Below are 62588 nucleotides of genomic sequence, written 5' to 3'. Positions count from 1 at the left end.
AAGCTCGATGCCACCCCTCGGTCTCTGACCTTGGGAATCAGTGAGCGAGTAAAAATCATTTGCGAGGCGAGGAGCGGTCGATAGTCGATCCTTGAACTTCGTAGATCATCAGCATATCGAAGAATCTACAAGACATCAATTATCAGGTCTGACGGCATGGTTGCGATGCAAATGACGAGGTCCCCCGAGAGCCCGCGAGAGGATCCCATACTCAGGTCAGCTAGCTATTTCAAAGCCCTTCTGGACACAAGGTCGCTGAATATAGTGTAGGCGGCCGGTCACAAACACGCATGCAAAGGTGTCGGGACCAAAGTTCCCACTAAAAAATATTCTGGTTCATCTACACGGAGGGCCATAAAGTAAGAATGGCATAGAGTTAGGGCCACGGATAAATCGGGAGATGTTATGGCTGCTCGGTGGAGATCGACACGCGAGTTCCACGCTGATGATTCAAACGGGCCATGTAGATTCGCAGTCGTAAATTAGAGTTGAGTACCTAGCGTCCTTCCCTCTTTCTCCTGCTTAGAAGGAGATCCGAATACTACCGTTCTACTACTTCTGCGCATCAACGAGTCGAAACCTCGACAGGATCCCGAGGGACTGAGCAACGACATGTTATGGCGATGCAGACAACCTGAATCCTGGGGATTCTTAGCGCGTTTGCCGCGGAGTCCACGGGTTCATCCAGAGTATGTTGCCCCCAATCCAGACGATCTACGGGGATCGCTCCTGGAAGTTCGCTCCCGAAAGACACAGAAAGCTCGGATTTTCCAAGTGACTGGCATACAAGATCGAAACATTTTGAAATGACGTCGTTGGAATCGTGACATACTTTCGGAGGCGACGCTCGGCTCCATTCTTGGAATCCAGCCGCTGGAATGCGTGCGAGCACTGATTCCTTGAGCTAGAGGGACACTAAAGTTTTCTGAAAACTCTTTGAAGCGCTACAACGGATGTAGTCGTGAGGACGGTGGATCCAGGTGTGTAGACTATGTACATCTCAGCTAGAATACCACAATGAACCTCGAGGGTCTGTGGAGTCGGCTCGGGAATCTCGCGAAGTTCGAGCGACAATACATACACCGAATAGGATCATGCCCCCTAGAAGCCGTGCGATGTATTCATGCTCTTTCTCGATCATTCTCTGCATCCGACGCCTCCGACGCATTATGCTCGTAAATCGGAATCTCACTGAGGCAGGGAAGGAATGAATTTTAGGGTTGATGGCTCAGTCGATAGGAATGGGGCCGTATTTTCATGTTCGACTCGTTTCGCCAATTCTGTTATCCCCGAGTCTGAATTCCACGGGAATTCCATCGCTGGCAGCGGGAGATCATTTAGGAGAGCGCGCTCCCCAAGGTCGATCAAAATGTGTCGAAAGCTGATTTGATGTGCTTGCAGGCGGACAATGGAGAGAGGTCGGAACAGCTTTGCAGCGTGACATACCTGAGTATTTCGTATCAAGTGTAAAATCCTCGCGATGGCCTTATCGTCCTTGGAGACTGTTTTTCACCCGAATGGAAAACTCTCAAAAGGTTGAAAAATACAACAATAAATCGTGTGATTCTAATCGGGTCCATGCGCCCTCCGCTCGGTGCTCGCATTCCAATAGATGATTCGATAGTAAAGAGAATCGTTTGAATCAATCTTTAGGCTCCTAAAAGTGAGGTCGATATACTGCGCTAGCTTCGAGTGCCCGATGGGAACCGCGCAATCAAATCACTGTCGGCGACATGGGATCTCGACCACACATCTGCGAGCGCAAACATGACATAACTAGATGAAATTTATTGGATAGGAGGGATGAACCCGCGAGTTCAGAAGTAAGCCTCTGACAAGATGGAAGAGGAGCAGCGGTTGCGGACAGCTGATCATGGAGCGCTTCTTTGAAAGGAGCATAGCTGCCAATTTGAAGCAGGTCCAACGGCGAGGAAATCCGGACCGGGCGAGTTTTGTGTAGGTGAGCGGTGCGGGAGAATTAGAATGATGTAGATGACGGTGGGAGAGAATCAATCTGGGACACGTCTTTGATCTTTGCTCGTGGGTTGACCATCGGTACCGTCGGACCAATTCTCCCCTTCTTATGTTCACGAGTTGGACGCGGCGTTGAAGCGACCTCGTTGGGGTACTCGAGCTCGAATGTATCATACGATGCTCCAGGGACGAGCTGGAACGCCCTCTGGGATACCCGGATACATCCTTTGAAAGGTCTTCATGCAATAGCCGGGAACGTCCCTGAGAGGTGACCTCGGGAAGATTCCTCCCGACTCTCGAGGGGCGTATCATATATCCAGTATCTGGACTCGTCTGAGGAGAGCTATCACAGAACACAGCGTAGATCCCAGAAACCGCGAACCACCTCTCATGCTCTGAGATATCCCTGAAAAGCGAGCAGAACACAGAACGATCGGTGCTCCTCCCGTGTGTTCTCATAGGAGCACAGAAAACTGCAATCAAGGGTCGTCTCGTTCTTTGTTCGTCTGAAATGTACATGAATTGACAATTGTTATTCTAATGTGATTCGAAAAACAACGCGCCTCCAGAGCATGAGCCGTGTGGCTCGAAACAGATTCCAGGTGATCAGCGTCGCGTGGACTCGGCCTCGGAATGGGTTTTCTCGGTTCTAGTTGTCTCTGCAAAACCGTCGCTCGAGTTGCGGAGTTACGGCTACTATTGGCAGGTATCTTGGACTTTCCCGCGAGACAACAGCTGACGATGGATCACATGGGTCTCCCTGCGTTCTGCGGACTGGCTTTTCTGATGAATAAACGACCGAGGAATAGTTGTCATTGTCAGACAGAATCGTCGAAGAATTTGCGACAATATCAGCTGCTATCCAACATTGTCGATGAGGCCGATCTGCCCAGCGGAACTTGGGATCGGAGAGAAGAGCCAAGGCCATAGGGGAAGAGGTCAAGGGAGTCCACCATCGGCAGCATTGCGACGTCTCCTCTGCGTGAGGCTCATCGAGCTTTCCGGATATCCTGAGCTCAGAGCGATTGCGGATTCCCCCTCCTGGCAGAACGAAACGAGGTTTTTCCATCGAGACCACCCGCGTCTGAACACGGAAGGAGCTTCACCGGCAAAAAAGCGTTTACACGCGAAAAATAATCTAGTTCGACTCATGCATCACCGCCAACACACCTGTTCAACTACGCCACATCATGTCGAAGGGCTCGATCGGAAGGAATTTCACTCGAATCCTGCCACTTTCTTTCCATCCCTAAACGAGTTTTCCTGTCGAGTGACTCCTGATTTCTATTTCGGTAGTCATTAAGGATTTCGACGCATACACGAGAAACACTCGGAAAGTTCCTGCATCTGTCAGGATGGGTTGCCGGAAGAAATCCTGAAGCGAGCACCTCGAAGCAGATGTTTGAGTCTCCTTCGCCCGTAATTGCGTTTTCGCTTCGGTGGGCTTGGGAAGAATGTTTAACTTGAGCTCCAGGAAGAGAGATGTTCCCGGAGACGCGCTATCGATCCCGGAATGGTTAGAAATTAGAATGGAAGATGATATTCTTCTCATGCGATCGAGACCGATCTTCTGACCATCCGAGCCACGAAGATATGCACTCCTTCCAGTTGTAAGAGGGATAAGAGTCCCGGGACGTTTCCTTTTCCAACATTGTTCGCCTAGAGAATACTCGCACGTGATCATGTCACTTCCCCTTTATTTTATCATCCCGCTGAATTGGTAGGAAGAACATTTTCCGTCTTTCAGGGTTCCTGACAAAGGAACCATTGGTCTCACAACTACCCGAAATTGAGATCAGTCTTGTCGACGCAGATGGTCGTTTCCATGCAGTCGACTACTTATATTCATCGACGAATGCTGTACACCTGTGGAACGGTAGAGCATGAACGGATTCTGACGACATCAAAAACTCACGAAAAATATGATTGAACGATATGATTTGTTCACAAGCTTCCCTGCGACTTCATTCGTCCAGGGAAATATTTCCGCTCCAGCGAAAACAGATTCCCGTCCGCCTATTCGAAGACTGAGCTAAGCGATCTAGAATCGACCATCCATCGCGTGTTCTCAAATGCTCGATTCTTTCAGTAATGTTTCGCTCTGGAATCGACATGAGCAGCGGGAGATCGGGAAGCGATTCTCGTGCAGGCTACCTCGGGAATGGTAAATTTCATTTTCAAGCGGATTCACTCCTCGATGAAGAGGGCGGTCCAAGTAGAATCGTCGCGATCGAACAATGTTCCGTCGTCTAATCAGAAACCCGATCTCCCGAAGTTTTGCGGAAAAAGAAAGGCATGCTCTTACGAGCGGTGAAAAATCGCTTCCGGAAGGACCGTATTCCAAACCTCAGGGTTATTCATCATTTAAGTGCTCAAATCTCATCATCGTTTTATGTATTTGTTTCGATGACACTAATCATAATCTATTCAATTCAATACTCGGCTGGACTCCGACTGTTGTCAGGATGGGGAGCGACTCAGACAGCCTGTCTCGGAGACGGAGGAATTTCGTGTCGGGTAAATTTTCCTAAAGAGAGGGTCTTCCGTCAGAAGACGACAGACTTGCTGAGTCCGGGAGTTGTCGGAGTCTGAAAGACCATGGTGAAGGTACTCCGGAGGAACCGGGCAATGTACATCCGCTGTATCATTGAACAAAGTCTCATATAAGCTACTCTCACGCATAAGCGTTTGATTGAAGGAAGATGCGGTTTATCCATTCAAACCGTGAGGAGGAAGACGCTCTAGTCCTCAGTCTTGTGTACAGTGCGCTTATTTACAGATCAGCTTCTCCGCGACACTTCTCAGCGCCTCCCTGAGAAAACGATATGTGATCTTCGATGCGCCGGAGTTTACAAAAATAAACATTTTTAATACACGATAGTGGATTCTCATTGCTCTCCGACACCACAGAAATAAGATTGTAGCTCCCCTTGCGAAACGGGGAACGAGACGCTGCATAGCAGCGGAAATAATGAAGAATCTGATGAAACGATGTCCGAGAGCAATGCGGCAAGTCAATTCCGAAATAAAGATAAATCGTGAGTATTGCCCCCGCTTCCGTTTGCCCGAGAAGCAAGCGGACACTGCTCTGGTATATTAAAGTCCAACTTAAGCGTAAAACAGCGCCTTCCTTCACGTCCTCCCACGTGACCGTGATCTAAGCGCCGGAGGAGCCAATCCGATCAATTATCTTGAACCGCTTGCGTAGGTTCGAAACGGGATCTTTGAACAGCACGGGATCGTATCGTGCCACAGAATGCGCGAGTGCGACTCGGCCGAACTCGGAGGCGAACCGAGCAACGCATTCCCCACGCTGCCGGAAGTGATCCGGGTCGTTCCATGCACTGGGAAAATGGTTGTTGAGAGCTCCAACAGCTCCTACGCCCGCGTTGCTGGTATCTCGGTATTGCTTTCGTTGCGTGACCTTGACGGGGGGCAGCGACGTGACGTCGGTCACCAGGAAATTCATCAAAATGTCCTCGCAATTTTGAACTTGATTCACAAAGTCGATTAGTCGCGGCGTCAACAAGGACGTAAACAGTGCGTTGTAATACGAATGGTAAAACGCAGCGCTGGTGAGCACCATCGAATACTCATTAGACCATTTCGAGCTGTAACTCCACCGAGATCTTCGTTCATCCCAGAAATGCGAGCGCGCGGGATAGCCGACGATCTGTTGGCGGAATTGTTTCCAGACCAGGAAGGCAAAATCGATTTCCTCGGTGGTAAGCGTGACATCTTCATCTAGGGAAAGTACGGCATCGGTGACGATTTGTTCGAATGGCCTGAAGCGGTCAGACGTTTTCGAAACCCGGATGGGAACAACAGAGGACGGCAATTTGGCATTAAGTAACAGATCTCCATCGGAGAATTTTTCCGTGCGATTATTTTCCCTGGGCTCCCGGGATCGCGGATAGTTTTCCATGTTGAGGAGCAGCAATATTTTATCACAATGTTTCGACTTGAGAACGTTCTTGAGCAGTCGATACAGCTGAGTCTGTGGGAAGCTCTGCCTCGTATACGGCAGGGTCGTATAGACTACCGCTGTAAACTTCGTCAACGACGCGACTTGTCGTTGGTTACCGGTCGACACGTCGGCTGCCAAGGGTCTTCCACAGGACTGCTGACTCCAACAGGAGTTCCACGGCAGGTTCCAACGGCGCCAGGTGAACTCGCTCTGAACACTATGGAGAGCTCCCGGGAACGTGTTCCAGCTCGTGATTGATTTCGCTTGCTCAGATTCTACTCTGTCGGCGATAATTTGCAACGTCGTTTGTACAATTTTTTCTATGGAGTTCAAGTAGCTCCCCCAGAGTATTTGCGATTGCTGTCGAAGTTGGGCGACTCGAGCCGAGTCCGGGGTCAATCCCGAGGATCGCAGGAAGTGAGGCAATTGGAACAGGAGTCTCTCGTCCCATCTGGAAAAGTCGGGGGAAACGGTTGAGGCTCGACTCGACTTTGAATCTTCCGGAAGCAGCATTCGATTCTCAGTTCGACGAAGTTTTCTTTCTTGTATTCACCTTATGGTTGCTGACTTCCAATCGATGACTTCGTCGAAAGGTAGTCTCCAGTCGTTCGAAAGAACTATCGGAATGCAGCCGGCTTGAAGAGACTCCAAAAAACGGAACGACCCGAGGCGTCGACCGCGTGGAACCAGACAGAAAGTCGAGTTCTGCATCAAAACAGTATAGTCTTGCTTGTCGTAGTCTGCGTTATCACTATCACATCTGGAATGAATTGAATACTTGATGTCATAGAGCCGAGCCGAAGGAATCTCTGACGAGAAGACTCTGACGATTTCTCGCGACAGACCCGCGATCCGTTAGCTGTACCTTTCATCTTTCTTCAGCTTCCACTGCTTCCCATGTTTACAGGTGGTGAGAAGAAGAACGTCATTCACATTATTTAGATGGAAAAGGGAATTCCGAATTTCGGATCCGATCCCGTAGAGATATCTGGAACGATAGAATAATTAGCGCCACGGACTCAGATAAAAGTGTGCATCGACCATGGAGGAAACTTTGAGATCGATCCTCTGAATCAAGACCACGGAAAACTCACCTTTTGCCTTTGAAAGTCAGAAGGAATCGTTTCCTCAAGGGCGTGATGATTTTACTCTCGCTCGAAGAAAATCCCGGCTCGCCCCCGATTTCTGGGTGAGTTCGAGGGAATAGAGGAATGGATATGTCGTAGCTGCAAGGACATCATTAGACCCTTAATTGAGGGATGAGGGACGGAAAAGACCGAACTTCCGCAAGATCTCTTTCGAAACGATGAATTATGCTTCCGAGCACATCATCGTACCCAGGTCTGAAGATGGTTTCTGGGGCGGAGCTCTTGGCCAGCATTGCAAGTCCAGGGTCGAACCCCAAGTCCTGTGAGTAGTCCGGCCAGGAACCAGAGAACAGATTGAAAATGAGATGATTCCTGCCTCCATTCCAATGAGGCAGGTTCCAGAGCCTTGCTTGTGCGCTGCGCACATACTCGTCCGAGAGGATGTCCCTAGAAAATTCACGAGAATTCCCATTTTAGGGTGATCTCCGAAATGATTGTAGAAGGTTGGATATTGAGCTCTACATTGGAGGCACAGATCGTCGAGGAGTGGTAATTCCCCCGGAGCTCTCAGTTCCGAGGAATGGAGTTGTCCTCACCTGTCGAGCGTGTCCACGTTAGGCACGAACAGGCACGCCTCTTCAGGATTCGACGTATAGAACCTCGACCGTCGTATAGCACTGAGGAGTTTCATATAGGTGGCTGAGACCGCCTGACCGTCTTCGAGAGGGTAAATGTACACCCGGAATCCATTCCTGCATCGATCGAATTCGAAGCAAGAATGGAATCGACACAGTTCTGGGTGGTTGTCTGTGTTCCTCGAGCTGTTGCGACCTCTGTCCGACCATTTGGAGTGGTACCCGCTCCAGAAGGAGCTCAGTCGATCGAATTGGAAGTCGTCGGAAGTAGTATCTCGCGGAGGTCGATTCCGAGCGTGAAGTATGGCGACTGTCGCTGTGAGGCTCACCACGAGGAATCCCAGAAGGGCATAGCGCTGGAGAGCTCGCATCTCCCGCCGAACCTCGGAGGGTTCTCTCGACAGGTCAGCCAACCTGGAACGGAATTGATCGGCATCGCTTAGGGCACCGACTCGTAAGATCCTGAATAAACACGGAGCATAGCAAATTGATAATCGCGTCTTTCAGTCGAGAAATCGATCGCAGAAATCGTTGCGATCGGCAAGAGAACTTGTGCTTGGTGACTGGCTGACCTTCGACCACCACGCGAAGTTCCCCCGTAAACCTTCCATCCATGAGATTTCTAAGCGAATCTCCTTGCTCACCCTTCGGCTGGCCTGGGGCCGGAGTACTCCGAAGACCCGATGATCACTCATGGATCGGAGCAGCGATAATTGCGGTATAGATCCGAAAGAAGTCACAATTCTTCCGCCACTGTATCAGCGGGGAAGTGGTCGGCCCTCCCCGAAGGAGGGTATTGGAAGTCGACTTTCAGGACTTTTGAAATTCTGTCTCATTTCATCAATATGGCGACAGCAACTTCCCCGAGTCTTCTATCACGGGTGGCGAAAACCCTCCGCGCGTTACCGGGGAAGAATGGCCAGACTCGCGAATCTGCTTTCGTGAACTTTCTCTTCTGGGCTTGATCTGCCGCGGTCTCCCATTGATCACGTTCTCGACGGAGTTCACGTATTCTAGACGCACAGTCGAGTCTTTCGAGCTCGGAGCCATACATTGAGAAGTTCTGGGGGTCGCAATAGCAGCCCATGGGAATGCTCGGATTTCAAATGGCACGCTAAATTTTCCTGACCCACAGACAATCATGGCCCGCGGGAAGACAGCGCATACCAGGTCGGGCTGATTCAAAAAATTATGTACTCTGCTGGAGCGTCCGAGAAATGTCGATGGGGCGAATGGATATATCATTCACATCCAGGTATCGTTGGAGTTATGGCTCACCAGATACCCGACCAAGGAGGAGCGCTCGAGCTCAGGAGGCTCTACCTTGTCCGAATTCGGAAGCATGGCTCGATTTGAGCTGACCCTCGAATTCCCGAATACACTTGGCGCTCCTTGCAACTCTCCTGCTGCAGCTTCCGTTCTCCGACGGTATTTTCTCAATAGATGTTGCAGCCTAGCTCGGCTTGTTTGATTGACATTGTCTGAACCCTATATCGCTCGCTGTAAAGAACTCCATTTCTTTCGGAACCGATTCGCCTCTCTCGCATCGCTTCCAAGAAACTCATCGAGTCCGGCAAGAAACGTTCTGGAGCAACACATGTATCGCGCAGTAATTCGCTCACAACCATTCCATCAGAATGACACTCGAAGCATGGAGAGCTCGAACTGGACATTCGGAGAAGCGAAGGAATAGTGGAAGGCGACGGGCCGCATTCGAATTCCTCGGCTTCCGATTCCCCTGTGTTTTTCCGGAACTCAAACTTGATGGATGCGGAGATCGCGCGCTGAGTTTACTCCACACAGTCCCATCAGAGAGCAGCTCGACGGAGTGATTATCGGGTAAGCTAGTGATTGGAGTTTGGAACTCACCATCAGCGCGCGGTATCACTCCACCGTGGCTCCGAAACCACAGCGTTCTCGCTTCCCCATGGGGTCGGCATCAGTTTCTAAACTTCGAGCTCCATACCGCACTCTCCAAATGACCGTCGGCAGCCAATGGAGCGCACTCCATGAAGTTTGGGAATGAACACGGTTTCTCACTTCTCCACTGTATAGTATCGAGCGCTGCTGACGAGAGAGGGGCTCACAATTGGAAGCAGATCCAGGCTCCAGAGGGAAATCTTGGCCGCAACCGCTGATTTGGCGGGTTGATGATCATCCACATGTTTGTTCAGAGTTTTTGACAGGCTCATACCGAGCTGGAGGCTTGAAGAATCGGGGAGACGGGGCGAAAAGTCTCATCGCAGTAATCTCAATGTCGATCCAAGCTGCCCTCCACGTGAGTTTCCGCAGCATCCCCCAGTGTCCCGAATGCCGAACGGTCGTCGGAATCCCGATTCCCGAAGGAGATGAAAGAAATACAGCAGACGAATTCGACAGGGAGGGAAACAGGCTGGGCCATCGCTTATTTGGATTGCTCGGAGCGGCGCGAAAATTCAAACGCCGGCGGCTCTGAGCTAATCACACGATCACCCCAGATCTATCCCCTGATGACGGATGAGGCATCTGAATGCAGCAAAGATATCCGAAGCAATTTTTTCGAAAATTGAGGGGAGCGTGCCAGACCTAGCCGATTCGATGACATATCGATGACGAGCCACCTAGTGCCGAGAACACTAGCTATGGGGGGCATCCGCGAGTCGGTGGTGGTCCCTCCGTGACCACTTATTATCGCTTACCACTTATCCTATATGGCCCTGGGGCCATAAGAGTGGTAGTTTGGTCCATCGCTTATTAGCAAGCTGTCAACCGACTCGGAGTGGGAATGACATCCTTGCAGTCTGCGATGTATCGGAACTCATAGTACCCGTCACTTCGTGGATTGAGTGCTTGGACTCGTGATCGTCGACTCGTGTCGTGATCTTGCTCAGACGTCGTGCCTTCACAAGGCAAGAAGCTCGCACCGGAAGCGAGCCTCGATAGTCTTGCGTCAGGCCCACATGACGCACGAATGCGAGTCAGGGACCTCAGAACGATTTCGCTTAGGTCCTAGGCGATTTAGGCATCGGGGTAGAGGACTGCATCCTGCTTTCAGGCCGAGCAGTAGCGTCAGGCTGGGTTGGCTATGATGAGAGGCTGTACGCGGCATTCCAGTCTAGCCCCGAATCTAGTCACGCAGGTGTTCTGGCAGACCGTGGAGGGTTTACGATCCCGCTCTGCTGCACCCTCCTTCCAACGAATCGGGGAAATCGTAACGCCGCATGATTGATCTCGTCATGGTTGTGATCAACGCTCTCATCGCGGCTTCCCCGAATTCTGAAGTCCGCGGTTGCCTATTCCATTCAGTGAAATATACGAATAGGGACTCATCGTTCCTGGATCTCCTGCGACGCAAGAACACGGATTTAAAGGTCTCGCTCTAGGCTCCAATGATTCCGGCGATGGCCATGATGAGAGAATATCCCCCGCAGAGAACAATGACGGCTCATATAGAAGTCCTACCTGAACTGGAGGCCTTCCCCCTACCATCCCTTATCACATCTTCGTTTGTGAGAGACATGACAGAATACAGTCAAATGGCCTGACCTGAGATCTACGTGCTTTACTCTCTCCGGGAACTTTGCCGTCGATATCGCAGACATCGACTATCATCCTAAGCTTCTCTGATTGGCGCCGAATCAACCTTTGCGCCAAATCAATCTTTGCGGCGAATCATCCTTTGCGTCGAGCCGTCCCGCGCCGAATCCTCTTTTCGCGCTGAACGGTCCGGCGCCGATTCGTCAGAAACCGGATCCGACTGTGGAACGAAGATCAGCTCCCATGCCTCTATTTCAATTTCGGAAAATTTCTGATGATGAGGAGCTCTAATCGGGTGGGGAGGCTCAACGGATGGCCCGCGACTGTCAGCAGCACATAATCACGGGAAAGATAGTCGCCTCAAAGAAGAAACTCATCATATACGAGGCGTTCTGTTCATTCCGGAGTCATCTTCTGGCTCGGGCGTCTCCGAAGTGGTCCGCAGGGACGTATGGCGATTTTCGAATTTCCATAGTATACTGCAAACCTTGCGAATAGAAGAAATGTTCTCGAATAGTACCCTTCAAAGGGGGAGGTCAGGGAGGTTCGTAGATCTAATACTAAGATTACGCAGGCCCATCTACGGCTCGAAGTCACTCGAAGGACATCGGGAACCACCACTATAGTTAAATATGAACTCCATGCGAATCGAATCGAATCGAGTTTCCAGGTACATTTCCTGCCGTGACTGGGCATCGCATTATGTTCTGGTTCCCCTAATGGACTTGCCGCCAGGGAAAAGCATGGTTCTCCGTTCAGTCTCATGGGAATCTCGATTAGAAAAGCTCCAACCTGTAGGAGGAAATATCTAGCTGATCGTCCGTACGATCTTTATTCATCTCTGATAATGCGAGTAGGTACTCGAGAGGCTGCTCGACTCCAGTCCGGGTCTCTCACGTCTTCTGCTTGGGTACTTTGGGAGCGGCTCTAAGAAAAGGCATCAAGTCTACGCCGAACAGCAGCTCATAGGTCGCTACTCGCCATTTTCCATCCTTCATCACGAAAGGGTGCAATTCATTTAGGCGCTCGAGCGCCAAGTGAGTGAGTGGTTCGAAGACGAATTTCCTCTCGGACCAAATCTGTACACCGCTGTTAGATAATTTCAGCCCGTTGCTCTCCAAATTATCGACCACATCGTTGATTTGCTGCAGCGAGAGTTCATCAATATCATCTCCCCGTTTAATGATGAAGGACTCGAGCGGTTTAATCAACGCGGCGATTTCCTCTCTGGACATTTTTGAAACTTTTCCGGCGTATCTGGTCAGGTGAACCGTTGGCTTCCCCGGCTCTGTCGTGGGCCCGCTCCCCCGCAAGGCTTGCGGTGACGTCCGACGGAAGAGTTCCGCGTTCAAGTTCCCGGCGAGATTGCAGGCTACAATCAGATATCCGAGAAGTTTCAGAAGCCCCACGCTGTCTGGTCCGCGATCACCGGTTCTCGAGCGCCTTTGAAATAGATCTGACGCACAGAATGCACTCCATGCAATCACTGGGATGGTTAGATCGAGCCCCATTGAATACATTTTGTCGGAATGTCGTTGTCGTGGATCTTTGACTCGGGGAGTGGAAGAACTCTCATATATCTTCTATAAGGGTGGAATGGGAGGCACGAATTCCATGCGAAGAAATCTAGGAAATGAACCTCAATAAAACGAGATAGGGAAAGGGCAATGTCCACTAGTACGGCAGCTCGTGCTACGATGCGAATCGAGCTTTCTCTGAACTCTGGACGGCTGAGAACAATGATGAATGATGACATATCCCGGGAACGTTTAAACATTTTATTGCACAAACATTGCACAAAGTTCATCATTCTTCCACTTCGTATTGTTCCTGTTTAGGGTAGGTATGCTCGACTTACATCATCGTCTCTCTGTCATCTCCCTAAATGTTCGGTTATGACTCCTCTTCTCGAGGAGTTTCGCCGTTCGCTGTCTGAAGACATTGATTCAATCACCACCTTCTTCATCGACCCCATCTCTCCTTTGAAATAAACGCAATCGACCAAACAATCGGCCGATCCGTTCCGGAACGACGTGCCACGTCGGCCTATTAGCTCCCTAAGGGATCGACCAATCGAGAGTCCATCAGTTGAATGAAAATAGGAAGCATTCACGAAATATTCGTCTGTCGCCTCCTCATCATGTCATCATGTGTTCAGGTATTTCGTGTCAGTCTCATCGACCGAAATCATTGATAGGTAAAATATGTGGGTGATGATATCGACGCAAATGAAAGAAGGAAACTCACCACGATCTCTAACAAGGGGAGTGCAGAACATGATCATGGCCGATCGAGCTGAAATTTTGGTCATAGGATCCTCTACCCAAGAGTAGTTCAAAACTAAAATATTAGCTGCGTATGGCCACTTTAAGGCCTCCAAAAAAATCGTCAAAAATGGGACCCTTCAGCATTGAGCCTATGGAAGCTTTAATGAAATTCTCAATGGATATGATAATAATCAACGAAAAACTATTTGACACAGACAGTCACCTTGCAGTGAATACACTTAATGGATGGTAAAGCGTGGCAAACACTGCAGGCCGGGTCGGTGCAGAAGAGCATGTCCGCGAGTTTCGGGAAAGGTATTGACGGCACGTCGAAGCCGCCTTCCCGCCACCCGCAAAGCCACATGCTGCGGAATTCCGAATGTTGGAAATGACTGTATACAAGGAATTGCATTCGTAGAGCATGGTCACGGCTTCAGTTTGTTGATCCTCCTCGACGACATCGGATAGCATCTCTTGAAACTTTGAATCCACCGATGTTAAGCGGAAAATCTTGTCAGCTTCAACTCCTGCGCCTTGTGCAGGGCCCATCTTCGAATGTCGTCATCATGAACGGGAAGCGAATTCGCCCGCGCGAGATCGAAAGTTTCTTTTGTTTATTGGGCAAACTGCTTGAGTTGTTCCCTCCATGTCCCGCACTCGGCGTGATACTCACGGAAGCGACTAATATAGCACGGCTGTTTCACTTTCCTGAACTTCGTCCGTATGGTCTTGAATGTATGAGTTGGATGCTTCTCTGCGTATTCTAGAACGCGGAAAACATACTCGTACGAGCAGAAGTCTCTCTCGTCGCCGAAGTCTTCATACACAGCAACGTAGTCTTCGTCTTGAAATTTTGAATCCTCGATATCGTCGACCTCCTCCGCTCCGATCACATTCGCTTTGTCGTAAGACGGCAGGCTAGCGAAAATTGCGTCAGCGATCTTCGTCTGGATTTGTCGAGCTGACATCCTTTGATTCGTAGGAAGTGTAGGGAAAGAAACAACGAAGTGTCTCAGGGCAACGGCGCGAAAATTCACAAAATCAATGATCTTAATGATCTCTGCTGAAAATTTGAGCGCGATCGGGGTAACCCTTCCACTAGTTTTGAAATCGAACCCTTGACAACACCTGTAACGTAAAATTCTTCCAGATTCCCATAGGCTCAATGCTGAAGGGTCCCATTTTTGACGATTTTTTTGGAGGCCTTAAAGTGGCCATACGCAGCTAATATTTTAGTTTTGAACTACTCTAGGGTAGAGGATCCTATGACCAAAATTTCAGCTCGATCGGCCATGATCACTGTGTGCACTCCCCTTGTAAGTGAGGAAAGAGGAGGCAGAAGAACAACTGGATGATTATCTAGGTGTACACGCGCATGGTCTGCATGTACGCTGTGAGTTGTATTATGGTGTCCATGTGCTTCGCTCCGTGCGTAGAGGGGGCGGAGTAAGGCGAGATTTCGTGTATGGTCGCGTATCCGTATCCCGCTGTGTAACAAGTTCGGCACGTCAGACAGAAACAGATCGAGCCCATTCCAGGCCCAACGTGGGCTTCGGTGACCGAATGCCCGGATGGAGACACGGCGAGTGAAATTCTGACGAGCCAGCGGAACGATCATTCGATGAAACTGAGGGGAAGGTGAAGTGATCCATACATTCCGAATTGATTCCTGAAGTTCGGGATGACATGTCAAACCGATACTGATGCAGCGGAAGGAGCTAATGTCGCAGAAGCTTGAGGATAAGCCCGTGACTACTCGTCCACGAAACCGAAGAAGCTTCGACCTGCGCTCGATATCGCACTCGCACTCCTCTCAAGAGACATGCTCCGACACGATGCTCCCGAAAGTGTCGGTTCATATTGTGTTCTCTCTCCTGAATGAATGCTCCCGGTTGAATCTGACCCCCGACCACTCCTTCTCCGATGCGTATCAAATAATGATTCTTCTCCCTCTAGCGCTCGTTCAGGTCGTATGTACAAATATCGGTCGCGTGAAGGCGGAAGCGGTGCGGTATCGGTAAGCAATGACTTCTTCAGGTCAACACCTCCTGTCCATGACCACCAAGAAAAAGGGAATTTGAGAGCCGGCGCACAGATTGAAGCTTTCTGGCGGGAGAACTGAGAGCTGATCAAATCGGAAGCCACGAAAATACATTCGTTGCGGAGGTGATGTATACGCGATTGACGGAGCAGATCCATCGATACACCCACTAACCCACTCAGATTTGATTCAATCTTCCCGAAAAATCGTCCTCCTTCTTTTCCTTCAGCCCGTTTTATCGGCAAAGCGCGCAGGGAGAACACCACAAAGGGGCGGGTTCCTGCAGCCTCGTCCAGCTCGGAGTTTTGTTAGCGATATCGTACTCCAAAATTTCAAACATTGGAATGAACAACACATGTTTGGTTTGATTTTCAACAAGACATGAATGTCATTTAGCTCACGAGCGGACGAGTGTGGACTACGGCGGACTCTACCCACGGTATTTGGTCAATCGGTCAATCACTCGTGCATGTTTGTCTTCTCAAGCTCACGCAACGTTCTCGTCGTCTATAAGGTAGTCAAGTCTTTCTTCATCCCTCACTGATTCCTCCTGCTTCTCGGATCCATATTTCTCGCCTCACACCGGGACTAACACATTACATATATATACAGCCCATAATGCGGTCTCCATCTGTGTCAATTGATTGATTCTCCGATTATCGAGCTCTCGCAATATAATTTATCGCGTATGCGAAAGGCAACAGCTTCTTTCTACCCCGGCGGTTCAAATCGAATTGGAAGTGGAATCTCGACATACTACCGAGTCGGCGATCATGTAAGAGTGAGCCCGTTTCATTCCGCGAGGAATTCTCCTCCCCTCTCCGGAAAGAACAGCTCTCGAATTTGGGGATAATTTCCTGGCAAGCCCGCGTTCACGCCTCCGGGTTCGCGGGCTCGGTGAAGAGTGGTGGAGCACTGCTTGGTTTTTTGTGACAGACGTTCTTCAATAAATCCACAAAAGTCCAATCATGGAAGGTGAAGGAGAGCAGCACAGTCAGAACACAGACAACCAAACATCGATGACTAATCCGATAAGCCCACTGGATCTCATGAACCCGTCCGGCCGTCTCCGGCTGGCGGATAATCTGAGCCGCCTCCGGCTGAGCACACGAATCTTTCACACGACAGCACAGCAGGCAGATCGAACTCGCTGACCTGGGATTCCCCATCAGTCCAGATAACTATCAGCGTTGATTGACGAGTAGTGGGTGAGTAGATCAATAGATAGATAGGTATATAAAACGTGGGCCTACCTTGGTTCCATCCGCTCATCAGACGTCATCATACATCCTTTCATCAAGCCACCAATCAATCCATCATTCATCGCATCTCGCTCTGGGGGAAGCTTTCCGACGAAAGCCATTCGTCATCCCACATTTGGATCGATGCGACCAGGTGTCCAGCACTACCCACCAGTCATTCGTCTAATCAGCGAATCAATCAATTTACAAGTCGAAGGTCGCATCAAACAACAATCATCATCAACAACTTTGAGACTCCCTGTGCGATAAGATCGCAGCGGAGCTCTGATCAACCGTCAGCACATTTATCAAGGTCGCGATCAATTGAAAATCTTTGACTCCGCCATCATTCAGACTCTCCAACTAATCCATGATCAGCTCTAGCCGCTGGAGAACGATATACTAAGATCGAATAAAGTTCACTGCAATGAATGCAATGGGTTTTCACAAATTGGTTTTTTGTTTATTCTGTTCTCGCGTGTTTGTGTGTCTTCTCCAAGGTTATCCTGTCTCTTCGAGTGTAGTAATGTAGCTCTGTGTGGCTTCATGTTCTCCCAAACCAGACCGGCTCCGAATCGGATCCATGGATTAATGCTGCGCAACGCTCAGCAACACATTCACTTGGGTGAAGCTAAGTATTCATATCGAAGTACAAAGATGCTTCGGTAAGTAACCAACGGTAATAATGGGTGTGGTTCTTTTCTCCGACTTTGTCCAGCTTCCACCGATGAATGCTGTCGAGAGAAGGAAGAGGAGAAGAAGGAGAGCTCTATCGACCTCCCGATGAGGCACGCGCGAATAAGATGGAGAAGTATATCCGATAATCAAACCACAGACAGGGGGAAAATGAAGTTCTCCACCTTTATAAAAGTTTCCAAGAGGGTCCAGGTGGAGGAGGGAGGAAAAGGGTGAGCGGCGGGTGGATCGAGGCAGGGAGAGATTTCAAATAATCATAATCTCTACAACGATTGCACTACTAGCGCTTAGTGAGGTAAATGAAACACGTTCACTCCACTTCTGGTCTCAAGTTCTTTGTTGTTTCTTTGTCAATAGAATTGTGTATTCATCCATATGATAGATTCGTCAATCTAAATTAATTTACTTTGTTGCATAATAGTTTCATGTTGTTGGTATCCTCTTCGGGTTGCTGCCGCCGCAGATTTTGCTCAGCCAAGCTAGACTAGTAGTCATTCAGTTTCATTTTGGGTTGAAGAGCAAAGAGGGTCCCAGAAGGAGCCACTCGCTTCATGTGGCGCTCAACTCCCGATCGACTCGTCGGTCATTGCTCTCAGAGAGTTCTTCGCTGGTCGATCTCGGGTCGTTCCTTCGCCTCGATTCGACTTCCGATAATAACAACTACGAGCTAGTTATTCTCATATTATCCGGATTCCATCCAGTATAGTCTGACATGCTCTGCCGGATCGTGGATTTGTGTTTGAATGCTTCCGTGAAATGTATCATATGTGTTTGCGTCGATGGCTCACCGATGTTTTTGATTGAGAATAAACGTTTATATATATATGTACCATTCAAAAATTCTTGTGTGTCCATCCACTTCAAAGTTCGCTTGTGCGTGTACTTTGAAGTTCGTCTGTTTGCGCTCTTCTCAGTATTCAATTGTCGCTGTAAGTCTATCATTCATCAGCTCATCCCGTCTGCCGATAGCAGCCGGAATTGTCTGTTTCATCTGTTGAATTCTCTTGTTTTGTTCCGCTCAGTCTGATGTATGTCGCTTGTGTTGGTTCCGTTGTTTGACATTTGTTGACTCTCTGGCCTATGCCCATATAATATATTAATATTCGGTAACTTAGCGGTTCGGGACTTCTGGCCGCAAGGAATATTCTCCATCTAGTCTTCGGTACTTGTTCAACTCTTCCTTACTTCATTGCTTTTCCTCTCGCTCTCTTTCTCTCTCTTTCTTTCTCTCTCTCTCTCAATTGAACAGGTCGCCGCAAGTGACGTGCTCGACAACTGGCTGGCGTGCCTGTCCTTTTGCCAGCATACACGCAACAATTTCTGTAGTATTTGATGTAGACTGTATTTTGTGTCCAAATTCCCAACTGCATGCGCTGACCGGCGCTAAGGGGACAGCGTTCGTGGGCGCTGATGCCGCCGACCGACGCTGCTACAATGGCGGGTGGCGACAGGTTCTTATTGTAGAACGTGATCGATCCATCGATCAACCGATTGATTTACCATAGATTCAGGAATGCCTCTAGACGGAATCATTCCAAACAGAACTGTGTTTGACTAAGTGACTCGGCGGGGAGTTGCACGTTCGTTGAAATTGTTGATGGTTTGTCTGGTGTACCACTCTCCCGACTCCTCGTTATTGACTAGAATGACATTCACATCATTCTAAGAAATAAACATTTCCGATGCGCTCGCAGTTGGGAAGCAAGAGTTCTAAACAATTCGTGCACGCAGACGCTCATCCGCAGCCGGAGAAAGAAGAACAAATATCCTTCCGTCGCGATGATCTTCCTCTTCTTCGCTCCGCTTTGATTCTAAGGAGGCACAAGGATTTTTTGCTTGCTTCGAGTGGCTCTCGGAAGCGGAACGTGCACGATCCATTATCGTTATCATCATTTCACTCTCATCGCTAACATCTTCATCATCGTCTCCAGGATCTATCATCATAAGGTTATCAACAACGACGAGGTCACATCTCTCCGCACGTCCTGTGTCGGACGAGTCAAAGGTAAGACCTCGGTCAGTTGGGGTAAGCATTACCGCCACCCGAAATCAACCAAGTCATATTCTCTTCGTTTCCAGCGAGCTGGGGCGATCGGCGTCGATTCTGGCAGTGCGCTACGTCCTCGTATTTCCCTCGATGACGGGAAACGACTACCGCGGATGGTTGTCTTCTTTCGCTCGCTCACTCGCTAGCGTTTGTCTATATTATTCCCCTGTTTAGAAATCGGCGAACTCCTTGGCACATTTCTCCGTTGAGGAGATTCTAAGCGGTTCCTCTTCGTATTCGTCGAAGTTTGAGGTGTCTCCCGGCCCGGAGTTGCGGGGCAGGAAAGGTGCTTCAATCTGGAATACGCAATCGCAATTTTAGTACGCAGCGAGGTTTGAAGTCTTGTGATTGGGGACAGCTGGCGATTATACGGCGATTATTATCGAATATGCTGCTCGGAATGATTCCTAAAAGTCTCGGGTGAACCAAGATGACCATTGGGATCCTATAGCAAGGAGTATTCAAGCGGACCCAAGGCGAGGGAACCCCCGTGTTTTCAATCGCCATCCTCCTAATATCTCCCTCAGTGTATCACTGGAGACGAGCATGCTCAAAATAACTGTCATGCGAGTGACGGAATCACCGCTACAATCGATGACACAGACATATATGTGACACATAGGAAGGACAGGACACAAGGCGAAGGACTCGACGACGACAACGACGACCACGACACAAATCGGCTTTGCGTCTATTTCTATATCGGAGGGAGATCATGCCTTGCGTGCGATTGCGACTTTCATTCTGGAAGAACGAACGCCTCGACCGTCAAGAACCAGAAGCAGTGTGCCGTCGGAGGCGACGATGCGACAACCAACCTATTCTATGTCGGTGAACACTGGGGAAGAAACTCTCCTCCTTAAAAATCCTTGAACTCATCGCCGTGCAAGCAATGTTCGGCGATCTCGAATATTTGTTCATTCTCCTCAAAATTTTCGAAGTACTTCGTGTCACCTTCGGACGTCAGTTTCGGTCGAATGAACGGTTTTTCCTGAATAGTCGCTTGATTTAAATCACGTGCATAATCAGGCCTCGACAACAGTATCTAACATGAGGACCAGTTATTCGGGATCCCTCACCGCTTCAATACCTAGAGTCCTAGAGTCTAGAGCTTGGAAGCTGAGACATTGGTACATGATTATTCAGGCCAAGCCATAGATACAGCTGGATGGTTGGGTTCCGGAACTCGAGCTGTCCCCATCCAGACATCGAATAGATCGGCGGTGATCAATTAGTGATGCCTTCACTTCCAAGCTCTACTTTTGAGGCACATCTGCTATTCAGAAACATACGACACGCAGTCTACGGTTGAAGATCGACCGACTAGGTTATGAGATCATGCAAATTAGATCTGTACTTTGAATGTTTCTCCAGGCGGTGACTACACTCAGACAACGGAAGACCGAGCCGAAACTCCACAGAATTCCTTGAATCTCGAGAGACAAAACTCAAAATTGATTCAAGAGCGAAACACGAGAATGAATGAATAGATCGATTGATGAGTTCGAGTCGACGGGACGCGAAGTATCTGATCGAAGTCCATACCTCTTTCCGGTAGATAGAAATCCAATCGGTCTGCGCGAACCAGCGGTGGTTCTTGATGTCGTTCACACCGTTCTTGAGGTTGCCGTATCTCTTGGTGAGATCGACTTGAAGTAGGTTCTTCAAAAGATCTTTCAGGTCAGACGTGAAATGTGACGGGAACCTCACCTAAAAAATCGGAAGGTTAATTGTGATGGTTCGGGGTTGAGAATCAGCAATCTCCTATCCTAAAGAGGCCCCACAGGTCTTCGGCCGCGGACCGGAGGAAAAAGTTGAGGTTTACCTTCCCAGATACGATTTTCTCGTAGATTTGAATCGGCTGATCAGCAAAGAACGGTGGATAACCGGCGGCCATCTCATAAACGAGAACTCCGAGGGCCCACCAGTCGACAGCCTTATTGTAGCCTTTCGACAAAATGATTTCAGGAGCGAGGTATTCGGGAGTGCCGCAGAGCGTCCAGGTGCGCCCCTTGACACGTTTGGCAAAACCGAAATCAGTTACCTGGTGAGGGTTGAACCGTCCACGTTATAGTTCAATCGATATCGAATGGTCGCACGAGTTGGGTTCATTGATTCGAGGTCAGGGTGCGACAATCTTGCCCACAGCTTTCGTATATATTACGCGGTTAGCGACCGCGCTCAAGGTCAATCATTTCGAGTCGCGAATTACCTTGATGTAGCCTTGATGGTCGATCAGCAGGTTCTCCGGCTTCAAGTCTCGATAGATAAGGTCGAGCGAATGCAGGTACTGGAAGGCCAGCACGATTTGCGCGGCATAGAAACGCGCATGGGGTTCGCTGGAATTCACAAAATGTCGCGACGTTAGCCGGCAACGCATTATCACGGAAATGCCGTGGGATTTTCTCGACCGTTTCGGGATAAGAAGAATAAATATCGTTGTGAAAACACAGGAACAGGTGAATCGGTGCGTTTTAGGCGATGGTGCCCCCCTTTCTCATCGACGACTGCTCCTCGAGACGGGTTTTCCTCGTGAAGATCTATGATATGAACCAGCACTACGACGTACGACTCATGAACCTCTCGTGTGCGAGTAGGACGATACATCTGTGCGGAGCCGAGGGAGAGCATCTCGTTTCCGATGTCGATTTTGCCATTCGATCATGGGTGATGATTCTCTGGGATCGTCGACGCTGCTGTCGCTCGCACTTGACCAGGGAATTCCCGAGAGGAGACGATCGATTCAAGGAACAACTCAGACGAGAAAGACTTGTGGACGAATGGCAAGTGACCGACAAGAATTGAACGAGCATTCGTGAGCTAAGCCGTAGGGCCAGGCAGGCACAGACAGGCCATCCTTACCTAAATCGGCCCACCCTTCGTAGATGGGAGAACATTTCTCCACCCATCACATACTCTAACACCATGTAAACGTTCGAATTGTCCTGAAAACCGGGGGTCACCAGAAAAAACCTCCAGTTAGTAAAAAGGTGTTCGACTAAAACTCACCTGAACTTGCCCACTTTCCGTAGGTGCGTGAACATTTCACCGCCCTGGACGTACTCTAGTACCATGTACAGATTCGAGTTGTCCTAAAATACAACAACATAGTGGTGCGTTTGATTAGGTGCATTTCAACGATTTCGTAGCAGCATGGAGATACCGAGCATCGAAATCGAGGGGCGGGGCATCCCGAAACGATCATACGGGGGCGAACGCACAAAGGGTGCTCGACACCTTCAACAGCGCCTAATCGCTCGGCTCCCAGAATGTCCGCGGCAGAATGCGGATGTAAAAAAGACGAAAGAACTCATTATTCCGAAGGGGCAATCTATCGAGAAGAGAGGAGCATCGGTGCTATCAAGACCTCAAATCTGAACTCCATGTATGCTATTTAAGTGCGACGGTGCTGGACATGAATAGAGGAGCCGGACCGAGAGCGTAAAACGAAGTCTGAGGATTTACTCAGTCAGTCCGTCAGTCAGTCACGAAAACCCCCAGGTAAGCCTCATTAGTTCGATATTAGTTCGATTTGGATGATCCAATTCCAGAGGCGACTCAGGGAGGATCCAACAGGAATCTCGGAGGACTGTTCTGTGTCTATCTTCAGGAAAATTTGTGGCTCGACGGAAAAGAGGATGAGAGCTCCCGGCTCTTAGGTTACCTTGAAATGATAAGCTAGCCTGACGAGGAACGGGAAATCCACGGCTTGAAGGATTTTCTTCTCGTTCAGAGTGTGCTCAACCTGTTTTAGCTTGATAACCTGGAGAAACGGATGGTTTACTTAGCGGAGGATAATTAGGAGAGGGGAACTCTACAGCGGATAGCAGTTATGGCGAGACCGGATAGGAGCGGTAAGCTGTCGACGGAGCGATAGCGGCTATCGCACAGAAAAGGGTGGTGGAGCTTACCTTCTGTTTGTCTAAAATTTTCATAGCGAAGTAGTCTCCTGCGCTCTTGTGCTTTACCAGCATCACTCGGCCAAACGATCCCGTGCCGAGAGTTTTGATTCGGTCGAAATCTTCGAGAACTGCGGTGTTCTGTTGAGGAAAGTGTTTATCTTTAAAATCGATCCGTGAGATTAAAATCTTCCGGGAAATTGCTGTGATCGAATCAAAATAATGATCGACACAACGCGGACGCTGGACGAACGAGATTCCCCAGACAGACTTCAGGTCGAAACAAGAGCCCGAAAATGAGGATCCGAATTAAAGCTTACCGAACTCGGATTCGTCCATTTCTGTTCGAACTGTCGCTTTGCTTCTTCAAGAAAGCGTTCAACTGCAAACGAAGCCTTATTAGTTCGAGAACCGATTCTCGGAGTTTTCCGCTCCCTCCCCTTGCGGCCCCGACCATAACCAATGCCACAAGCGATGCGGACTCGGACTTCAAACAGAATTGACTCCATTTACAGAGAGAGATGTGAAAAACAAAAAGACGGACGACGACGCACTGGAAGCGCGGGGTGAAGGTAGCAGCAACGCCTCTAAAGGCAGCGATGAGTTCTCCGCTAATGATCGTGATTGAAGGAATTCAAACGTGGAACTAGGTACTCGAATGATGAGTTCCGGATGAGGACCGGTTGACGTTGGAATTGCGACTCGATTCATAGAAACGTCACCGACACAGGCGGTGACAAGAACTTCGGAGACCCTCGCCTGGTGTTCGAGTTTGAAATCCGCTTCCTGCCCCATTAGACGATCTCTACGCACGTTCCCGCTCGGTGTTAGATTTGCTTCTACCATGTTATTAGAATTAGAATTAATAATAATTCAAAATCCGTTAATCGTATCCACTACCGAAGCTGCGGTAGCACGCTCCCTGACCACCGACGTCGTCTGACTATGTAGATACGAATTAGTAGCGGCTCCGGTGAGCCGAGTTGAGCATGAGGCCGATTCGTCGAAGTTCCGGAAGGATATCACAACGGCTGGATTGAAGTCTACGATTCAACAAATGAGCGGCGGTGGAAAATAGCGGCAATAATAGCAGTGACAGCAGCAATGGCAGCGGTGGCTATAGCGGCGATACATCGCCATGAAAGCAATTCCTGACACCGTCTTACCGAGACGACCTTGACGACGGCGGCGGCGGCAGCAGCGACAGTTAGGGCAGAGTGGTCGCTCGCTCGCTCGCTCGAGCTGTCGTTCGGTCTGAGTCTTTAGTCAGTCAAACATAGAAACAAGTTGGGTCCGCTCATTCGTTGCAAGTATCTCATGCTGCATAGTATGTACGCGCAGAGCACGCAGGGAAGAGAGGCTGGGGTGGACAGACAGACGGGCCGGCCGGCCGGTCGGTCGGCGGGTCAATTACGCCAGAGCGCGGCTTCTTCGCAGTCGTAATTGTTGCGAACAACGTCAACAACGGCGAAGACGCCATGTTCGGTAAAGAAATGACCTCAGTCGGTGATTCGTTTTGCCAGTGTAAAAACTCTCAGACCAGAACACCGCCGCGGTGCTTGCAACGGAGACAGATAAACGCGCTCGCTCGCTCACTCGCCCGTTTGCTGGAAGCTCGCCTATGAAGGCAGCTATTGCCGACGACCTGAATAAAAATACAACCGGAGGAAGCTGTTCACGATTCTTTCTGAGAGGTGCAACTCCTAGAGGCGAGCCACTGGCCGACGGGGCCGTCGTTTCCGAACGAGCGAACGACCGAGCAACCGACCGACCGTCAGCGCGACCGTCACCACCAACAACTCGGCGCGCAGAGACATCATTTAGGATGAGAAACAACGTGTTCGAATGAGACCGGTTGCTCATAATCGTTTTGAAGGTGTGCAACGAAAATGGCTCGACGTGGTCCTCAGAACATCACCCGAACCAACGAGCGACCGCGCGCCCTCTTCATTGCTTCGTTGCATTGCTCGTCCGTCCGTTCGTTCGCTCATCCGATCCTTCGTCGCTTGGCAGATTTTCTCATATCAACCCATAAACTGGGCCCAGCGTAACTAAGAAGGCACCCGACGTCGATCGAGAAAGCGACAACAAGCATGAGCTGCTCGGCTCGCCCGTCTATTGAGGCGTAGGAGCGTCTTATACCGTTTGAGTACTGCCTGACGCGATGGACCGACGGACGACCGTCCGTCCGTCAGTCAGTCGGTCGTTGAGCGAACGTATGACTAAACGCGGTTCTGACAGCTTGCCAGAGGGATTGCTCGAGAGAGCCAGCCAGCCAGCGAGTGACTGACTGACTGACTGACTGACGGTCCGTCCGTTTGTTTATCGGACCGACTCGCTGACTCTATGAATGGGTCGTAGAAATTTATGGCTGTCTAGGAACAATCACAGATAAGGCGACGCCGACGGAAAATAGCGTCGTGAGCTACCTCTTCAGGCTAAGAGATTTTCGAAAGGAGCCATGTCGCGCTTGCATAGCTGAATGCGAGGCTCTTCGCTCGTTCGCTACTTGCAAGCGCCAGTCAGTCTGTCAGTCTGTCAGTCGGCTATACGACCGACCGACGGAAGTCGGCGTTGGCTACGACTGATGATAATGTATTCGCGTGCAGGTTCGGTTGTGTGCCCCGATGGCTGCCGCCTTCAGTTACCAGGCAACCAACCAACCGTCCACTTCAGCGATCGGACCGCTTGGCTGCTTGGCAGCGAGCTATTGGGTTCTACAATAAGTGAGCACGAGAGTCTCACCTAGAGACGTTTAGCTCGATCCAGGCGAGAGCTCGCTAAACAGCTTAAGGTCGGAAAGTGAAAATTGACAGCGCTTCTGAATGAGATCATATGACCGGAAGAATGTATCGACAACAACAATCAACTCCTCAGCGGAGTATGAAGCCCCTCCACTAGGAGGAGGAGTTTGTGCGAACGCTCGCTGACGATTTCGAGATCCTATGAGTCAATCCGAACAGGCAACGAAAGAGCAGTCGGACAGACATACGAGAATCGCAGTAGAAGGAAGTTCTCGCGCAACAATACGCCTCGGTCAGCTGGACCAACATTCGAGAGAAGGACGGACGGCTGACGTTAGAACGGCGCTCGCCAGTCGCTCGCTCCATAGCTCGAACAACGACTCTATTTCAAGCACAATTCCTCTGACAGTAGAGTTGTATCCTAAGGTCGTCGGTATAGGCGCTGGCTCTGTAGTTTCCGCCAGTCGATCTTCGTGGTAGCGGCTATAGGAGCGCGAATAGCCGTCCGAGAGATTGACTGACTGGCTGACTAGCTAACACTTGGGAGCACAGCTCTTCCACCGCAGAGCTGCGCTCGGATCTGCTTCCTGAGCGTGAAGCAGTGGAGCGTTTCCGATTTCTCGGTGCTCGATATTCGAGAGTTTTCCTTTTAATACATCGGGAGTAACGGAGGTCGATGCCAGAGAGAGTTGGTGTGGGGGCGACCCAAGACAATCTCCAGGAGGAACATTGTCCCTCTCGACCTCATCCTGAACGGGTACGAAACGGAGCGCGCATTCTTGATATTCGCTCGACATTTTCTCGACGCAACGTCCCCCATATTTGGCCATTCTGCCACCCGACAGTCCCTGGAATCGGGATATCCCCGGACAGTTGATTCATTCCAAATAGACACTTCGGAATCAAGGGCGGTCGACGATGGGGAATTATTGCCCAATCGTAATCCTGTTTATTCGACCGAATTCTTCTGATCGTTTGCGCACTCTCACTGAATTCCTTTCTCCGAAAAACTCCAGAGACGTCCCCTCGGACAGTCACCGCGGATAAGACCGAGTCCTGGTCATGATCCCTTAATTCGGAGGGAGTTTCATTCCGGAGAGAGTCACTGAAACTTTTCCCGAAAAGAGAGCATCGTATCAATGACGGCGCATGACGGATCACACGTTCCCACGCTAGGTTTCAAAGGGTGCTTGCTGCTGATCAGTTTGTTAGTAAGACTAACATTCACGGAAACGTTATACGGCCGCAAGGCAGAATTTACCTGGGTCGAGTTGGCCCCCGCTGAGGCTCAACCTGGACACCCCATAATCTTCGGGACCTGGAAAATCAGCTTTCGTTTTTGAATCGTACTTGGTGGTGGGTCATTCGCAAATTTCAGTCAGCAGCATCAATCCATCACGACCATCATCATAAACCGAAGATTAATCCGAAGAAATTCGTCGCTGTGACTAAGGCACGAATCGTAGGTATTAGCATCAAAATTCCGAAGTCGAGGTAGTGTATATCGTCGCACGTCTACAGCTCGATGGCTACGAGTCGGGCCAGTGTTAGGACACGTTGCGATTCTTCGAACGAACGCCGAATAATTCGACATCCCTTGCGACATTCGAGGCGAATCGGGTTCCGCGCTGAATGAAGGTGCTTGACTCACTCAGTCAGTCAGTCTGATGCTGCTGGTGCCGGGACAAGGTCGGTGTGGATTTCCTATCCGCACCGATCACGGTGGGCGACATGATCTCAGAATGGAGCACACGTCTGACTGTTATATCATCCACCAGCCAAGCGTATGCAGAACCATTATTCCCGTCCGACCGAAGCTATGAGTATCTGATAGTCTTCGTGGGATAGCCATAATTTCGGGATCAGCAACAGGGTTAAGAGAACAAGAGTCCAGTGCACGGGGTCAGAATCCGATCTTCTGATCTATACCCTGCGTCAGTCACGGCACTCCTGATAGACGCAGACGGATTTTTGGGGCTCATCGGGAAGGCGGGCTGTTCTCCGGAGAAGTTGCGCTTCCCACCTACTCGAAATTCCGGCAAGGATATCGAGTTAGCGGATCCACTCACACCGCTGCGAGTGCTCCAAGATCACAGATCTTTGGGTGGATAGAGCCTCGGAATATTTCCTCGGTGATTCATATGGGCTTCTCAGCTAGAGGGTTATCCTGCGCATGAGAAGGGATTAGTCACCACGGGACTAAGGATACCATCCAAAATCGGAAATATCAGCCGCGAGGTTCCGCGAATTCCCAAGGTCAAGTTGAGGGCTGGACTCGAGTCCATATTCCTACAAACCGTCCTCTACAGTATTTTGACCCGTTCGTTCGCTTCCTTCGAGTTGTTCGGCGAGGCGCTTGCGCTTGACGAGGCGATGTCGCCGATGCTGAGGGAAACGGAGTGGCCGACCGGGCGGCCGAATGACTGACTGAGTGAGTGAGTGACTGACCGTCTAACTGTCTAGCCGGGAGGTAGTAAGACGCCAGCGAGCGAGCAAGCAAGCAAGAGAAGACAGCGGCTTCGAGAACGCTGCTCTTGGACATCGTTGCTCTCGTCGTTTTCGCTCAAGTTCTAAATATAGATGCAACAACTGAACAAGAACGCCTGTCGCGCCCGGGTACACGTCTGTTCCTACTCATGGACACGTTCGGATCGGATCTGTCCATCCAATGATTCGATCTCTGATCTCTTTCGAGATCAGAGCTATCAGAGCGTCCTGGGTTGTTCTACGTCAAGTGTTCGCTGCTCTCGATCATTCGCCACCGCGTCTTTCCACAGCAAGACGGTGGCAGGGAAGAACTCCTCCGACTGAACCGGTCCTCGAAGGCGAGGAGCCGTTCCGGGATTCGATCGCCGATCGGCACCGAGTCGAGCTCGTTCGAAATTTTTCTCCGACATTGCCCATCCTTGGATATGAGATGCTTCGCGTGGCGTCAGTGGGCCGACGCGTCTCGCGAGGTAAACAGAACGCGCTGACGTCGCTGCCGAGTGCCATCACGGTATCGACCACAAGACTGGCGGCGGCTGCAGCAGCTCTTCTGCTCTTAATCGCAACGCAACAATCAGATCTAATGACTGTCAGCTGGAGGGGAATACGAGCCGGCTGACTGAGCTGCTGGATGGTGCTTCGCTAAATTTAGAAGCGTCTACGTATATATAGATCATCATACTAGCAGCAAACTAGCAGTGAATGTGAGCGAGCACGCCTGCTCGCTTGCTGTCCCGATCGTCGTGCCTACTCGTATACGAACGTACTATCGGTCCGGAGCCACAGGCGTCGCACGCTCGAACGAGCGGACCCGTACGAACATGCATTCGCTTTAGAAGTTTGACATCGTTAGCTCTGTTAGATCAAGCGAACATTGAATAGAAATAGCGACAACGCGTACACAAGAGCGTCGGCCGGGACCGTAACGCGCACAGCTCAAGCGTAAATGGTTATTCGCCAAGCGACTCTCAATGGGAGACAGATAGTGAAATTCGAGAGGGAAGGAGGAAGGAAACGAAAGATGGAGATTTTCATCGGAATCCGCCGCACGATCGATTCCAATACTGCGATTTATGCCGAGAATCGGTTATCGGTCCCGGACATCGACCTCAGACGATGATGCTCAGGAGCCGTAACGTCATTCTGGGGAATCGGGTAGTCGCATATGGAGCGAAGACCCTGAGGTTCACGCGCGAGTGAAGCTCGCTGCGGAGTTTTTTTCCCGGGAGAAAATCAGAAACGAACGTCACTGGAACTCGTGACCAATCCGCGAATGATCTCCACTCCTAGATAAGTTTCTGGACTCGGAATAAATCGGGAGAGTGTAAGCGGATATCAACGAGGGAACGGTCATTCGGCGATGGAGATTCGATTTGGGGAACGTGTACGGACGAATTTCTGGAATGATTCTATCGGCTTGAGTCCTGAGTGGGGGCTCTGTCGTGGCGAGGGATTCCGAGAGGGAGATGCCAGAGAGTGGCTCAGGGAGGGAAGAATATAGGGTCTGGAAAGATGAGGAATGAACATGAGGAAGAGAGGCAGAAGGAGACAAAAAGCGGAATAAGAGGAAGTAAACGGAATATACTGTCAGGTAAAGCATCGAGTCGGCAGCTTGATGATACCGCTCCGGAGGTATTCGGATGGCAAGACTGAAGTTATCATGAGCAGCATTGACAATATCAGCAACACAGGCACGAGATAATGTATGAGTAGCTTGACCATAGCGCTCGCTGTTTCCTCCAAATCCCAGAAGCTCATTATTTTTGGTAATCTTTTTTTGGCGTTCTCTTTCTTCTCCCCATCTCTCTCCGCGTCTGAGCTCTGAATGCATTCTTCTCTTCATAAGCTCCGGCGATCCATATCGGAGTAGCACTCTTCGAATCTCGTCGAAATCCCGAGGCTTCGCTCTGCGGCCAGAGAGATAGATCTCCATGGATTCCCCCTCGGGGAGGTTTTTCGCCGCGGCTCAGGAATACGAGTCGGCAGAAGAGACGATGGGGGAGAGTTCCAGAGCGCAAATTGCCAGAGCAGTACCTGTGAGGGCGCTACTTGAAGACGTCTGCCTGGTCAGCTTCGTTTTGTCGCCTAGAATGAGTCAAGTTGTTTTCGATCGAGTTGTCACAATGGAACTTGGAGATCCCTCGTCCCTCAGTGAATTCTCATTCTAAGTAGGAATATCTCTTCCTGGGCCGTACTTTCAGTATACTTCGTTTCACACAGATTTATTCGACGGGAACTGACTTTCTCGTCGAACACTTTCGGCGCTCGAAGACACACAGACACTTTCACATATCAACACGCGGACGCTCACAGCTACCTATCTGTTCGTACGCGGCTGGTTTTACGATGACCAGCGGAGCACAGGACTAGAGAAAATTTCCCCAGAGATACCAATCCGAGATCGAATCCTATCCCGATTTCGAACGCTCCATCCTTATCTCGGAATGAAGCTTGCGGGCACATTCCAAGGCAGGAGACACTATTCCCCTCGATATCTTTCTCTTGTTTACTAACAAACTGCACGGATGAACGAGATGATTTCATGTAGATCGCGGACCACCAGAGAAGGAATTCATTCCAGGAGGGACATGAGTCTCAGAAATTTACGGGAGTCAAGCTTATCCCGAGTCCTCTTTTTTTCTTGTCTCGATTTTTCCCCTCGGGAAAATCGGAAGCTGCCTGCCGTTCATTCATCCTTCACGGGTCGCGACCGCATCTCTGCGCGTCGGCTCGAAGCTCACGGAAGGCTCTCTTTCCGATCCGATATATTCTAGATTCAAGGTGAGCTGTTGCTCTTCAAATGAGGAGTGTTTTTCTCTATGAAACGGAAACCTAACATAAACGACCCTTCAGAGACCGATGCTTAATTTGGCACACGCGGCCCTCTCCACCTTAGATGTCTGAAGCAGCAGGACTAGGATACTAGTAGCATACACACGCGGAGGAAACACCGACGAAGTATTCTGAATGCATCTGAACCATGAAATTCCATCACTGGTGTCGACTTCGGCAAAAAAATCAGCCGGTCGATGGATCGATGAGATGACCGGTGTTGGCTGATATGTTCATGCTCGGATTTAGGAATCGATTTACGGATTGATCCTCCCTCGGGATGAATGATGGATTTGTGGATTCCCGAGATAGACACGTACCGTTTTCCGCGGGATCGCCCTTCTTGGTCGCTGCCGCGTTTCCCATGTTTGCTAGGGTGGCAACGGCGACTGTAGTTCACGAGGTAGGAAGAGAAAAACACACGCGCGCGCGCCTTCACACTGTAAGCCGACCGAGGCACACGCAATAACACGCACAGGTTTCGACTGGTCGTTGTTGTTGTTGTAATTGTTGTCGCCGTCGTTTTTGTTGCTAATCTCGCTGTTCCGACGCTTCTTGCAGCGGAGAGTGACTGCGCCGTTTAGCTCTCGACGGTTTCCTTGGCGCAATCGTCGGTGAATTCCAACTCGGACGCCACTTCTAAATCTTCTCCGAAATCGACCGAATTTTCATCAGGTCGGAAAACATTCGCACTCAACGGAGGAACGAACGAGAGAACGAGTAGACGAGCACTTTCTTAATTCGGTGACAGTATTCCTCGTTATCGGCCGCGCTCCGGCTGTCTTGGAAAGGAGCAGCGACTGGCTCTCAGCGAGTAGAATACGACTGGATGAGCCGACGAACAAAGGATGGATGATTGGATGGATGGATGGATTGATAGATAGGAAATAGATATCCGAGCTATAATCCTGGTTTATCTTGATCCAGAGAGGACGGTCGATGGACACGCGGATCGCGGCAGCGGCGGCGACGACGACGACGGCTGTAGCTGCTGCTTCCACTGCACAGGCGACAACGATGTAAAACAGCTTTGGCCGAGGAGCAACCACCACCGCCAAACACTAGAGAGCACTTTCAGCGAACTCACAGACTGACGACTGACTGAGTAGGTTACTGACCGACAGACCGAGCAAACGAACGGACGGTCGATCGAACGAACGAACGAAACAGCCAACTGACCGAATGACTGACTGACCGGCCGACCGACCGATTGACGACGGACTGACTGTCTGTCCGTCGGACTCGTCGATGATATCACGGATAACTGGCGGAGTGCAGGTGTTCGAACGATGATTCTTGCTTCCACTGAGGTCGACGAGGAGTTAGCAGCGATATCAGCGCGGCCGACCTCCAAAATAGATACAGCCCGATACACCGACCGAGCGCACAGACGAACGAGCGACCGACCGACCGACAGGATGTAAATCAATCCTGCCTGTCCCGTCTTCCCTCGCTCACTGACTTTCCTGTTGTCCTGTAAGACCAACTGACGGTCTGACTGACTGACTGACTGGCTGCCTGCCCAGGTGGCTGGCTTGTTGCCTGCTTTCCCTGCCGATCTCTCGGTCAATAGGTTCTGGCGCCGGCGGCGGAACCACCACCCGAGTCAGTTGTCGTTGTTGTTGTGGTGTTGTCGTCTCTGATGGTCAGTGCTGCGGCTGCCTGACTGCGTGCCTCCTGCTGCTGCTGCTGCTGCCGTTTCTTCTTGTTGATGATGCTGCTGCTGCTGCCGCAGTGTAGTAGGTATAACAAACTCCACCACCACCACCACACTCGCTGCTGCTGCTCGTCGTTCGTTCACTGCTGATCGTTCTCGCTGATGCTATACCACCAACACCACACACCAACAAGCAGGCAACCGTCGACGACGGCGACGACGACACACCGACCGACGACGACGACGACGCACGGACGGACCGACCGACCAACCAACTAGGCAGTCTCACTCAACCGACCAACCAACGACGAAACGAACCAACCAACTACCACCACACAGCAGAGCCAAGTCAAGAGATTAGTGCGCCCAGTTTAGCCTGGACGACGCCTTAAACGCAGTCGGAAAACGTCGACGCGATCATCACGTTCGACAGGCTCAGCGGAACGATGCCTTTCAGATGGTTCGCGCACCCCCAGCTGGAGAGTCGCGCCAGAGCAGCGCTGTCGAACACCCCTGATAGGATCTAGATCGCTACCCGCCTAACACGGACAAACATGGCGGCTGTGATGCGGTTGGTATGGCCGCTGCCGCCGCCGCTGCTCTCTTGCCTGCTGCTGCTGCCACAGCCGCTGCCTCTGCTACCAACACCGCCACCGCTCACTGCTGCTGCTACCACCACCACCGCCGCTGCCTCCACAGCCGCCGCCGCGACGGCCGCCGCCATCATCGACGACAGACAGCCATCCAGCAGCAGCAAGTACTTTGCTCGGTAGACATCAGCGGGCAGACGGGCCCTCCGACTGGCAGCGGGAAGGCTTCGAGCCGCTGACGCAGAAGGAGAATCTAAAGGCTACTTTACCGATGGATGCATCCTCCGCAAAATACACTTGCGCCGTAGCTCTCGCGAAAGGCTGAGAAATTCCTTTCCCGCCCCCCGGTATTCCTCACCCTACACTCGGCCGTGTCCGGGTCTCGTCATCGGTATCGATGAATTGGATTAACGCGCGCCGGCTGCTGCTTCTCCGGCTGCTGAATAATTTCTTCCGGAGGAGAGAGATCGTTCTCTATTCATATCGAGAACATGAGACATCATTTTCGGGGATCGGAGAGCATGGAGGTTTCATTATTGAGCGGAGGAATCGATTTCCGTGTTCGAATTTATCTGAGCGCGGGCATCTACCTTAAAATGATCGATCGTTTCCCAAAAAGTCCCATGGGGCTTGGGATCCCTCGTTTAGACGAATTGTCACTGTTTCTGCGATTCCTCCGAGCGAGACCGTCTCCGGAGCCCCGCAGGAAAAAAAGTAAAGCGAAAGTGCGGTTCAGGGATACCACCAGAATCCGCCCGATGACTTCTAGAAGAATTCGCAGTCAGGGTCATCCGTGGCTCGGATGGGCTACCGAAGGGGACAAGTACTTCGTTCCTAGGGAAAATTATCTCGGTGAAGCGAGAACCGTCCATTGGAGAAGTCTCTTCCTTCTACGCTCGACGTCTATATCTGTCCAGGCCCCTCGAATTCTCCGAAGGCCACCCGTGCCGCACACTCCGTACCTTCCCCGAAACCTGTCCTCAGAGGATTCCGAGACAACATGCGTGGAGGTCACGTTATCATAAGAAATGTGCGATACTCCGGACAAATAGCATGCTTCGGAACGAGAGTCCCGTTGTCTCGGATGCAGCTGCTGTTTATGTCCGGTACGGGTACGTAAGGGAGCGGTGAACACTCGCAGGAAGAGGTCAATTCCTCCGCTTGTCCGTCAGTCAGTAAGCCAGTCAGCCGATCGCTCGGTCGGTCGGTCGCCCGCCGCCCGGTCAGAGGATGGACGGGAGGACGAGAGTGTGGCTGAGCAAGTGAGCCTTCCACCCTCGCCCACCCCTTCGCTGGCTTGACTCCGGCCGAGCAGACTTGCACCCACCCATCTGACGCGCCATCCAGGCAGACCATGCCGCCAATGTCCTTGACAAACGGAGCCTAATGGTCCATATTTTCAAGGTCGGCCGTACAACTCCCTCTGAATGGCGAGCGGCGGAGGCGAACGAGTTTGTTCTTACAGCGCTCAGGCACTCTTCTTCCTCCCTTCCATCTCTCTCACTCCCCCTCTCACTCTCACTCTAAGTGTTCCGAGTATTTTGTGGACTGATAAAATCACTGAGCGCGAGAGCTGAGGAGCCCGCGCCCAGTTATATTGAGCGTCATCGGAGGGAGATTGTTTCACGAAACGAAATGAATACTTTCCGACAATCAGTCGATGGAAGTTCCCTGGATGCGTGAGAGCTCCGTCGCGCCGGTCGCACGTTTCCCTCAAATGTTTCGATCTACGTCCAAGCGAAAAGTGCTGGTGCCAGCACTGATTGAAGAACGGATTAGCTGACTGAGTTTGGGAAAGCTTGCTCGAATTCGAACAAGGGTCACCAACATGTTTCGTGCCCGCTCAGCTGTCAGAATCGGACGGGATTACTTTCGAACGAAACGAGGATTGCACTCGCCGATCTTCCCCAAGAATTGAAACTAATGATAGTCGAAAACCCCGTTCCGTGCTCCGAGATAAAGCCTCCATGGAGGAGAATCCACAAAGATCAAGCGAGCGGAGCGGTTCCATTTCAAACAGCCGAGGAGACGTTGATAGCAGACATTCAGGCCAAGCCGTTCAGTGAGGAGCCTCGTTGCAGCATTCGGGAGAAGATAGAAAGGACACTGACGGAGCGAACGACAAGAAAGAGAATTCTCGGCCAAGCGCAGCATATAGTGACGGAGCGGAACGAGGTCAAATGTTCAAGGTCGCTGGAAGGGGGCGGGCGAATCGTCTGAGATTCGCCCTTGAGGAAATTCGGGAGGGAATTATCGACAGTCGAGCAGCGCTCGAAAGTGCACAAAAATCGGCTGAGCCAATCCCAGATCGACGTGGCTCCTACGCGGGCTCTCGGAGCGTCCCGGAGCTCGCATGCGAGCGGTAAAACCCATATCCTGTTTCTCCACGAGCCTTCCTGGATGCTATACGGAATCGAACCCGTCCATCCCGCAGCGTCTGAAGCAGGAAGGGATAGTTGTGCCTATCTGACCGGTGCGGAAGAGAAATCTAGTACGCTCCTCGTGTGCTCGTGCTCATTCATGATCGTCTATTCCTAGTACCTTGTCCATGTTGCAACATTTTGTAGAGCTCCATATTACACAGGGCTTCCTGACTTATGTTACACCAGCGAGCCGCCAGGACGAGAAGTTTTCGGGCCAACAAGTAACTCGACGTCAAGTCAGATCCGAAGGACGGCAGCCACCTCGCGATTCCGAGCGACGACCGCGCGCAAGAGCCCATCAGGCAGACATTTTGTCCGAAGATAACACTACCAGCAAATCAGAGCACTTTTTCGGCATCCTCATCGAGAACAAGCAGCAGTCGCGAAGGGACGGACGCTCTGGACCTCGAGCCATCATGTAATGCAAAGCGCCTCAGTAGTCAGCCAAGTGGAACTAAATCCGTCCTGGCGTGAGCAGTTGGATCTTGCCCTCCAACTGCTATTCCTATGTGGCTCGACTCCGAAGCTCATCTAGCACCTGCCAATCTGGCAACGCGTGGTGGTCAGACGCCTCCACACCAGCTTCCGATTGCCCAGCCTGTCGGAGAACAAGGCTGTGACAAAGTGACGTACAGCAGAAGCGCCGTCGACGAGTCCGGTAGACGCGGAGGGAAATACCTTCACTTCTCCTCCCGCCCCCTCCTCTCACAGGGAGAAGGTCCCCAGGAGTCCGGAGCTTGAACAATATACACCCCATCTGGAGAGAAAGGTGAAGAGTTGGGGGGGGGCGTCGCCATGTAACTCCCTAAGCATTGTCCGCCGAGTTATTCTTGTTGCGACTCGGGGAGAAAATTTACCGGGAATCAACTCTTATCCAAATTGACCGATGCTCTCCAAGAAGTCGTCGTTCCCACCGTTCGGCGACCGCTCAGAGTGCCATGCCGCCAGGAATAGCTCCTGGCCGAGCTTCGCTTGGTAGGCAGCTCGAGAAAACTTGTAAAAGTTCAGAAACTCATGAAATTGGATCGTCTGAGAGAGGTGACCCGGTCGAGCTGCCGGCCATCAACGAATGAGTTTCATAAGTCAGAAAAGTGCGAGTCCTCCAAAATTCCTGTTTCCAGGGAACAAGTCCCATGGACGGACGACGGTATAAAATTTAGGAAACGAGGTATTTTTACATCCCTCCAGTCGTCTCATGCCTCGGGGCTCCCGTTTTTCTACGGGGTGAGAACTTCAAGGAAGCAAGTTGCTCACTCGAAATCGCTACTGGTTCGAGCTGAACCGGACGCTGCCGCCATCGGAAGCAAAACCTCCGGGAAATTTCTCGAATGGGCCGATGAGCTCTCCGATGATCGTCTCCGACAAGCGGGAATGGCAGCGCGTTCGCAACACTCGCACGGAGACGACGACGAGCAAACTCCGAAGGTGTAAATTTAGCTATGCGCTTTCGGGTTCGAAGTGAAGGCACTCGAGAGCGAGTAGTATTATCAGTGAAGGTTGTTCTCTCTGTGCTTATAATTAGAGAGCAACTCTTTGTCTCGCTGTCGATCCCAGTGCAGCTAGCGCCCTCCATCGACTAGCTATGCACTAGGGCATCTTGTGACGATCGATTGCTCTGCTAGAGGGCGCCCACCTCTCATGAACTACTCATACTCCATTTGGTCGTCGCCGTCGCCGCCGCAGCTGGCGAGAGCCAAAATTAGAATAGGACCCGGGAACGGCTCCTCTACGAACACAACATTCGGCCGAAATTGATTCCGCTGATTTAATAACTGAGTACTGCTCTGTTTTCCGGAACAGGCATTGTGTCCGCGTCATCGGCGCTGAATAGCCCGAACGAGCGAGACAATTTGAAACCTTTTAGCAACATAGATTCGGCAGCAAGGCTCTTCTGCCGGGAGAGCGAGCTGACTGACTGGCTGGCTGACTGGCTGGCTGAGAGGTCTAGCTGATAAACCGCACAGGGACGGATTCAGCGCCGATTTCGGTTTCATCTTTTTACGATGCGTCTACTCGGGAGAACTCGAGGGGAGCACAAGGCAACATCTCTGGTTCGCCTTTCGCGTCTCTAGATGACGAGCTCTTTCATCTCGGCGAGCGAAGTTTTTTTATGGCGCCGTATATTAGAGCAACGATAATTAGACGCCTCGGGCGGGCACGGCGAAATGTGTGGGGAATATCGGTGCGTCGACTCTTATGAGGAGAGCAAAGGCAGTCAGGAAGAGGATCGATGAGACCAGCTCTCGATTTTGTTTTGATCGAGTCGAGAAGAACTTCCAGCGTCGAGAGAGGATGCCGAGAAAGTGGAGATCGGAACGGAGCGAGTTTCCGATTGGACGGCGGGGAAAAGGGCGAAGTTCAGGATGCACTGCGGAGGCGAGCACTATCTATTCCGAAAATCCTTCGCTCGGGGCGACGCACTCCCTCTCTTGGAAAATGGACTGTCGATATCGGTCATGCCCTCAGTATTTCGCTGTTTCGAATTACAATCGATGTGCAGACATCAAAACCTTCCGTTCAGGTGGTATCTGAACAGCTCCGTTCCTCAATATATATATATATATTGACGGATGATTAAATTCTGCTCGGAGTCTCGACGATAATCGTCAGCTATGGATCAGTTCGGGCCCTGATTCAGACAAGATCAGAGGATTATTCTTTTCCGTCGGGCCCCTTCAGACCCTTTGCGTGCGTTCTTGAGAGTTCAAGTTCTGGATCGAGCCGCTCACTCGCCCTCCCTGCGCAGCGACGGCTTGTTCGACCGTTGGAATGCTTTTCTATGGATCGTGCCAAATGAGAAATAGCCGCGGGCGAACCCTCCGAAAAGTCGTTCTCGTCTCTCCCCAGAAGACAACGTCCTCTTTGCACACGTCGGAAGATTAGAAGTTCCACTCCGACTTCGGTACTGCCATTCGGCTTCATTCTGTTGGTATCCGACTGATGTGAGATCAGTCGCCTCTCAGGGCTCCGGCGAAGATGCAGCCAGATATCGAATTCCTTCCGAAAGATACATACATATATCATAGCTTCTAGGGACGAACATCGAGCATTCTACATACGTATGTATATATCTCACTCTCGAGAGGAGGAAACGACCCAAAACTGGATTTCAGATCACCGGTGTAAGCGTATTGTGTCAAAGTTCGGTGGCTCACCGAAATTCGACAATGCCCGCCGCTGACTTCAAATGGGATGCCCAACCGAAAACTCATCTCGACGGTCTCGGGAGCACCCTCCGGACCCTCGATATGTCCGCTCGAGCTGTCTCAGGCCGCAAAGGTCTTGGGCATCTCTGCAGAGGCTTAGCTTCCGCCGACGTGCTCCGCGGGCGGTACCGAGCCCGAGACTCGCGCATTTTCTCCCGAGATAAGACATTCCATGAGGTATCACATACGGAGTCCACGTCGATATCTCAAGGAGGGGCCGCGACGCGAACTGTAGTGGGTTCCTCAGGAAAGCCTCAATCGCGGAGGCACGCCTGCCTATCGCCTATTGCTTCAACGCGTTACAAGCGGCAAACGATTCATTCCTCGCAAATATTCGCGGTCTTGTCCTCGTGGTGCTCCGCGGGCCCGGTGAGGATCGGGAGCTCAGCTCAACACCGATCCTCGGGGTATGAGCTCCCCAAACCTCTTCCGAGAATTCGGTTCTCTCGAGAAAGCAAAGAGTGCACGGCGGATTTCCATGCGATCGGTGGATTCCTCGTGGTTCGACATGATTGAAATGCGCTCCGTCAGGATTTCGAGTCCCCGGACATTGGATCGATATTTCTATTCGCAGCCGTAAACAATCTGCATCATGACTTGGGAACTTTGACGACGAGGTAAGCCCGATCGCCCCCCGAGCCTGGGGCGTTGGCGCTCGGCGTGAACCGAACCACCGTAACCGTACCCCTCCGGTAAGCTACTGAGAAAACATTATCCATGGCAGCGGAGTGAAGTGGCCTCCACTCGCTACTCTTTTAATTCGCGATTCGCACGTCGAAACTCGGTCTCGAATTCGAAATCGTGACCTGTCGAGATTCGATTGAATTCGGGAACTTCGAGAGGGAATTTAGAGATCCCCCTCAATCCTGACACTACGCTTAGTACTGGAAATAACAAGTTGAATGAACTCACAGTCTTTCCCGTCTTTCATGGGGAGCTCCGGCTTCGTCTTCGAGACCTTCCCTTTTCGATCCATCGCCGGAGAAGGCGATTTGGACAGTGCTCGGGACGCCGTGATGGCTTCGGTCTCGGATTCTTTCGGAGGAGTTCCCCAATTCACTTGACGAACCTCCTTAGGTGTCGCCGACGGTTTGAACGCACGTTCGTCGAAGGAACTTATACGCACTCCGATAATCTCGACTTCACCTGAAACTGAGGGGAATTATTAGCCCAGATGAAACGTCCTCGAAGCCGGAAAGTCCCTCGAGTTATTATTCACTACGAATTATTATTATTATTATTCTCCACATCTCAGATCAACGAAACGTCGAATTGCGAGAGTTCGAATTCGAGGAATAGAAGACGCCGCGAATGAGTCGTCGGCTCGCTGCGCCTCTTAAACTTATCATCATCCCAATAAAATGACGGAAGAGAATCTTGGTTTCCGAGAAAGTTCTCAGCTGAATTGAGCCCCTAGCCTCTCCGTCGACGCATTCGACCCTCTCGGACTTCTCCGAAAAATCTGATCATCGTAATATGGTTGCAAACAAGGAGAAGTCCAATACGATCGCCGACGCAGCGCAACTGATCCGAATCCGCTATTCCGATGTCTAGCCTATTCCCCCGAGCGCAGCGACCGACTCCCTCCGCTCCGGTCGGACTATTCAGCATGGCACTCGCGAATTCCTCCCTCGAACTTGAAGCTCGAGGCCACGTCATCGCGGACTTCCGTTGGAATACCTCATCAAGCTTCCGATGCTTCTTCTTTTTTGGACTTCGTCCTTCTGTTTGCTTCCCGTATTCGCCAACTAGAACTTTTCCGTCGTTCCCGGATCTCCGTTCGTCCGTCCTTATCCTTCGCGCACCATCCCGCGAAAATAATTTCTCATGAACAGTCTATCAGCTCCAGGGAATAACATTGCTACCTACATCGAATGATGTTCTCGGAGAGGATCCGAGAATTTCAGTCTTCCAGTACACAGGGTTGAGGATTTTCATGCGGCTCGTTCAGTTTTATTCAATCCTGAAATGCGAGTCGGCTCTCGCTTTCCCCGCCTCGAGCCTGAAGAGCGTTACTCCCATTAAATCTCCTCTAACTCAATTGTACGAAGAGGGATTCGTCGAGCCACAAGTTCCGGTGGGGGCTCCACGTTCGAGGGAACTTCGAAGGGTGAGCTCCCACTCACGAAATTACGTTTAAAGTGGCGTCAAAGAAAGTTACTGCCGAGCTTGCGACGGACCCCTCCGATTTCCCCCCGCTGGCCGCCGCACATGTGCCTTCCCAGCGTCCGCGTGAAAGCTCGCGTACGTGCGTGCACGCGTCCTCGTTCACCCCTCTGCTTCGAAAAGGAAACGCTTCCACACAATCGGTGTGTCGGCGTCGCAAGAACTCTGTGAGCAGGAACGCTCCAGCAGTCGACGATGCGACTCGGATTGGCTTGCATGGGACGATCGAATCCCTCCGGCGGAGAGATACATACGCCCCGAGCTCTCGCTTTCAAGGACTGAGCCGGAGATGTTGGTTTCCGGAGGATCGATCTCGACGGCTTCGTATCGAAAGTGTTGCTCAAGCGAAATCTCTATGAACATTGGCGAAGAACCTCAGCACTGCGGCGAGAACAAACAGTCACTGGAACCGGCGCTTGGCTGACGGTCGACTTTGCCGTCGTTTCTTCTCGTGTTTGCGTTGGCTGCGCGACCGCTTATTGCCTCGACGATAATCCCTGAACATACGGAACACTGAGCACCCACATCGTCGCTTGATCCACATGAGCTGTGTTGATTGCGATATTCCGGAGTTCATACTCGCGAGAAATTCGCCTGGGAATCAGCAGCTCGTCTATAAAATCTTCGAACGTGGTGACATTCTACGGTCGACTTCTGAGTTTATTTTCCTCCGCCTGTCTTTGCTCGCCGGGCAAATCTATCCTCTTTTGACTTCTCGGAATTCGGTGGACGTTGCCGTTTCGTGCGCGGAATTTTCCCCGAGCTCCAAGGAACGGACGCTTGACGAAGTAGCTGAATGAGACCGAAAATCGAATTCGGAACTTGGACAATCCTCGACCATCTCCCACGCAACTCCAACTTTCGAGGCTGCTCTCCTCGAGACCGCTCATGTGGAATGATTATTCTCGTCATGCCCTCAATAAAGCGGGCGATAGAGTTCTGTGCTGAAGACTGGATTAAAAGACCAGAAACAAAGAAACATACATGCTCAGCAGATATCCGGTCATACCCTACCGTCAGCGGAGTCAACAGAAAAGCGCCTCTGAGGAGCCAGTCGCAAACAATGGATACACCAAAGCGGAGAAGGCATCTATGGAAAAAGCTCGAATATAACTTGACCCGAATCGATTCCGAGGGCGCGGGATCGACGACCAAAGGCAGGTCGAGTTCAGAAAAACTCGCGAAGACAGTTCAGAAGAAGCAGTACCGTGCGCTCGGTCAGAGAGCTCTCTCAATGATGAAATAGCCGCCGCTGCTACCGACGTGCGGACTTGGATGAAACATCCCTCTCTCGATTAAAATTTCTTCCGGGAACAGGTCGTTGAAGGGTTCTATCTAGCCTTCGTCTGTGACTTACGCACAAGTTCTCCATCGGCGGGCCACCACCTGATGGTGGCCCTGTTGGACTCGGAGCTAAAAATAGAATTCTCCTCCCTCAATGTTGGCTGGCTGGACGGCGGGTCGGCTGGCTGGCTGGTCGGCCCCAGAGACGAAAGAGGAACGCCATCCTAGCTGGCGAAGGAGTGCCAGGAGTGGAGGAGGGAAGCATCCGGCTCGATCGAGTAATTTACCAACGTCCCGAGCTTCTGTGACCAATCGCTGTCGGGAACTGTCAAACCGAACATGCTCGCCGGCATTCATTCACGCATAGCAGATTCGCACGCAGCCGGGTGCGCGCGCTTTACGCTCTTCCATACACTTGCCCATGTGTAAACCCAAAAGTTGTGAGCGAGCCGTTTCGCAAAACCGACAAAGTTTTCTCGCGCGTCAGCAGCCTGCGAGCTGTTCGGTAGCCCCTTCGCAAACGTTGCCACGCTTCTTCCCCAAGGATTGCTTTCGGGATGAATTATCGAGAACACATCCTGAAAATGATATCTCATCGCGAAGAGAGCTCATCGCGTCCCTACCCACATATCGTCAGAATGTTTTCCCCCCCACCGAGATAGTTCCCAGGGAAATGATACGGATCGGTAAAGATAACATGGGGACCCCGAGTCCTGGATGAGACCAAGCGTGTCCCAGCGTCACTTCCCAGTTGCGAGTCGAGGAGCCTCAGGAAAAGATGAGCCGAAAAACGGGAACTTCGGAGAGGAAAATTCTGCTTGGTATTCCGTTCTCCGGCGGGACCCAGGACATTGTCCGGCTCTACATATGCAAGGCTTCGCTGCGCGAGCGTATTTTCCTCTCGTTCGGGTCCAGGTCGCGTCCTGGTCGTAGTCGTGAGTGTTCGTGAATCCCACGGCCATTCAACGCTAACCGTGCTTTCTCCGGGCTCAGCGAAAAACACGAGGCAGCCAGTTCTCAGCGCGGACGAAACCTTCCGTTAAAAGCAAGTTTCTCCGAGATGGAAGGGGGAAAGATTTCCGACATCTCTCGCTCTTAGAAACAGAACAAAACTACGCCTGGTCAATCGGTATTCGGCAACTCCGAGCGAGAGGACTTCCCATCGGCGGACGGAAAGCACAGCGGAAATTCCGTGGACGGAGCTGTGACTGGCTGTCGAGCATGGCTAACTAAGACACGGACTAAAGGGTCTCGAGAGGCGTGTAAAGTGGCAGCCGCCTCCTCGATGCTACGGCAGGCGAAAGGAATCAGCGAACTGTTCCGAGTAAATAAGTTATCCTGAACATTTTCTCCGGCTATGCGGTCTTTTCTCCGCGAAACATAGCTCGCCGGCACACTCGGCGCCTTATTATGTTTATCGGGTTTTCTATATGGTTTCGACCAAGCGTGCGACCGACCGACCGTCCAACCAAGAGTTCCGGTCGCCTCCTGACCGACCGTTCCTTGCGGTCGCTTGTATTAGATTTCCCCACGGTGTATCACTCATTATGAGTCATTTCGCACCACTGACCACATGGCAGCGATGTGCGGCTTCGCTTTTGTTCGGAAGCTCCTTTGTGATGAGGTTGCAGTGAAAGCGTTGTCGACATTGTAGTCTCGGTGTCACTACCGCAGCAAGCGTCGGCGCGGCGTCGGAATCCACCACCGAGTTCAAAAACGCCATGGATCATCGGAGCCGGGCTCGATGGGAGCATGAGACGGGGGATTCCGTTCTGATGGGCATCATCGAAACAAAAGCTACTGGTAGTTCTTCCTTGGGTCAGTCTCGGGAGTCTTATTTTTCCCAAAACCAGACAAGGTCTCCTCCCGGTTTTCCTGCTCTCTTTGAAATTCGACTCGGTTCCTGCTCCCTCGGAAGAGGACCAGAGACCCACGAAATCTGGCAATCGCATTCGATGCATCGATGAAGCCGGGCTCAGATGCCCTGTCTAACCCGATGATCGCTGTCGGCTGTCAGGACCTTCAGGCAGCGGTCGAGGGAGGAAAATGAGAACAAGAGAATCACGTGTCTCCCATTATCCTATGCGGGGGTTTCCGGTTTCAGCAAAGCAATATTGACTACGGCCCGCTCAAGTTCTGTCCTGATCTCTCATCGACGGCATAGGGGAAAGCTCAGCCCCGACAAGCTCACTACTCGCGCGGGGTCTAACGGGTCTAGACGATATGTGACCGACCGCCCGACCACCGGTCGGTCGGCTGGTCACCCGGTATTGGGGACGGGAATGTCCGCGTAGGGGAAATAAAGCTCGAGATATTTATAGAGTATCTCGAAGAGAAAAATAGCTTCTAGAATCCACCGTAATCCCTAGAGATTTGTCGGCGTTACGTAAATCCAACAATACAACAGAGTAGGAAAAGCCGCAGACCATTCACTGATATTCACACACATACACTGCCCAGCTGCACGCGCTTATATTGCATGTACTCGAAGCAATCGGGCCATGTCCTGAAGGACTGCATGAGGCAGACAAAGCGAAAGGCTACGGGGCCGACTTTGACATATTGTTCACACGAACGCACCGAGTCCGTATCGGCTGCGGCAGGCTCTTGCGTAAGGAGCTTGGGGGAGATACCGAAGGTCCTGCGCACATATTCGCTCAGGAAAAGCAGTTCTTCGCGAGTTGTTCCTCCGCGGAACGCAGACGGTCCCGCTAAAGTTTATTCAGCAACATCGACGGAGAGACTTTCAATAAATTAGAGTTCCAACGGAATCACCCTCATCGGTCCGTCCGGTCGGTGTTCACCGACCGATGGTGTCACAATCCCGCTGGAACCGCTCCTAGCAACGGCAAATTGGCTCAAAGCTGGCGAATTCTGTAGACCTCGTAAGGACACTTCACTTTTCCACCAGATCCCGATAGTCCGTGGACTACGATGTGCCCCTTATCAAGTCGATCGATCGGAGGCGGCGGCGGTCGCGGATGAACAGCAGGTGGCAAAACTTGCATCATGGGTACATTTGGAGGGGGTCGAGCTTGCACTATCTGAGGTAAAGTTGCGGGGAGCACTTGAGGCTGATGCACGGGCGACACGAGGGGCTGCACAAGTCCAGAGTGTACGAGTGGATGATGAGGTGAAACAACTCGAGCCGGTAGAACTACCGGAGGAAATTGTTCCGGAGCCTCCCAATGCACGTACGTGTGCTTAGGCTCTAGATGCTTGATGAGTTTGTATCCGAGAACGTACTTCTCCATTTTGTCTTTGTACTCCTTCATCTTCATGGCGTGCGTCGTCATCGCCACGGCGGCTAGGAGCAGCCAGACTGCGATACTCGATGCTGCCATGTTCGATCGGAAAAGTGAATATTTCCCGGACATATATTCCCGTTTAAGTATTCCGAACGCCGTCCGCCGCGGATCAAGGGTCAGGCAAGTGGAAAGAAATCTCGTTCGTGCTTGATTTGATCCGCTCGAGACGGAAAAGGAAAACGGTTCCCGGAGCGAAATTCTTCTACGGCGAAATTCCCGCCTAACGGAAACGCCGGGCCGAGAATATGCGAATGAACGTCGAAATCGGAATCGATGCAAGATCTGTTCACGTTGCGACCAACCGGTGAGGACAGCGGTTACGTCGGGTCAGCGCGGCATTCAGTGCGTGACATCGGACGGAATCGCAGATCGGAATCCTTCCTCGTTCGAAAAGGAAATTCGTTGAGGGATATTTTGTGACGTTGTCTGACGTTGTCTGACTGTAGCGCGGGAAGGGAATGTTCCCGCCGAGAAAAACGGGCTTGAAAGAGGCTCATGGTACTCCCTCTCGTTGTTGGGAACCGCCTGCTTGTGTGCAGCATTCAACCATCGAGTTGCGTATTTTTCTGGAACACAATCGATCCAACTACGCCCCTGGGCACCACGCCGCCACAGAGATGAAAGCAAGCCCAGAAGCAGAATGCACAAGCCATTCGTCCCGACCGGAGTCAACAGATTGAAAACAATTTTCAGAATATCCCCGCGTTCCAATGCGGACTCTCGGAGTGACCACCGCCAACCGGCTCGAGCTCGAGTGGAACAGGCGCTCTAGTTACGGCTGTGTCGGGACCTTGCCAGCGGGAAATCTCAACCACCATTAAACGCGTGCGGTTTCAGAGAGTCGCTCTGGAATCGACGATCCGCGCCCGCTGGCTTGGAGCTTCTGTGCAATTCAGCTCGACGAGTTCTCGGGTGATCTCGAAGCTTCGCTACGGGTCTAACCGACGCAAGATCTACTACGGATTCGCGGTTGGTGGGTGACAAGCAAAAGCACTCGTCGAAAAGTTCCTCGATGAAGCTCGCCCGCGGAAACGGAAAAGCACCGCGGAGTTTCAACCGATTCTCGCGCATGGAATTCGAGTCGTCCCTCGGGTTCCGGGTGGCCTCATGAGGAAGAATGGAAACTTTCGCGGTCGATATCCATGGGGTTTCGGATCGTTTACACGGTGTTGGAACTCCAGTATTGAGCTCTCGACTTGAGTTCCCGGGATTTGGAGCACGAAAACACAGGAATGCCTCCAGATGCCGCAACCTTGCACCACGCTCCTAGAAGTTGACGGAGCCGCCAAACAGGAAGCGTATATTCCGTATCAGCCCGGACCGATCTAGCTCGACGGAGCTCAGCAGATAAGATCAGGAAAACTCCGCGAAGGGAAAGGGGGAAAGAACACTGAGCCATGACAAGGGTCCTAATGCAAATTCGAAGACATTTCCATCAAAGACCTGTCATCGAATAATGGCTCATGCTCACGTATTGGACGGCGGGGGAGTCGTTACCGGCAGCGATAGTTTATATCAGCATACATACATATTATAGAGACGTCGACAAGCGACCGCCATCGCCGCCGCCGCCGCACGCCATAACAACGAGAGCGAATAGGATGCGAAAAACTACGGCCGCGCTCGCGAGGAGGCGCCGTTACTCTTTGAAAAGAAGTGTCTATGCAAATGTCCCTCGGTCCTTTGCGTCTTTGCGGAGCGAGTCCCCTATCAGCCCCGCGGGCTCGTTGCGAAGGAAGACACATACGCCTTCCGGCCGCCATCTATCCACGAGGATGCACGAGAACGCGAGCTCGAGGTCATCCGGAGATCTCAGACCTCTTTGATTGATTCGAGGAACGGACGTACTCGAGGCTATAGCGATGTTCTGTCGGTTACAGAGTTCAAGGACTTACTTTCGAGCAGGGAAGGGAGATACTGGGCTTATTTACTTGCACGCGGTCGACCTCGCCAGCATGTGTTTGTACACAATGCACTAGGCCTCTCGGGAATGTTCAGCGCGCGTCTTTGATGATACGCGCACATCTGACTAAGTACGTTATGCACATTGATCTTTCTGAGTGAATCGATCTCCCTCCGCTATTGGATGAATTCCGCGACGGATTCCAGCCTCAGGCGTTCCGCAATCTCTCTCGCAAAATCTTCAGCGAGGCATGCTCCTCGAACATTCTCGAAATTATTGATTCGCAGGGGGTGGGGCTCGCGATTCTTCTCCATGGTGCGAATCGGAAGATGTTCCCGGAACTTATTCTGGCAGGCGAGCACTTTCTCCAATCGGATCGTCTGCTTTGCGTCAGCGGCAATACCTATATCCTTTTCGCCACTTCTTTTCCGACCTGTATAATCCTCGGCCTTGCACTGTGCTCGTCCTTCTTCTTTTGTGAGCAAATCTTCGGTCAGTCGTTGCCCTGAGGCGCGGTCATTCCTCTGATAGTTTTTTTGTTTGCGCTTTCTTTCGCATCAAAGGAAGGAGTTGAAAGCATCTCAGTCCACAAACCTTCAAAGTAATGCGGAGGATCCCCAGTGACTTGATGCTTGCTGAGAGGGTCTGCGAGAGAAGTGTGAACTCCACCGTGGCTCGATGCTCGCTCAAATTACGGAGAAATATGCGCATCAGCATCAAGTCGCGCTTCTCCGACTCCCGCTCGAGTTCTCGGGACTTTTAGGTTCCAATTTATATATCGATCACACAGTTGATCGGGTCGCCAGGACCGTCGAACAGAACCAGGAATAAGAGCGGATTTGGCCCCTTCTCTCGATAGTTGCCTGCCGCAGAACTCAGGTGGTTGCTCCTCACGATCAGAGTTCGTATGATCTGCTGAGACTGCGACGCCAGCCGTTCCCATGAGTCCGCGTCAGTTGGCTTCAACACATTGGCTGATTCGAGTTCGAGCCGATGTGCTTGTTCGTCGAGCTGAGGAAGCTCTTCCCGACAAGGCGAAGGCTGGGTCCAGAATAGAAGTTACGTGTCCTGTCGTGTAGCAATGATCGAGCTCGAATGATGTAGGCGTACACCGTGAGGCTCCGAGCTCCTCAGAGAAAATGCAGACATTCCGCCCGAGCGCTCCCAGTCTCCAGGAAAGATTCCGTTTCCCTCCGACAGGGCTGTCAAACTCTAATGTGCACGCCAAGCTACCGGGCGAGCGAGATCCTCAGGGTGTTTCCAGTCTGAGGCTTAATATGTGATCTCACACTCACAAGTCCAGATAATTTTGACGTCGGTGGATCGTCCCGGAATCCACTTGTTGCTCTCGGGCTGACGATCCTTCATTAAATGCAGTCGGATCGCGGAAAGAACACAAATGGAGTCGGCTGAATTCCGATTTTTGGGAGCAGTCAGGATCCCGGATATCGAAACGCTCCTGGGAACCCTACGGGACGGGGTGAGACGGGTCATTGGCTTTGATCGGCAGAAATAATACACATATGGAATTATCACTGATTCTTATCGTTGTCGAAGACGAAGCCTTCCGGAGAGCTCGAGGAATTCCTCCGAGGAACGCCCTCGCTCAGACCAGGTCAACATCGTTACCGCTTCGAACGGTCGGGCCTCCTCCAGAGTCGAGTTCGCGGACCAGCACAACATTTTCAGTTCGAGGATCGTGATCATGAGCTCGTGGTTCGTCTCCGAAATCAGTCGATCCTGACTCAGATCAGAGACCCTCGAAGAATCTCAGCGTCTCCACGGATTCTCGGAAAGGAGACGAACACGGAGATTCCCCTGTCAGCCCGAGTCTCGAATCGATCGCGCACCGGAAGTTCGCATCGAATCATGAGCGTTAGCGCAAATATCGGATGTGAATCCGTCTGAAATGCAAGGACGCTGCGGACGAGCTGAACTCCCCGTCCCAGATTGGGGAAGACGGAACATTCGAGGGTGGTTCTAATACACTTTTGAAACCCACTTTGGCACGAGCGCCGACCCTCGAAATTCACCGGGCGGGCGGCTGAGCGAGCGCCGTTCGAACGAGACAGGAGAGCACTCTCAGGAACTCAATTGATTTTGTTAAGCTCTCCTCGAAGGGCTCTGTCGGAGCTTCCACGCAAAATCAATGGGGAAACTTTCATCTTTCGCTCTTATCCCATCGCTAGAGTACACGTTTCCTCTTCTTCTCGGATTCTGATTGTCGTATACGGCGCGGCGTCTCCTCTCGACCGTATCCGGGAGTTTCTCCCTGGACGTCGTTGATCTTGAACGATAAACAGTCAGAGACCCGTCGCGATCGAGTTCCTCTTGCGTTAACACCACCTACGAGTCGTCTTAGCGCAGCTGGAATTTCGTTTTTGGACTCGCTCACACAAATATCAGAGCAGCCCGGGGGGAGCCGTCCGCCACGACCTCGGCCCTCGAATCCGGAAAAACGTCGAGCTAACCTCACGCATGTTGCGCATATCTGGGAGCGGACTCGGCTCGGTGTCAGGAGCCGTTCCGAGGCTCATAGGAAAGTTTTTGACTTCTTCACTGCCTTCCACCGAGTCCTTCGGACCCACCGGGCCCGCATCCACGTGACGTCCCTGCGAGCAACGCCGCATGTAAAAACTGGAATGCTTCCGCAAGAACCGAATCGCGAGCGTGATGAATAATGCGGCGGCGGCTGTTTTCCGGACGCACGGACGAATCCATTCCAAGTTCCATCGTCCAGAACAGTCTTCCGTCCCGCCATCGGTCTCTCCGGGAACAAGGTAGCTAGACCTCTTTTTCGATGCCCATCGCCCCCAGCTCTCGGGGCGGGGGGAAACGGGGGGTGAGGCGCGAAGGAAAATTTCCCCGATTGAAAGTCATGAATGAACACGAGCATGTGACATCAGGACCGATGGACTAGAGAAAACGGTTCCCGCGGATCGGTGCGAGGATCCCTATATCGCTCGATTGCTACAGCCGCGGCTACGGCCAGTCCATTCCCGCGAAGGATCCACCCAAATTGACGTGTGAAAAGCTTTTGTCACGAGACGTTGGTTTACACGAGGCGGTGTCGGCATCGTGCCCTGCCTTCTTACGAAATACGCGTCAATGTTCGGCGATCTCGAGCAGCATGGACTGTTGACCACCCATCGACTCCTTCCGGGAGATGAGACTTCGATCGTTCGACTTTAGACAGGGAAAACTACCGGGAATCGGTATGATGAGAGGAATTAGGTTGATGATCCTTCGTTGCGAAACTACGATCGGATCGGAGTGATGGCCTTGGCAGCAGCGGTGTTGTCATTTGCGGGCTCGTACAATTTCAGGTGGGAATGAGCCGAAGTTAATCGGTTTAATCTGATCGCCGAGGAGCGGTGTCGCTACCGTCGACTCGTTGTTGCTCTTCTGTCCAGAGGTGAGCGACCGAATACGGTTCGTCTCCCGCCCTCGTGAGATCATCGAAGATTGGGATTGGCCAAGTCGAGTTCCTCTCACCAGAAAATAAGCGGAAGCTGAGCGTCGCTTGCGATGTTTGTTCAGTTTGTTTTCTTATTTTCGCCACGGTATCCGGTAACGAATCTAGGCGGCTCACAGTCAGAAGCTTGACTGCTGCCATGCCATGTATGCACTCCGAAGAGAGCCGTAGACTTGATCCGCTTAGATCGAGCATCGGCTCTGAGATCAAGGTCAATCCCCCGCGTTCTACTCCTTCAAACGTTTATCATCTACGTCGTGCACACTATCAGTCCAAATCCGTGCCGGACGGAATTCAGTCCGTTTACGCTCCAGTTCCCGAGGGATCAGAGAGAAATCATTCCACTCATGAATTCGACCCTCAGTCTGTTCCCGCCCGGGGATCCTGCGCAGGAACCGCGAGGTCGTTCCTAATCCGTAGCGCGCACCTTCCCATGGCATCATTCGATGGCGCTTCCCCTGGACCGTTGCGAACTCGCTACGGAAAATGGAGCGGAGATTCAGCGGGGGAGTTTTGAGGAAAACCGGAAATCCCGTCCGAGCCGCCCTCCGGGGGAACTGCGCGGGAAAGTTCCGATGAACTTGAGAAGAGTGAAGTCGACGACGGAGACAGCAGCGGAATATCATTGGATCCCGGATCAGGCTCGGCGCCGCGATGAGAACTTCTGAATAAAACTCCGAAATCTCGCGGCAGCTCTCACAAGGCGAGGAAAGGGGAGGCAGTGAGGGAAAAGACGAAACAATGAGCCGGCAGGAATGGCAAGGAACGTTTTCTCGTCCGAGGATATAGTGGAGAGCTAATAAAGCTGACAATGAAGCTGTTCAAGCAGAGCAGGGGAACAAACTGGAAACGCCTCCTCCGAACGTGAGGAGAATTTCAGAGCTGGCTTACCTCGCCACGTCAGTCGCCCGTGCCGCGCAATCCGGCACGGCTCGCCTCGCTTTCTTGACGTGCGCTTCCTCCCCAATCAGAGAGACAATCGGACGAGTCGGTCTCTGGTCGGATGTATATCGACGATACGACGAGGAGTCGAAGAGAGCTTTCATAGCTTATCGAGTCGATTTCCGATGAGATGAAATAGTCGCTCCGTTATTTTTTTGGTCTCTTCTTTGACACGTTACGCTTATCGCATCGGATGGAAGACTGAGAAAGCTCCAAATTTCCATGGATGCACTCCGCGGAAGGATCGGAAGGGCCTTAGAATAGAAGTCGAGGGATAACGTCTCGCGAATGAGAAGACGAAGGAGCTCCCCTTTGTCTTCCGCTTCCGGAGCTTCCAGGATGGCTTGTCAAGCAGGAGCGGTAACTGGGCTCGATCCACGCAAAATGAACGTTCCACTTCTCCGTCTCCGAGGAAAGAATCGGAAAGAGCGGAATGTACACAGGAAACGCGCACAGAGAAAATCGAATCGTTCACGCCTGTCCTCCTCCGGTTTTCTTCTAGACGTTCGTTCTTACTTCTCCCCGCTCCGATAGATAGCTATCTACCTATCTATCCATCTACCGAAAGGTGCAACGACAACGGTGTGCGTGAGCCTTTCTTTTCCGCGTGGGGAAACTTGGGAATTCTGCGAACTCGGTTGTCTGACCGCTGCCGCTGCTTGTCATTCGCCCGGCGGCGGCGGCGGGAGAACAGCGGCATCCAAGGTGCGAACACCAAGATGACGAAACCCTGAGCTCGAAAGGGTTCTGCACGCAGGGAGCTCATCAGTTCCCGGTCGGACCGAGCGACGAGTCGACTGCGAGTACGAGCCTGATGAAAGAGGAATCACGTCGTGGATGTACAAATATTTTCATCAGAATCCTCGTCATGAATCTCATATGAGCGAATGACGACTCTCACTGCATACATTATCCTCTCTCATGAGACTTGTATTTGGATGGGGGGGGGGGTGGGGGAGGGAAACGGGAGGATACTGTATTCGCCGGAGCATTATTCTCATGGACGAGAACCAGAAGAAGACAAGAAACAAACTTCAAGAAACGATCGAAGATTATCCCCGCAGACATTCCCCGAATATCACATCACTGAATATTCACCGCAGTGATTGAGAGCTCCACTCGACAAAACGGAGCGCCGCGTATCAAGAATTATTAATCCAGCGGGAGCACCGCATGCGGTCGGGAATCTTTCACACAGCGAGCCTTCTCATATCAGAGGCATACGCTGAATTCCTCTCCGATGCTCCATGTAGCTATAGATCCTCGAGCATCGGAGCACAATGTATGCACTCGATCCACCCAGTTTATTCCGTCACTTAGCGTAGATATTCCACAGGAACTCCCACTGCTCCAACTGCAAAAGTTCTCAACAGAACTTACACCGCACTTGTCAACACAATGCATTGGTATTTTCAAATTTGGCGCCTACCTCACTCAGCGTTCGTTGTTGTACTCCGGATTCTCTATGCTAGCAGCAGAAGCGGCGGTTGATTCGCGCACTTTTATTTTGCCTCGGTCATGACCAAGCCGACTGTCGCTTCCTTTTGCATAGTCGCTCACTTGCTTCTCATCTGTCTCCCGCACAACATTTGCGCTTGCATGCGCGCACAACAAAATTTACAACTGCCGTTTCCGCACACACAGACGTCCACCTGCAGCTGTTCGCAGCCGGGTTTCCTCTCTTCGAAGTTCTCAGAGTAAGGGTAGGTGGACTAACCACCCTCGCTCCCTCCCCCACAGGTGGCCGGCCGACGACTGCGTGCAGCGCCACTCGGAGAACGGCGGAGGTTGTGCTTGCCACTGGTAGTGGATGCGAAGCATCCGAATCAGCATCTGCTGCCACAACCGCTCGCTCGAATGCACCTCTCACGCCAACTACCGGTCCACTGACTGAGCAGCGAGGCGTACAAAAAAATGACTCGAACTCCCCGATTTCGGCGGGTCTCCTCCGCCTGAACTCCGGGGAGCACTGAGGCCGCCGCGGACATCATTCGCGAAAATAACCGTGGAATTCGAGAATAAGCATTCGTAGACGATTGCTGTTCGATGTTTCGAGAAGAGCCGTTCCGGACCGCCTCAACACGTTAGGGAACGTGAATATCACGAGCAAACGATAAGATGGAGCCTTCTATTACGCGATCCTGATTTCCGCGATCGTTTTCCTTCGACACTCCTTCTGTCAGGCAGAGAATCAGAGAGAGCATCAACGTATATAGGGAACTATCCTGCTAGGGCTTACCGTGTGCGTGGAGCTCCTTCTTTTTCTTGCTGCTTTTGAAGATATTCATCTTGGGGAATGGATGAAGCACGAGTTTACCACCTGAGGACGAATTGGGAACTTGACAAGTGAACTTTTACTATTCGATTGATTGGAGCGATGGATCGGCTTGGAACTAGACAAGGATGGCGGAGGGATGGACAAGGATGGCGAAGGGATGGACAAGGGACGCGGAGGCCCATGGGTCCACCGGTTCCTCGGGGGACGAATCCGGCAACTCGATTCTTTACTCGTCGCCCCTCTCGGGCGATCATGGACCCAGCGAAAGCAAGCTTCTCAACTTCACAGGTAGCGACGGCGATAGGGGATCTGATGAATTGGAGCTCCGATTCTCTCAACTCTTCGAAAGTTTGATGAGAATTCGCCACCAAGTTCGTTGCTAGGATAACAGTACTGTGCTATGGCAATGACACTTCTTTTATCAGATGTCGTGACTTATATACTGAGGCCACCGCCGCTGCTACTCCCACCACTATAACCACCCATCGTTCATGAAAGGTCTCCGGATCCGGCAAGGCTCGATTCGGAGACAGAGCTCGACCACGAGTTTTCAGTTCGGAGCTTCACTGATATGCTTCTCTCCACCTCCTGTAGGCTATACAGGAGCCCTCCAAATATATTTCTATGGAATTGGAAACGGCCGATGGGTTTCCCAATCTGCGATTCAGCGAAGGGAGTCTTCACGAATCCGGCGATCTTGATGCTAAGAGATTGACCGGTGGTCTCGAAGCAGCCCCGAACCTGTGACCCTCTCGGAAATTCGTCGTCGTCGCTGTGCTCCCACTGGCATACGAGCTCGTTTTCGCGAAGTCATGCTACAAGCACGCTCAGCATCTGTACATTGGGACAAGTAGAGGGAACCGCACCATGAACCCATATTTTACGGAGAGCCCTGCTCCGCATCGATCATTATGGGCCCAATCTAGATTGACTATGCCATTCCAAAGCTATTCCTTCCGTGAGCGAGGAAGATTCTCGGTGTGAAAGCGTCAAGCGAGCTGCGATAAACGTTGAGCGTTGCGATACTCCATTCTCGTGTGCATATGTTGCTGCCGAAACCGTCTCAATCCCGCCGATCGATACGGATCGTCAATTCTCAGAGAATGCGACTCCAAATAGTCTGTGCAGAGCAAGCAATCGCTCCTCGTGCGCCGAAAGTCAGCGCAAGATTCAAGAGAACCCATCTCTGCTTCTTTCAGGATAAAGGGGAAAAGTCGCGCGGGACCGTCATGCCAGGACCCCACACGTATAAATTGGCCTTGCTGTTTTTTTTCTCCGACCTCGTAATAATGCTCTCACCGATATCAGTATATTTCCCATTACTCGAGCACGGTGACCAGGCGTCAGCGAGGGAGGGGGAATCTTCCGAACGACTCATTCTCGGAGCGTTCGCTTCGATAGGAAGCACATCATCCCGTTCTTATGTACTGTCTGCCGGCGCGATCCGTCCGCCGGCTGTTCCAGAAGGGGAACTGCATAGTTGCCTCGATTGCTAATCTTACAGATTGATCAATCTACGGTAAAATCTGAATTTATGTAGAAGAAGCACTATCCCGAAGCATGATATTCATATGGAGAGCGGAAACATTGATCGACGGTATGATATAAATTGTCTCGAGAGATGAAACCTTCATCAGAGACGAACAATTGAGTATCGCTTTGGATTTATGAATTATGCATTCGTCGATGAATTAGCACCTATGAATTGTCCCTCTCATCACGTAGGTACTCTGGAATACCGCTCTGGTCTATCGAGGAGAAGAAATGTTCCTCTGAGGATATAGGCGCAGCTAGGGAGCTTTCCGGGTAGATCCGGCCATCCATTGGACCTTGACGCCATCTGGATCGATTTCAAAGGATCGGTCCGCGAGACGGCGACTTCCAGTCAGGAGACAACGAGTCACCGCCGAACTTCGGAGCCGAATTCCGGGAAATCAGGAACAGGCCGGCGCGATACTCACGGCGAATGCTGGAACCTTCGAGGTGAATAATGTGAAATATACCATCCGCAACGACGTTTTTCTAACAATGTCAATCGCCGTTCGCTTCGGCTAGGAAACGTTTCAGTCAGTCGCTCGCTCATCGACCATCTCAAACGGATCTGAGATCCTCTGGATACAGCTACGACTCGCGAGTCCGATCCGAAGAGCCCAGGCCTGTCCTCCTGACCAATGGATACATCTAACGTACGGATAAGATCGTGGGGAGCGTGTGAATCGCTGAATCGCGGGGACGTACAGCTTGGAAGGTTACTCCCTGCCGTCTGCTTATATTCCACGAGGCATTCCGCAAGAATGCAGCGATTTTTGAGGCAAGACAATGCCACGCATCTTTCTGACGCTGATCAGCTCAAAACGACGTCGCGTCATCATCAGCATCTCATTTGCCGCCGCGACGCATGTCGTCATCATCGTCAGTTCCTCCTACCACAACTCGAACACCTAAGAGGAGAGCTCCGCGTAATACGTTACTACGTGACTGATATTCGTCGCGTGGCCGCAGGATGTAGGAAGGCCAAGCATCGAGTAGTCGGGCTATCGTTCACGAGTAAGTCATCTCGATTATTAATGGAATAAATATATTCATTCGGACACCGAGATGAATACCTGCATCGATTCTATCGTAGAATCGGATCATCCAAGCCGGATGCTCCTCGCATTCATGTCAGAGAACAAGAGATACTGGCGAATAGCCTGAAATTATTCCCAAGAACGGTGGGATTCCGGCGACCGGGAGCTTCCGGGGGCGATGAGGGACCGAGGTTAGACCAGCTCGAATGATCCTGGGGAAAGGTTCAACGGTACGGGAATACGATCGCCCCCGATACCTCATACAGTGATCTAGGAATATCGTCTCGCCGCCCCGACTGAGTGGCCACACGGACTTCCGGAATCTCAGAAATATAAGATCATCCCGCATAGGGTCCGAACGGAGATGCTCGGGATGCGAATGCTGTTCCCTTCGTCCGACTGTCTCTGCCCTACGAAGTTGGCTCTTCCGGGAGGTCATCCGCGGTGTTTCCGAGAACATTTATTGAAATAATTCCTGTTTATGATTCGTTCGCGGAAATAACTGTTCGAGATGGAAGGAGATGTCGCGGTCCCTGCCAATGGGAAATAATTAACTGGTATTCCATGAGGAGCTTCCGCATATTTGTTTACTATTCGAGGTCCTCTCCGACGTATTCTGCAGACGGTTCTGTCATAATTTCTGGTCGTCGAGATCTCGTGCTCGGTGAATGCAAGGAATCCGAGCTCTCTGGTTCGCAACGACGCGATGCATCGAATTGAGGCCGATCCCGACCAATGATCCCCTCAAAATATGAAGAATAGTTCATTTTTATCCCTCTTCTGGCGGCTCCCGGAGGTCGGGGAACCCAGCATCAGCGAGCGAGCTTAATCGAATTCTCGCTTCTCGGAACGTCACCGCATCCGAGCGGAATTGAGAGGAGTCGTAGTGGGCCAGCCTATCATAATATGGTGAATGCATTATCCATAAATCCCTCTGCTCATAACTTGTCGATTGCCGCCCGTGCCATTCAGACGGAGCAAACTGATTCCCTCGCGATCCTAGACGTAACAATACGTAGTTGACTCACAAAATGCGACGCATCGGTCCGCGATACCCAAATGCGCCTTCGCTCATCATCATGATCTGGTTCGGTTACTGGAAACCGGAAGTCTTGAGGCTTACGCATGTAAATAAATATAGCTCTGAAGCTCAGCGGAACCGACTGGCTGCGTAAAGCGCACGGCGATGGAGTTTGCCAAGGAAGTTGTACAGCCTGGATTGAAGAACCTCAGTCGGAAAGGGCAACGGTTGCGGCGGCTTTCGCGTCTGCCTCGTTTCATGCAAATCAGCTCACATCCTGCCGGAGGGCGGTGTCGGTCGCTTCATCGTTCCGTCGACCCGTCGGTCGGCCGGCGGAGAACGACGTAAAACTCGCCGCGAGTTACTTTAGGCGGCAGCGGCGACGGCAGCAGCCGCAGCAGCAAGAAACTGTCATCATACCAAAGACGAATGAGATGAGCGTCAAACCGGGTCAATGCAGCTACGTGGACATGTTTTCGGCTCTCACACCTCGTAAATGGAGCGAGCTTCCGGCTTTCTGAGAGGTATTGTGCTCCTTCTATCGAGTCAGGCTCTTTTTTGTTCCGAAGCTCTCCTGAACGGGAGTGGATCGAACTACGGAGACAAGACATGAGCTCGAGACGTTCTCGGACGGACGCGCGTCAATTATCCGAACCTAGAGCCTTGCTCGCGGATCACCTTCGCGAGTCTCCGAGAGAGAGAGGAAATTAGCATCGGAAGAAACCGCGCAGCCGGTTCTCTGGCCGCAATCCCACAGTCGTCTGCCTGTGCGCGTGCCACGAGTAGTGGTGGGAGCTTTGTGGGAGGGAGCATGGCGTGACGAGCAGCGATCAGCGGCAGAATTCTTTTCAGGAACTCTTTATCTAGAAAAACGTTCGCATTTTCATAGACTTCGATGTATCAAAAGCTGACGAGGAATAGTCTATGCCAGATTCGGTTTTGTTGGATCCTGCCGGAGAGGCATCTCGAGGCGAGTCTTTCATCGGCTTCCAGCTCGATCTTCGTCGAAGTGGCATGGTAGGAGAAAATCGGACGGAGACGTCGAATCATTTCTCTCTGACGACACGGAAAGCGCTCATGAGACACTGGTTTTGTCGCTCGATCTTTGCTGCGCTTTTCAAACATCCCATACTATTCTGCATGAACAGCACGGGTTTGTTTACATTCAGAATAGCACGAGTTCTACAAACGAATAACTGAGCAAAAGAGGAGGGAATCAAGCGCCGAACATCTACCGAACTTGGCCGTCGAACTCCCATATCGCGATTCATCGCCGGTCGAGAGCTACCTCCTTCTGTACTTCAGGATATTTCCCAGATTCGGTCATCCAACGCGGTGAGAGCGCACATGACGGAAGTGGAAATTCTTCGACCCTCGAAACTCTTTTCGATATTCCGATCTGCCGCTTGGTTTCATTCCTTTCGCTGAGCTCTTTGTTTACGCGCTCAGTGGCTTCTCAACCCGAGGCGATTGCTCCGCTGTCATCTGAAATCGAAGCCCTTGGAGCAGGCCGCGCGAGCTAGCACCCATGCCTAAGTGGAAGTCCTTGTAATGGAATCGGAGACCGACACCGGCGAAGAATTAGGCACAACAGTGTCAACAAAGCCTCTTGTAGGTTCAATAGAGCAGCGAAAGAGCTCTGCCTTCCGGTTCCGAGACTATTGCCGGTCACTCTCCAATCCGAATAGACGGGATTCCTCCTCCTCCTTCTTTTCCTCAATCCTTTCGGGAAACCCCTGGAGTTCGGTGTTCCCTGGATTTGCAAATTATTCGCCTCGACATTGAAATCTGATTCGTAGAGTGAGCGCATTGACGACTTCCACGGACTGAGTGTGACTTGGCAGAACTCAAAGTGAGACCCCGCTGTGGACGATCGCTGAAGCGTCCGCCACTGGCCAGAAGTCAGTTCTCCCCAGCGCAGCAGAAAATAAACATTCCCCTCCATGATTTTAGAGATCAGGATTTTGGAGCGAGCGGCCCCATTCTTCCTCGTCGGAAGCATTGAGTTCTCGATGACGGTGACGCTATTTGACGCCGCTGTATTGTGAAAGGAGTCGGAGGTCACCAGCTGAGTCCAGTGTTAGGTCATTTACGGCGGCAAACTCGATATTAGGGATTGCTCGAGGAAGCGCTTCGAATACGATTCTCTTTTCTGTAAAATACAAGGTCGAGCGAAAGCGAGTAATTAGATTACCTAGTTCCCTCTTTCACGATCCGTTCGGAATACATAAGTGATTCACGGAGTGAGAACGTGTCAAAAAGCGCATCGCGGACGCCTCAGGCGCGTAAGGTGGTTGCTCCACGCCTCAGTTTTTCTCGGCTTCGTAGCCTCTCTTTGCAAAGCTCAGTTTCTAGGAACTGCACAGTTCTCCTGAACGTTCAGCGGGCGTAAATCAGTGGTCTTATCGCAATCCAAGTTGATCCGTGACTCGGTTCGTTCTGCGGACTCCCTTCGCTTATCCCATAGATACTATGCCGTTAATCTCCGAGGATAAGAATTCCATGTCTAGATGACCAAAAAGGGCGCGGCGAAGCTTCCCTGGGGACGGGAAAGGAAGACGACGGCACGACACGACACCATTAGAATTCCTCGAGACCGCAGCTCACATTGTTTTTCGAGAAGCTACGCCCGTGTCATTCGATCAACAACACAATAAACCATAAATGAAGTTGATCTCGCCAACTTCCAGCCAGTCATCCGCTGAGTAAATACGACCCCGAGATAAGCTCGTTGTAGTGGAAACTAATCGCAGGTGAATGGGACTCGAAAGATTCGACGAAATCGTGGGCGGTGTTGGTGTTCTGCCGGTCTCTGTGAGACAATCTTAAGAAACGTCAGCTAAGCTGCGATGCCCATGTCCGAAAAACCATGGATCCTGGAAGCTCCGGCTTGTCAGGTAGAATCCGAGGGACGCTGAAAAGCGAAAACTAGGGACGGCGACGAGTGTCGGTCCTACCAAGTCTGAGCGGGAGAAATCCGTCTCGACTGGTCTCGTGATCCCGTCTCGGCGGTCGTTCCACATCCCTCTAATATCTAGCCGCTCGTAGAAATCGCGAGCTCGGAAACTCCAGTTGCGATCCGTTCAAATTGACTGGAGACTCCGAAGCCACAAAAAAGATTATCAGTGCATACCCACTGACGCTGAGACAGTTGGGTATCGAGAATTCGCTCTGACCCAAGCCGGGAACTGTTCCATCTCGAATTATCCAGCTCTCAAATGAGAAAATTTGAGTTGGCCACGGGCGGGACCGTCAGAGCGGGCCGGCGCCCCTCGCCGTCACGGACAGATCTGAGGAGTACTTTACACTGCCGAGCTCTTAGATTCCGCGCCCCTTTTATCAGTGTCTCCGGATGTCAACTCGCTCTCCTCTCCAGCGCTCTCTACTGTCACTATGCTATGCACGAAAACTCACCGTGAAACTCTCAGGACGATGGAGACTCTCACTGACTGAGCAGGATCTTCGCAGACCGGTCGATTCAGCGACACTACTGGGTCACGGTTACGGGTATCCTCAGGCACGGACGGAACCGTCGGGAACTCTGTTCCATTCAGAATCTTTCCGCCACGAACGTGAAACTCAAACGAGGAACGAACGGACCGACTACAACAAGCACTCAAGCCCACGAACCTCCCCCAAGAGAACGGAAGCACAGCACACTGGCGAACCGAGCGCTTCAGTTGTACGAATTGATTGAATTTTGCACTTCTGCAGCCAGTGACCAGACTGCTGCCGCTTACTCCACGCACGAAAAGGCTCCCCGCCGCTGCGGCCGAGAGAACGCTGCGCTAGAACGTTGTCACAGCAGCCGCTACCGCTCTAGCGGTGGTGGTGGCGGCGGCGGCAGCGACGTCGGCGATACGAGAGGGTGCTTGCTACACGTCGTGGTGCTTGACGCTAGTGGAACTTGCTTGCGATCGTAGACAGGAGTTCTCTTAGCACTGGTTTGGACGACCGAGCGACCAGCTAGTCGCTCTTGGTACGCGCGCAGCTGCGATGGCTGTTCTAGCTCAGCGAGACGTCGACAACACGCTTATTGCTTACTGCTTCATGCTTCACTCAGCTTCTGCTGCGGCTACAGCGGCGGCAGTGGTCGCAGGGACTGACTCCAGTGCCGACGGTGCTGCTGCTGCAGCCGTCGCCGCGGTCCCTTGCGAACGGAACTAGACTGTGCTCACTGAGAACGACAGTGCCTTACCCGCTCTGACTTACTCGCGACTGATTGACTGACAGACAGTCTCGTCGGATGACTCCTTGACTGGACGGCTCCAGTCAGGGTAACCGCTTGGCTCTGCGGTTCTAATCAGCGCATCTGTCCAACATCAACTATT

At 51.6% G+C, this 62588-nt stretch overlaps 2 protein-coding genes across 3 annotated transcripts; both read right to left on the bottom strand.

Moving 5' to 3' along the window:
- Positions 1–5131: 5131 nt before the first annotated feature.
- On the bottom strand, positions 5132–9694 carry LOC100909083 (exostosin-1a). The gene is made up of 7 exons (XM_018640078.1): positions 9534–9694; positions 7626–8078; positions 7279–7476; positions 7036–7167; positions 6807–6929; positions 6495–6701; positions 5132–6392 (listed from the first exon to the last, which is right to left on the bottom strand). Exons 2-7 carry the CDS (start codon positions 8033–8035, stop codon positions 5132–5134), a joined length of 2331 nt encoding a protein of 776 aa, XP_018495594.1. The 5' UTR covers positions 8036–8078; positions 9534–9694.
- A 7483-nt stretch (positions 9695–17177) lies between these two features.
- Positions 17178–31942, bottom strand: LOC100901694 (cAMP-dependent protein kinase catalytic subunit alpha). Of its 2 annotated transcripts, XM_029111853.1 has the most exons (11): positions 31755–31800; positions 30637–30687; positions 27377–27433; positions 23692–23753; positions 23384–23512; positions 23137–23235; positions 22482–22564; positions 21685–21811; positions 21298–21516; positions 21018–21182; positions 17178–19768 (listed from the first exon to the last, which is right to left on the bottom strand). In XM_029111853.1, the coding sequence occupies exons 1-11, from the start codon at positions 31798–31800 to the stop codon at positions 19643–19645; spliced, it is 1164 nt and encodes a 387-aa protein (XP_028967686.1). In that variant the 3' UTR covers positions 17178–19642. The 2 variants fall into 2 exon arrangements, with proteins under 2 accessions (XP_028967686.1, XP_003744747.1); XM_003744699.2 differs by lacking the exons at positions 27377–27433; positions 30637–30687 and having other exon boundaries at positions 31755–31942.
- Positions 31943–62588: the final 30646 nt, after the last annotated feature.

The sequence above is a fragment of the Galendromus occidentalis genome, unplaced genomic scaffold (assembly GCF_000255335.2).
Source record: "Galendromus occidentalis unplaced genomic scaffold, Mocc_1.1 scf7180000077474, whole genome shotgun sequence".
NCBI classification, from domain to species: Eukaryota; Metazoa; Arthropoda; class Arachnida; order Mesostigmata; family Phytoseiidae; genus Galendromus; species Galendromus occidentalis.
The sequence above is the reverse complement of the archived record's forward strand: the minus strand, read 5'-3'. Positions and strand labels throughout refer to the sequence as shown.

What these genes read in the sequence shown, in the direction of transcription:
- LOC100909083 (XM_018640078.1), bottom strand. Translation starts at nt 8,035, where the DNA reads ATGCGAGCTCTCCAGCGCTATGCCCTTCTGGGATTCCTCGTGGTGAGC. An exon ending in CTGACTTTCAAAGGCAAAAG is followed by an intron (nt 6,930 to 7,035) that starts GTGAGTTTTCCG and finishes CTATCGTTCCAG; the next exon opens with ATATCTCTACGGGATCGGAT. An exon ending in TGGAAGTCAGCAACCATAAG is followed by an intron (nt 6,393 to 6,494) that starts GTGAATACAAGA and finishes CGACTTTTCCAG; the next exon opens with ATGGGACGAGAGACTCCTGT.
- LOC100901694 (XM_029111853.1), bottom strand. Translation starts at nt 31,800, where the DNA reads ATGGGAAACGCGGCAGCGACCAAGAAGGGCGATCCCGCGGAAAACG. An exon ending in CGGGGGCCAACTCGACCCAG is followed by an intron (nt 23,754 to 27,376) that starts GTAAATTCTGCC and finishes CTTCGTTTGCAG; the next exon opens with TTGAACGCTTTCTTGAAGAA. An exon ending in ACCATCAAGGCTACATCAAG is followed by an intron (nt 21,517 to 21,684) that starts GTAATTCGCGAC and finishes AACCCTCACCAG; the next exon opens with GTAACTGATTTCGGTTTTGC.